This window comes from Carassius carassius, chromosome 20 (assembly GCF_963082965.1).
Source record: "Carassius carassius chromosome 20, fCarCar2.1, whole genome shotgun sequence".
Lineage (NCBI taxonomy): Eukaryota > Metazoa > Chordata > Actinopteri > Cypriniformes > Cyprinidae > Carassius > Carassius carassius.
Window position 1 is genome coordinate 31,030,463 of NC_081774.1, and position 51,974 is coordinate 31,082,436.

General features: G+C 37.0%; 1 protein-coding gene across 1 annotated transcript; it reads left to right on the top strand.

Annotated features, from left to right (window-relative positions):
- The first annotated feature begins 9,350 nt into the window (after positions 1–9,350).
- Positions 9,351–48,254, top strand: slc22a23 (solute carrier family 22 member 23). The gene is made up of 10 exons (XM_059502519.1): positions 9,351–10,173; positions 28,556–28,659; positions 29,595–29,749; positions 39,299–39,467; positions 41,466–41,593; positions 42,230–42,332; positions 43,057–43,286; positions 44,200–44,232; positions 45,608–45,731; positions 46,723–48,254. The coding sequence occupies exons 1-10, from the start codon at positions 9,757–9,759 to the stop codon at positions 47,987–47,989; spliced, it is 2,730 nt and encodes a 909-aa protein (XP_059358502.1). The 5' UTR covers positions 9,351–9,756; the 3' UTR covers positions 47,990–48,254.
- The last annotated feature ends 3,720 nt before the right edge of the window (positions 48,255–51,974 follow it).

The window sequence follows — 51,974 nt, forward strand, 5'->3', positions numbered from 1 at the left end:
CAATAATAGATATTATATATATATATATATATGTATGTATAATGTGTGTGTTTATTTATTTTTTGTTACTTCCAAAAGTTAAAGATTTCAAATGCAGTCCATTTATTATTTTTTTTATTACTTACTTTTTATGAAGTTAAATGAAAATGGCACGTGACCTTTTTTCTTAATTTTTTCCCCCACAATGTTTTTTTCAATACTTGAACTTCAACCAGCAAGCTGCGCATGCATCCTATCAATAGCTGTAGATGTCCTGTGATTTTTTCTTTTTACATTTTTTTTATTAATTTATTATATATTTACTTTTTATTAATTGTTTCATAAGGCATTTACCTATCTATCTATCTATCTATCTATCTATCTATCTATCTAGGCGCAAAGACACCGAACAGTATCTCCCATATCATAACAATCAGTGAAATGTTAAACATGTGCATATCACATCTGTGCAAAGTAGAACTGTATCAGTAAATAACACATGATTGCAGGGAATCAGACGATGCATAAATCACGCCCTGTCAGACTCAGATACATACACAGACTCAGTCTGCGGAGGATTTTCCCCCATGTGTGTGTGTGTGTGTGTGTGTGTGTGTGTGGATGTGTGTTGTCCACAGTACAGTGACACACCCATCTCACCCAGCCTCACACACCCTTTACAGTCCTCTGTGATTACAGGGAGGTTCTTGACAGGTTAACTTAGAAAAAAAAGTGTAGTATGGTGATAGTACAAAAATATTGTAATTGCCCATTAGCCTGTTTGACAAGTGAAAAGTAGAATGCATAATGTCAAATTTACTATTGGGTGTGGTAAAGTTAGGAATAGATGATGAATCTGATAAATTGAAATTGAGTCATGAAATTTTTTATCACATCTCAGCATTTAAAACTATAATTATTGAAACCAGAGTTCACTGTAACATTGTATGTATGTAATACTGTGTGTCAGCATGCAATATATTATTTTCTTTAACTTTCTATCCATGAACTTTTGCAAAACAGCAAGACCATAAACCAAACAATTTCGTTTTTATACTTAACTCAAAAAAAATTATTAAAGTTTACAATTGAAACTTAGGTTCAATCTCTCTCATGTTTTAGACCTAATAATTTTACTTATAACCTATCAATCATTAGCAGAAAACTAAAAAGCTGTTACAATGATGCTAAATAGCTAAGAATGTTATCTGTGTTGTATTCCTCTGATTTAGGTCCTACAAATATGTGGCATTGTGTACACACCTCCGGGCGTCAAGTGACATGATGGTGTTCCCCAAGGCTTAATGCTAGGCCCATTATTATTTCACCTACACAGTATATATTTCAATTAGCTCATGCAGATAATCAATATAACATATATTTTGGTTGCACAGGTTCCAAATGCTATGTCAGATCCCCAACGCATAGACAGCATAAATGTGTCAGTTTACTATCTACAGCCAAATAAAGATAAGACAGAGGGCAAAGTGAGATATGGTTTAGCTGTATTTTATTTTCTTATGTTGTTTTTACTGTTTACATTATTATAGGGAACTGAGATGTTTTCTGTAAACCACTTTGGAAAAGTGCTATATAATTACTTTACATTTTTACGTGTCATTTTTTTCAATTTTCAGATTGTATTTCAGTTTTAAAATCCTAAAAAGCTTTAGCCCATAACAATCTCAGAGAATGTCATTGTGTGCATACTTCTTTGCTGCTGATTTCTCTCTCTGACTGGGAACACAGTGTTTCTCTTAATCTTGTTTAACAAGAGTGGCACACACCTAGAGACACACCGGTCAAGCCCTTAATCATTTTCTGAGCTAATTTCTTCCAGTATAGTTAATTGTTGCACTTCTGGAAAGAGCCTAAGCACGAACAGACTTGCCTAAGTTATAAATGTAACGACTAAGAGACTGACACCGTTCACAGTAAACATTTGAAAAGCATGAAAAAACAAGAAAAGAAAATTGCCCAGACCTCACATACCGCATTTTATTGTACTTTGACTATACTGTCAGTTACTGAAGTTACTGAATATAATATAAAAAAAATTTAAAAATAATTCCTTTTCTTTTCTTTTCTTTCTTTGATGAGCTACTGCTGACAGTCCTGACACTACATTGAATGTGACAGTCTTGTTATTTTTTCATTTAGAAAAAAAATCCTGATTACATATAGGCTTTTTGTAATCTCAGAAGTCATATTGTTGTGTCCCATTTGTCAATCTCTCTCTGTCTCTCTCTCTACCAAAGGTCCTAATTGAACATGTTGCTAACTTGAATGATGGTTGGCCATAAAGAAACTTGTTAAATGTTGAGGGTTTGAGTGTTTTAAGTGTTTGCTGTTGAGAGTTTTGTTGATAATGGTAAAAAAGTAAAGTGCATTTATTAACAGTTTTTAGTGTGTTTAGAGTTTAGAGTGTTTGCTTATATATATAATGTTTGACAGTCTGTGGCTGTCTAGACCAACTTACAAACAAACAGCAGGCCTGTCGGACATCTCTCAGGTGCTTCTAACCAAGTAAGGGCCTGCCAGATGCAACCCAAGATGCCCCAGGTGTTGGCCCTCACCAAGTAGACTGATCTGCGTGACTTACCATTATTGAGGCTGGCTTTTAAGACAGGGTGGAGCACAGTCTTTGGTAAAGAACCACCCAAATTCAGCCTCTGAAGTAAAAGGTATGGTTGGTGGTAACCAGAATGGGACTTAAACTGCCACCTTGACCAATCAAGGCCATTAAAGACAAGCCACCTGAATGTGTACCTGGAGAGAATGAGAGGAAATCAAAATGGCAAACTTGTTGATAATGTCTCTCAGCACATCATTTACAAGTACCTGGCTGGAAGACCATGCAGAAATCCCTTTTTTCAAACAATGCTATGGAAATTTTTTACTTCAGGATGTTTCTTAAAAACAAAAAATGAAAGTCTTCAGATAAAAACAACACAGTGAACTGATTTCAGAACTGTTTCTTCAGAACTAAAGTACCTTCATCTGTGTGCTCCAGACTACAAGGGCCTTCTCAGTTCCAGTACAACATTCCTCGACACTTCATGATCAAGGCTCTTTTATAAGGAATGCATCTCCTTTCTCTCACTGCAAAAGGGCCCAGCTCAATCTGTGAAAGATGTCACTGCCATTGGACTCCCATCACTTGACTATGCAAAATGTAATCATCGCTTAACCAAATGGTAACACAACAGAGTTGTAGGAAAAAGCAAGCAGGGGCTGAGATTATGTCTCCCAACTCCCTCACGGACCTCACAAGACCACACTCCCAGCTCCCAGCCTTTGGACAATCTCAAACATAAATGGCTGTGAAACTAGATATCAATGGGTGATCCGCACAATGGCATCCTCTATGCGGTGGAGCCACTTGAGTGGGACATGGTTGGAATAAAACATGAAGGATTGTCCCGAGAGGTATAGTGGAGGGTCACCTAAACATGACCCAAGCTGAAGCCCAGAGACTTTACTTCCATTCGTCCAACTGCACACTTCTTATGGACTGCCAATAGTCCTGGTCGATGTAGCAATTGGTGTGGTAAAAGCCATCATTTCATGGGATACTTGCATTAAGGGGAGGTGTGTTTTATCCAGTATCAACTCATTTTGAGCTGTAATCATCTGCTCAAACCTATGCATTTCAAAAACATTGAATTTTGGGTTCACTTCTGGTCTGGTCTCCATCCTCACTTTGATTGTTGTCGCCAACTCCGCTTCCTTCCTCTCATGTTTTCAGGAAGTTGAAAGGGTACATTTTCCAGTCAAACCACCTCATAACCGGCATCCCCCACTTGCTGTGTGACCCCAGAGGGCCCTTGTCACTTGGCGAGTGATTTAGAGTTCAACGCTGTTAGACACAAAACCACTATTGTAAGGCTGGCTTGAGTCCCTGACAACACAGGACTCCGTCTCGTCAGGAACTTTCACTCTGGAACAATAAACCGTGCAATTAAACAATAAATCTACAAACCTAGCAAAGAGATCACCAAGCAGCAAAGGCACACAAAGCCATTCTCCCAATATTCTGTGCTCACTCATCCTGATCCTCTCAATAATTCCTGCCTGAAAAAAAGAAAGATGTGACACTTGGAGCTTGAAATTATAATTTTTTTTTAAATGTTGTGAAGTGACATTTATCTTCTTTTTGTCGTTCATCTCGACGTGTTAGTTTATCAAACCTGAACTTTGTAATGTAATGAATTTCACATGAGGTTGCGTTTTCTGTCTTGACACTTATTTCACTCCTCCCTGACTGTAGCCGCCTACTCCTGTCTACAGTCAAGGCCAGGCATTTGACACATCAGATGAGCCTAAGGGAACAAAAGTGTAGTGTACCCGCCCCTTAAAGAGATAGTTCACCTAAAAATGAACATTATGTCATCATTTACTCACCCTCCACTTGTTCCTAACCTGCATGAGTGCTTTTCTTCCGCTGAATACAAAAGAAGATATTTTAAAGAAACCCTTTGACCTCCACAGTACGGAAAAAGTCCAATAGAGGTCAGTGGCAACTGTTTGGTAACCAAAATTCTTTACGATATCTTATTTTGTGCTCAGGGGAAGAAGAAAGAAACTCATTCAGGTTTGGAACAAGTGAGTAGTAAATGATTTTTGGGTAAACTATTCCGCTAAGAACTAGCTTAATGGCAAGGATTAACATAATTTCAGTCATTTTACTAACCTCAACCACACATTTCAATAATATTAAGTAATAAGCATGTTATAGATGGCATGCTTAAGAATATCGCCCTTAATTTTGATTTATTAGAATTTTGGACCTGAATCAACATTACATGCATGTTGTCCAGTCATATGTTTATACAGTAACTGCTCTACAGAACATAACTTCCAAGTATTGCTAAGGATGGGTCAGAGAGGTGAGCCAACACCTCTCTCTTTCTTTCCCACTGCTTCTCTCCTAGTCAGGTGTGGCTGCTCAAACACCCCCCGTCTACACCTGCTCTGTTGTGTTTTCAGTCTACTGTATGCGTAAGCCTTTTTCATGACAACACATTACTCACACTTTATTCTGACACGCCCTTAGCAGCTAATTGTCCAACTTGTCCTAACTTCCTGGCAAGAGAACACAGACATTTTCTGCTGGGTTTCCGTTTGATTTAATGATTTATTTCACTAGAAAAGTATCATGGAATACAGAGAAGGACATATGCATTTTCCTTTTAAGTGATAGTGACATCTGTCTGCTTTCACATATAATACCATTCAGTGATTTGGTCTGTCATTTAGTCATCAAACCTCACACATTCAAACCCCAGATGCAAACTCATCAGATCCTACAACAGATGGCACACACCTAATGATTTCATCAACCACCAAAGACTAACCCATTTTCACTCTTACGCAATCACAAAAACCCTTCCAGTGAGTGCTGTTATATTGTCAGTTTATACAAACATCAAAGACTAGAGGGGTTATAAATCATAGTCGTATTAGCCTTAAATAACTTTTATACCACTGTCTGGAAAGATTCCACAACTGAAGAAGAAACAATTAAATAGATATAATCAACACAAAAGCCTGATACTTTTTACTACTTTCTAACACTGAATAAATGACCTTTGGGGTAAGTGGTCTCAAAGGGAACCTGACGTATATAGCACATTATAATGCTGTTTTTTTCAGCAAAAATGTAAAGTTATTATTTCAGATAACATAAACAATTTTGTGTTCATGTTATCTGTGTTTATGTTATCGCACACAAAGCGGTTTGTGATATGGTAAGGGTCAACGGATACTGTAATTAATCAATTGCAATTAACACCTAACCTGAGAACAAAGATCAGTGTGTGTGAAATCTGTTTTGACAGAGTTGTTGGTTTTATTGTGTTCACTGTTTTACCAAACAGCTATTATGAGAGAGAGAGAGAGAGAGAGAGAGAGAGAGAGGAGAACACACAAAAATATTCTGAATTATTGTCATTTTATGATAAATTTGACAAAACCACATCATTAAACAAGCTTTAACTGATTTGGATTTCTAAATCGAAATTTTTAATTTAATTAAAAGTTTTAATTTTGCAATGGTTTATAATTACTGAGATTGTTTTATTGTTTTTGTTTTATTTCTTTCTCTTTTTTATTATTTCTTTATTTATTTTCTTTTTATTTTCTATGTAATTATTATTATTATTTGCATTTGTAAGAACCTCCCTGTATAACAAACAGCAGCTGCTTTCTCTACGGTATTTGTCTTTTTTCAAAGAGATCATTTAGAATAACTAAAACAGTAAAATAAGTCAGTAAAGCAGCTCAGTGTCTGCCTTGTATCACATGACTGAGTTTATGACTCATGGCTGGGCTCAAAGGTTGAAGACTTTAATACAATGGTGTGATCTCTTTATCTGTCCTAACAGGTGAACGTTCACACATTCAGTGAAAACATGTAAAATCAAAGCATGATGCCATGTTTACAGACAAGCTGACCAATGATAATGGCAGAGTAAAACATTTAAGTAAACTTAATCTAAAACTAAAATGAACAAACCAGCAAACAAATATTTACTCTTCCTAATTTGACATCAAATAAGATCCTACTGGAGTCTCTCTATTTCCCTTTAACTTTATCTTTATCTGAAAGGATATTCTTTCATCTTTAGAGTTCCTGGCTAAGCATTTAAGACAGTATTGCTGTTTTTTTGCTTCGATCAGTGAATAAAGAAGCAGTCCAGCTATGAACTGAGCAAACTAAACATGAATGAAGTAAGAACATGTTCTCCAAACAAACCTTTAACGTGTGTTTTACTCTTGAGTTCAGCTGCACAACCTCTGCTTTCAAACCCTCAGGTTCTTTCTTTTCGGGAAAAAAAAATTACAATGAAGACAATTCCTGTAACACTATTGGTCACCACTAGATGACAGGCTTACTCAAATAATGCTTGTCCACGACTACTAGACAAGTCTTTGCTTCTACTTGTGACGGATGTTAATATTCATTAACATGTATTCAGAATACATGTATTTCACCAATAATCCTTCCTGTCAATTTTAGTTTATTTACTTTATATCACTGTGTCCAAGAAAAGGCTATAATTTGGTTTTTGACATCATTAGTATTGATTTGGTTAAAGAGTTTTGCGATCTTTTTTTTGTTGACGTCGTGACGTCATTGCCGCTCACCTCGTGCTGCGTCCTCAGTCTGCTTTGAGCGCGCTGAGGAGAGGTTAAGCAATTAGAGGTGCTCTTCTTATATAAGAGTATAAAAGTTATCCTAAATGTAATTAAGTTTATAATATGCTGTAATATTATTGTTAAGACTGTTATAAGTGTTGTAGGAAGTGTTTTATGAATGGATGGATAGGATTTGATAGTTTTATTACTGAGAACAGCAATTTGAGTATGTGTGTGCGTCAATAGAACGCGGTGAATTTTACTGATTCATTTACTGGTATTTGATTTGTGCAGGTGATTGAATCACAGAGTGAACACATTGTTGCTGTATTTTGTTTAATCCATCCAGGTATGTTTTATTTCTGTTAAATTTCCTAATGTATTCATTTTGTATCAGTTTGTTTCTTTACTAATTTGTGGTTGACTTAAAAATAGCTGCAGGAGAATGTAATGTATGTTTGGTGTAAATGCTTGTGACAATTAATTTTGCCATTGTATGTAACATGTTTCACACACAGTATTTTTGATGTCATTATCATTGTGATGTGTGTTGAGTCTGCTTTGAGCGCGCTGAGGAGAGGTGATTGAATCACAGAGTGAACACATTGTTGCTGTATTTTGTTTAATCCATCCAGACTCCTTTGAGCATGCTGAGGAGAGTACCATCTACTTCCTCGATGAAAATAAATTCTCCATGAGCAGCAGTTCTAGTGTCCGGTGTCTTCTCTGAATAAACCAACACAACGCAGATCATAACAGTGGGCAGATTTAGGCCGGTTACGTACTGATTATATCCAGTGTTGGGAGGGTTACTTTGGAAATGTAATAGGTTAAAGATTACAAGTTACCCTGTTTAAAATGTAATCAGCAGTGTAACTATTTCAATTACTTAATTACATTTGATTATTTTGTATAGCTTTTCTAGATTTCTAATGTTTTCAACTGAACCAGGAAGGGTTAAACTTACAGTAGAACTCCACATCAAAATCCTTCATCACTTGAATTAAGATTATAATAATCTAATTTTAAAGCACAGCCACCAAAAAAAATATATAAAAAATAAAAAATCAGACTTTGAGATCATTCTAAAGTTGAATACAGATTTAAATAGCTATGATAATGTTCTTGAAATCCAATCTTTGCATGGATGAGTCAGAAAGCACCGGCATCTAACTGCCTTGTTAAAAACAGTTTATCTTAAATAATCTAAATTTGTAATAAAACAATTAGACTATCAATGAGCATGTTTCCTAAGATCCTGAAACAATGGTGTCTCGTATTGTAGAGCAGTCTGAGCAATTTATGAAAGAAATCAATAAAATCTGTATGTAAGTGTGTGTGAAATAAAATAAAAAGAATTCAGATGTCAGATTTGTAATTGTTAACATTTTCATAAGTTACAATTAAAAATTGTAATTGATTACAAATGCATTTATTTTGTAATTAAATTACGTAATTCTGCTACATGTAACTACTCCCCACGCTGTCTGTATAGAATCATGTATAAATATTAAATCATAGCATTGCATCCTCAAACACGACCAGCAGTGCATGCACTCTCTGGAAAGGGGGAAAGTGGAACGATACACTTTTGTACCTTATTTTCCCCTCAAGGATGCATTTTAGTACAGTGTACAGTGCATATTACCTTTTGAAAGGTCACGCCGCCCCAATGACATCTTTTGTACATTTTTCTCTGAGAGTAAACCTATATAAAGTTCAGAAGTTATTCGTTTAATAGTCTAAAGCATAGCAATCCTATACATACCCTGCGTCCCAAAGTGCACACTATCCACCCTAAATAGTGTTGAAAATGACTAACTATCACACATGATTTATGATGGATAGTGTGCACACTGGGATGCAGGTCTTGTAAGACCTTGATGAGCTGGTTCAGATGTGTCTACTTTGACCCCTGTGCTGAAATAGTCATTTAAATCGTCTTTCTCCCAGTTTAAGGCGATAGATGGCAGCAGTTACTGCAAAAACGTAATCAGGTCTCCTATCCTCAAATTACTAAATGATTTGATTAAACGCTTATTAAAGAAAATATTTAAACCTTTAAGATCTAGGCTGCTGGATTGCGTGTAGCTGAAATAGTGCTGAACAGAAGCTGCTGAGGAGCTGAAGTCGAGCACTAGATGTGAGTGAAACCAGTGTTATCCAATGAATGAGTGTGTTAAAGGACGTTCAGCCCTCGGGTCGGTTTAATCGGTCCATATGATCACGGGAGCGCGTATAGAGTGCGTGCCTATATATTAGCGCGAGACGGAGAGACTGGATTATGACGCGCGTCTGAGTGTAATGTCACGCGCGGCGGGGACGCGTGGCTGGGACAGGTGTGTTACCTGTGGCTGTGAACGGAGGGAATGGGCTCGGATCAGCAGCGTGCCGATGAAACCTAGCGCTTTCCTTGAACCCAGTCGTTGTTTAGCGATCAGAAGCGTGTTTGGATAGTGGAGCGGTCGGGACGAGCCGGTGACTCTTGTGTATTGATTGATCTCAAGCGACGGATCGTGACGCCTTCGGCTCGGGTGAAGACTCGCAAACCACTCCCTGAGCTCTCTTAGTGATTGTGCATCCAGTGTGAACGGGGATTGTGTGCGGTTCTGACGCATTAGTGAACCGGGCTGCGGTATGTGCGAGACGGTGATGGCCGTGTCTCAGCTTGACATCGAGCCTCATCCACCGGAGAACGGCTTCGTTACCCCCGAAACGAATAAATCGCCCGATTTACTCTCGCAGATCGACGGCGGTGTTTTGCCGAGCGTGGGCGGCTTCGGGAGATTTCAGAAACAGCTGATTGTTTTAACATGGATCCCGGCCATTTTCATTGGCTTCAGCCAATTTTCTGACTATTTTCTCCTGGCTGTGCCGGATACTTGTGCGCAAGTGCAGCGGAATAGCAGCGATCCTTCTCCCGGTGTTACACCGGCGATATTCAATTTCACCGTCAATAACGCGAGCAGCTCCACTAATGCGTCATCACAGTGCATCTGCACGCAGTCGGGATGCGAACTGCAAATCGGACTAGAGCAGAATGTTGTCACCAAGGTAAGTGTGTGTTTTTCCCCTTAGTTTTTCGGGGATAAACTTGAGCATCGGGCTGCCAGGCAGTTTCAAGCTCCCCTTACTGCTTCACTACAAATCAAACCAAAAAACATGGCTACTAAACCCACATATTAACCATACCATAATAACCTTGCTAAACTAACCATAGCTTAACTATGGAACTATTTGATGGCAATAAGTGCACCAAAAAACCATGCTGCTACACTTTTACAATAATAAAACCATTGTTCATATTCGTAATGGACTTGTGTAGTAGACAAGCACGCAGTTGCATTTCACACATTTTTCCCTATCTCCATCAGAGCACCCGCATGAATGCATGTGGAAAGGTGAGTTTGTTTACAAAGCATCTAGAGGCCTGCATTACAGCGCAAAGGACCGACTCTGTACAAAGAATGGCATTGCTGACTGAGATGAATATGAGTCATCTGCATCAACAGCTGACAAGGTGCCAGCCATCACGGGGTGTCATGTCACTGGGTTCCCTCATGCTGACCAGATGACATAACTGCTCTTAAAAAAACAACAGCACCCTTTAAACCATCTGCGTCCTGCCCTTTGGCCTCCATTAGCCTGTCGGTGCATTATGCAATCGTGAATATGGGTCAACAGACTCTGAGGGTTATACAGTAATTCTGAGCAGCCTACAGAGATAAGAGAACGCCACCGCAGGCCTTTTGAGTTTATCATATTAGTGTCACATTATGCCCTTCCCTGCTAATCTGGATTCCCCATTAATAAGTCTTCATCTAATGTGCTGTAAGTGGTGTTTTCTCTGTCTAGATGCTCGTGTTATGACGTGATGCGTCATGTACAAGCAGAGAGGCAGATTAAGTGCTACTTTATTCCATATTTGCATAAATCGTTCATAAAAAGTCCCACAAAACTGTAAGCAGTGCACAGAGCCTGCCATGAGAGTGAATCAGCAAACTTGTACGAAAGCATCAATTTACCCATGGCTTTGCTGTTCTCTCTGAAAGGAAATCCTGTTACTGTGTTGGCATGCATTTCCAGCAGTCGAAAACGAGCCGTTATTTCTATTTACTTATTGAAACTGTTGTCTGTATAATCAATTTGGAGGTGTCATTTATGGTTGCTGCATTGAAAAAAAAAAGGTTGAATTTTCAGTTACTCCAGTTTTCAGTGTCACATGATTCTTCAGAAATCATTCTAAGATGCTGATTTGCTGCTCAAGAAACATTTCTGTTTGTAGTCAAAGTTGAATACAGTTTTGCTGCTTCATATTTTTGTGGAAGCTGTGAAACAGTTCTGCAAAAGGCAGCAAAGTAAATACATTTCAAGTCCATTTAATTTTGTTTTAATGCAGTTTAGTACCAGTGTCGATGTTGTGAGAACAGCATTTATTTTAAAGATTTAATATATTTATATAATTTAATATATATATATATATACTATAGTGTCACTGTTAATCAATTTAATGCATCCTTGTTAAATAAAATAATGTATTTTTTTATTCTTATTCTTATTGACCTCAAACTTTTGATGGGTAGTGTAAAATAAGCCAATAATTTGGAGCTATTAAAGTTGTATAATATGTTTAAATAATAATAACAAATGAAATAATAATAACAACAACAACAACAAAAAACACTAAAAAAAAATTAGGTGAATTTAGGCGACACAGCATTGAATCTTGAACAAGTTTTTGTCAGTTCAGTGTCCTCGTCTTCCACAGACAGTTTCTTTGTGTTCAGCAGATGAAGAGTTTGTTTCAGGCAGGAAACGCTGATCATCTGGAAAGTCCTGAAATGACCCCATATCTTCCAGATTCTTGAACATTAGTTGCACTGTATTTGAGCCATAGTTTCTGGTGAAGACATGCATTGCTCCACACACATTCCCCAGTCGGGCCGCTAAAGCTTCTTCTGTTGAACACAGAGACAGGTTTTCTCCAGTCAGGGTGATCTTCAGGAAAGTGAACTGTTTGCAGGCATCTCATTAATAAAAAGCTGCATGCTGCAACTCTTGTACGGATTCGTTATTGACCTCGTGATCATCCTAGTATTTCTCCTGCTTTAGCTCTAATTTTGTTGACTTTACTGCTGGTATCTGCTGTGCTGGCACCATATTTTATCATAAATGATAGGTGATCGTGTCGGTTATTTCCTTGTGCAGGTTTGAGCTCCTCTCAGAAAGCGGAACGATCAATATTTGTTCAGTTAGGTTGGCTTTGAGGTGTGCTTTTGTTTGTTTTTTGACATAGCTTGTTGTCATACGCTGATCATATACGTGTCTTAGATGTTAGTACACATTTATGGTTATTGTCATTTTAAAAAAAAATTATAAAGTTAGGTATACGCAACATTTACACGTTAAAGCTACATAATTTGTGCTCGTTAAAGGAACATGATTTTTATATGTTAAAAATACATAATTTGTTTGTTAAATAAACTTGATTTATATATGTTCAAGATACATAATTTGTGCTTTTTAAACTAACATGACATTTTTATATTTTGCATTCATATATGCTGAGGTTTCAATAAATAAAACTAACCTGATTAAGTTTTAGAATACTATAAGCTGACTTTAATAATTAAAAAAATTAATCAGTACTCCTTATCACTTTACTCATCACTTCAAGTAAAAGACAAGGCACAGTCAAACATGTTGTGGAAAAGGTGAACAGTAATAACCATTCATACAGTAACTGCAACAAAGCAAACATTAAGACAAATACACCGTCAAACAGGTGTAGAGGAAAAGGTGAACAATATCAAGTTGTCAAAAGCATACCTTGACATGTTTGTTTTCAATTTTAAAATCATAAGACAAATTCATGCATTTCTTTTAAGAGTACAACTCATTTTTATGTATGTGCTACAGAAGTAAACGAACAGTATCAAGTTATTAAAAAACATACCGTGACATTTGTGTTAAATTTTAAAATCATAAGAGAAGTCAAATTGATGCATTTTTCTTAACAGTACACTAATTTTTATGTATGTGCTACAGAAGTAAATGAACAGTATCAATTAGTCTTTCTTGGACAGAGTGGAGCCATCCAGCTCCATGACTATCTTCTGCAGTACCTCAAATGTACTTTTCATTTCAGGTGGGTAGACCAAAAAGCATTGTCGTAGCTAACGCAAATTTGCCCAAGCCTTGCAAGATGTTCTGGCCTTCCAGAACAATCCCGATGTCATCTGATCGGTCACAGAATTTGAGAATGTAGATTCCCGCTGTGGTCTCCTCGGTGGTTTTTTGGAGGAAGGCTTCGTCATCATCCTGCCGAATGCACAGACAAAATGAGATTCGACAGAACACCGGGCACTGCTCTGGGAATATTCAAACATGCAATTTCAATCATTTAATAATGTAGATATCATGAAAAATGTGAACTTTTGTATATAATGAGAACCAGACAAGACCAAGAAAGACAGATGACCGTTGATTACCGTAAAACCTCAGTTGTAGGATTGTGGATGGTAGTCCTACAAGTTTAGATCAAAGATACCCAATTGAGCAGTGGTCAGCAACCTTACGACAGGCAGATGGATAATTACAGAATGATTTGTTGGATCTGTGCTTTCTGAAACTATATTAGTATTTTTGGCACCTAACTTAATAAAACATACTATGTGACGATGTGGAATGATAATCTCAAAATATATGTCCATATGCAATAGGGGTGTCGAAATTAATTGTTTGTACGATGCAACGCAATGCAGACAAGGACGATTTGGTATCAGTTCAGTAATAGACTAAAACAAATAATAATGTACTGACGTGCTTTGCCGTGGTAGCATACAATAGCAGAGGGAGTCGAGACGAGAGTAATTAAAGCTACACTGTGTAATAGTTACCAAAGTTGATTTTCTTTTAGCCAAAAACACTTTGTTCTTTCAAAATTATATGTTCTCAGTGTTTATACACTTCAAACAACTAATTAAATATTCTCGTAAGTGTATAAGTTGCCATTTAAATTACATACGAGTGAATCGTTCTAATGCCGGAAGCCATGTTGAGCCTCCATCTTGAAAGTAAATCAGCCAAAGAGGGACATACCTGGAAATGCAAGCTTTGTGTGCATCTCTAATCGTAACATTAGCACTGCTTTTAAATGAACATTTATTTTAAAAACATTTATTTTACCAAATGTATTTTCCTAATAGCATAAACAGGCTTTACTCCCTTGAAACCTTAACTGGAATGTAACTATGTCACTGCGACTTCCCGAATAGGTGAACACATGCACACGCGCGCACACATCAATTGTGAAGTAAAATTGAAAATTGAGGATGTAGTGCATCGGGATTAGAGGTCGACCGATTTATCGGTTTTGCCGATTAATCAGCACCGATAGTTGATTGGTGGAACAGTCGGTTATCGGCAAAAATCCCTGCCGATAGTTTTCAGTGTTTCGTCCTTTGTTGGAGCAGCTGAAAGTTTCCCGGGTTGGGTCTGTTGCTGCAGCGGCTGAGAAGGCGCTGTTTTCATTATACAGTGTGAGAGCGGCCTCTAGTGGCTTAAATCACTGACAGCACGTGCTGCTTGTTTAGACACCTAAACCGGAAAACCGGTATAATTTTGAAAATAAAATAAAAAAAACGGTATATACATTTTTGTATTAGTTGTACATGTTCTCATATCCATATATTTTGTTCTACTAATAATCTCAAGGGTAACTGTGTTTTGCTTTTCCACGATTCTTTTATAGTGTTCTAATTTTCACCTTCGTTTCTAATTTTCACCTTTTTGAATATATATTCAAATTTAGAATATTAGTTGACAGCCCTAATGCTCATTCATGTTTATTTCGCGCTGTAACTGGTATTATTGAGGAAGAGAATGTGAATACAAGAGAAGTATTTGGCGCCATCCCTCCCTGAAGAGAATTAGTTGTCATACACAGAATAACATACGAATACATATGCCTTAAGGAATGTACACAATTTGAAAAATGTTAATAAAAGTCATAATATTAAACAGGTAACTGTTACCGTTAAACATTTGCACTAACTTTTGCCTTTCCATAAAATCAGTAACGTTAAGGTAGCTTACATAAAAACATTTACCTCAGTGAAAATACATTCAAAACTGACTACTAACTGATTCTCAATAGCATTTCAGTTCAAAATGTTAATTACCTTCAGGCTTTAGCGTTCCACGATAACTTGCAGCTTCCACCATCCAAAGCGAGAGAGAAAATGGCGAACTGGAGCAGTTAAGTTAACCGTTTTTCCTTTGCGTATTCGCAGGGGGCGGAGTTTCCAGAGAAAACACAACTAATTTATATAATTTAAACATGATTATTTCTAACAGGTTGAACATTCGTCAGCATTAAATGAATGGCACAAGACTAAAATATGTTTAGATGAGAAACATAAAATAATCGTAGGAAATATGAAATGCATTTGTGCAAATTGAACAGTCTGCCCATTGCCATTTTTTCAGTGTACAGCAGGCTATCAGCAATCTCAGCAACTCGTCTGCATTTGCACCATAATTAAATGCACCACATTAAACTCTCAGTCGACCTCACAGTCAATCCTGGCACGTCCCTGAAGAGAAGCGGGACTTCTGGGACGATTTGCACCTTGCACATGAGACTGATTTAGACTTGTTTGGTCACAGTTTCAAATGACACACTAGGAGAACAGAAGCTGATGGCAACTGTAAGGCATGATAATTACCCAAAACAAGCAAGCAAAGAAATTCTTGATTTGAATCCTGTGAAAGAGAGAGTCTCTCTGATCGAGTCCTGAAAGTCCCTGAAAAGTAATCCCTTTTCTTCTTCTCTGATCTCCTCAGACAACCTCTGAAAGCCGTTTTCCTTCGGGAGATCCCTTTCAGATTTTGAGGACTATTCTAATTGCATTGGAGGCCCCACAGGCTTTTATTTTAATAAGATGAGGTCAAATGAATAGGAGGATATCATCACCGGGAGGCACAGAGCTGGAGACTCGTGCACATTTGGCTCTTGTGTTGCATTCTAACGACAAGGTCAGGATCAGGCCTGAAGGGTTTTGACTCAAAAACAAAAGAGTAAATTGGATAAAATTGGTCTCAAAATTGGTCGTCTTGATGAATGTAACTGCTACACATTTTTGATGAAGCCGATTCATCTTGTGAGCAGCCATTTTCACTGTCTGTCATTATCAGTGTAGGATAAAAATACAGTAGGTGCTGCTGATCTACTGTACCTGAAGTGACATCCATAACTCACAGGCCCATAAATGATTGTGCAATCAAGTATATTATATGGAATTAAATGGGTTGTTTGGATAATAGGAGCCAAGATGCTTTCAATGTTGCCAAAATCTAATTTCTTATGTTTGATTAAATTACTTCTAGAGCGTAATAGATTTCAAACTTAAGTCAGCAAAGGAAACTTGAGGCCTAACCTTAACATTTAGATTCAAGGTGTTCAGGACCTCTGCTAGAAACATTCAGTCAGAGGATGGTGGCCTTTTGTCTGTGTCCTGGTCCTCAAGATGTTTTAAGGTGCATGCACAAATATTTATTTCCACATAATCTGTCCTTTTGAAGCATCTGTCCTTTCCAAAGGATCTTTCCAAACTGTGGTAAGTAATAAACTTGAATAAAATCTTTTATGCACAAAGCTATTACTGATTATGATGGTTATGGCTTAAAACTAAATCTTGCCAATTATACCAAGCAGTTTAGTCAAATATGGAGAAATTAAGAACCTGTCAATCAATATGCTTGATCAGAAATAGATTTGTAATAAAATGTATGATTATAAATGTGGCATGTAGTACTATATATTTATGATTTATGAATGTTTATTTGTTGAGTTGCATCTTTGAGAACGCTGCTGGTTCTGCAGAACTACCTGCAAATCTGGAAACTTTCTTTGCGTTTTGTTCGTTATCATAGATTTTGTGATGTTTTTTTAAAAACACATTAATTACAAACTGAGCATTTAGTAAACCGGCTGTCTATGCTACATCACCACTGTAACGTGACCCAGATCGAGTGGGTTTTTTGTTTGTTTGAGCTAGTGATGCAGATGGATATGTGAGCTTCAGTTTTCTGCAGACACATTTGCACACATGCAGCGTCTGCGTCCACCCACACACAGTGTATTTATCCAGCTGTTCTTCAGGTCAACTCACTGTTTCTTTATCAGCTGGCGTGACTTGATCTTTTAGATGGAAACTAGATGTGCTTATTCATAGATTTCCATTAAGACTTATGAGCTGGACTCAACTCACCTTAAAAGAAGTGTTTGACATTATATTTTACAAAAGATATATATATATATATAACTGCTTCAGAATTCATGTTGATATGTGTGTGTGCAGCTCAAATTGTACAACAAAACGTCAAAGTATCTTCAGGATATAATTAACATACAGTAGGTATTATTTTTGTAATTATTTTCATAAATTGAAAAACCCCATATGAAAATATCACTGCTTTATTTAGTAATACATGGAAGGAGAGCAATACTCCCTTCCCTCATGATACTCTCAAATAGAAATGATAGCTATTTAAATAATTGCTTTATTTGTTAATGATTTCTTTGATTCATTGGATTTTAAGTGTTTTTTTAACTGACTGTAATCCATGCAACTCTATGAGTAGATTCAACGATCAAATCAATGAATTCAAAGATTTGTTTGCACATTTACAGTAATTCCTCTCACTAAATGCAATGTATGGTTTCTCATTGCACTATTGTACTATGAGATCTGTACTGTGGCGTAGTAACACATCGTTGCACTCAAAAGACAATGGGCCCTTTTTAGCACTGATTCTTGTTTCACCAGAAAATACAATTCACCTTTCAACTCTCTCTCTCTCTCTGTCTCACTTCCGGTGTGACTGTTGCGCCAGGGTGTGGGTGCGTGGAGCAGAGCGGTTTGCGTGAGTAAATGTGAGATTGGGAGCGTGGTTTCTCTACCTTTTGCTCTATCTTTTCTTATTTTGATGTTTATATAGTTTATAGTGGGTAATTTAAGGAAAGCACAGTTTAGTGGGGTGGTGGAAGTTTACAGCGGCCGGATTTGTTTCCATTTTTTGGCCGGTGTGGCGTTTAGACGAAAATGACTATCAGTCAGTTGACGCGCCGGCATGGCATTAAGATACCGGTCGGGGTGGAATGCTCCGTTGAGGAATGCAGCCTCGCAGTTGGAGAGATTGTTGGGCATAGTTGCATTAAATCGGCGTCGAGAATGAACAGTGCAGTCGTATTGTTTTTGGAGTCAATTGACAAAGTTAATCAAGTTGTTGAACAAGGGATTGTAATTAAAGACGAACATATTGGAATTCTCCCGCTTGTTAATCCACCTAAAAGAGTTGTGATTTCAAACGCACCGCCGTTTATTAGTGACGAGATTTTAGAACGTGAATTGGCAAGACACGGGCAAATAGTTTCGGCAGTAAGAAAGATTCTACTGGGGTGCAAATCCCCTCTGTTGAAACATGTCGTGTCTTTTCTTAGAAAACTTTTCATGATTCTGAAAGGGGATGTAGAAGAATTAAATATAGTGCTGAAGTTCAAAGTAGAGGGATTTGACTATGTGGTTTTTGCCACAACTGAGACGATGAAGTGTTTCAGGTGTGGGGGGGTAGATCATCAAGTTCGTTTTTGTCCAGAGCAAAACAATGCTCCCCAAAGGGATGTAAATAAACAAAATGTGATTCAGGCTGAAAAAGAAGCAGAGCCAACCTTAGGTGCACAAGTGTCTGAAAGTGCAAACACTGATAAAGGGAAAAGTACTGAGGGTAAGGAAAAGGGAAATGAGATTGATCCAAAGGTACTGGATGGTGAAATGATAAAAGATGTGGTAGAAGCTACAATAGATGAGGAAAGTATAATGATGGAGGAGGAAGAATTAGTATTTAAAATCCCTGAAGTGAAAAGGAAATCCAGACAAAAGGAAGGGGGGTCAAAATTAAAGAAACAAAGAACAGCCAAGAGTCAATAAAAGATGGGGAAGGTAATAGTTCAGAGGACGCTTCTGATGACTCATCTACTGATGTTTCTGTGGTCAGTTCTTGTGAAAAAGATCCTTCAGACACTATGGTGTCTCTGAATGAGAGCCAAAAGCCTAGTGGGTACAGTCTTGAAAAGGTACAACGGTTTTTGATCATTACAAAAGGCAAATGGAATGTGGTGATAGATGATTTCTTTCTGGGTTGTAAAATTTTCATTGAGTCTGCAAATTTCTTAATGAGAGAAAGAGGGGAAGAAAGACTATCAAGTCAAGATGTCCACAGATTGAAAAAAATTGTACAAAAAGTGCATGCAGATCAAATGTAACTGAAATGAAAAGAAAAACTTTTATTTATGATTTGATTTGAAGTTTTCAACTTTAAATCTGAATGGAGCAAGAGATATTAAAAAAGGAGTCAATTGTTTCAATTAATGAAAATGAAACATATAGATATTATTTTTGCTCAAGAAACCCATAGTGATATGATAAATGAAGTGAATTGGAGAAGAGAATGGGAGGGTATGGCTATTCTTAGTCATAAAAACAGTGCTGGTGTAGGAGTTTTCTTTGCAAAAAATTGTTTGCCAATCTCAAATGAGGTGAAAGAAATTGTGGAAGGAAGACTTTTAAAAGTTAATGCAAAATTTGATGTTGCAACATTTGTTTTAATAAACCTGTATGCTCCAGTTATGGCAACTGAGCGATTGCTGTTTTTAGAAACATTGTTAAATACTGTGCAGAATTGTGATCCTGACCATTATCTCCTGATTGCAGGGGATTTTAATTGTACTGCGATGGATATAGATAGAAACCATCTAGAACCTCATACAGCTTCCAGGTTGACGTTTAATCGTTTTATTGAAACTAATGATTTGGTGGATGTGTGGGGAAACTTGAACAGTAAAGTTAAACAATACACATGGGTACAAATAAGAGAAAAGGTTGTTTCAATGGCAAGACTGGATAAGTTGTATTGTTTTAAATATCAGGTACAAATTGTAAAAACATGTTGTATTAGCCCTGTTTGTATTTCTGACCATTCCATGGTGATAGCAAGTGTATTCTTAAAGTTTTTGAAAGTAAAAAGTGCATATTGGATTTTTAATAGTGCTTTGTTGCAAGATTTACATGTTAAGAATTGTTTAGAGTTTTTTTTTGGAAGGAATGGAAGGTTAAAAAGGCAATGTTTTCAAGTGTACAACAGTGGTGGGATTTGGGAAACAAACAAATACAACAACTCTGTGTACAATACAATTTCAATGTCACTCAGAATATGTCTAAAAAAATTCGAATTTTGGAAAATGATATTTTAGAACTGCAAAATTTATGTGATTCTACAGGAAATCAAGTGAATTCGGAATTAAGAGATCTACTCGGTAGTAACGCACAGGGGGCACTGATCAGGTCTCGTTTTCAGAATTCTTCTGAAGTGGATGCTCCTTCCAAGTTTTTCTTCAGCTTGGAAAAGAAAAATGGCCAAAGCAGAATCATTCATTGTCTCCGGTCAGCCAATGGGCAAGAACTCACTGAAACTGCTGATGTGCGTAGGAGGGCTGCTGACTTTTATAAGGACTTGTTCAAATGTGAGTACAATGAGGACCAAGAGCTGGTACAAGATTTTCTCAGAGGCCTACCTCAAGTGCAGGAGGAGACAAAAGAAAAATTGGTGAGCCAACTGACTCTGGGAGAATTGTATACAGCTTTAATGAGCATGGACAATGGTCGGGCTCCAGGGTTAGCTGGTCTAACGGTTAATTTCTATAAAGCTTTCTGGGACTTGGTGGGCAATGACTTGCTGGAAGTTTTTTCTGACAGCATTGCCAGAGGTCAGCTGCCTTTGAGCTGTAGGAGGTCAGTTTTGACCCTCTTTCCCAAGAAAGGAGATCTGAAAGAGATCAAAAACTAGAGGCCCGTGTCCTTGCTTTGTGTTGATTTTGAGATATTATCAAAGACTTTGGCCAACAGGTTGAGAATAGTGATGGAGCAAATTATACATACGGATCAGTCATACTGTGTACCGGGCAGATCAATCACAGAAATCATTGGTATGAATAAATTTGGTATGATTTTGCTAGATCAAGAAAAGGCCTTTGACCGAATTGAACACCAATATTTATGGAATGTGCTTGATTTTTTGGGTTTCCTTCAACTTTTATTGAAATGGTCAAAGTATTGTATGGTGACATTGAAAGTGTAGTTAAGGTCAATGGTGGTTTGAGTGTTCCTTTGAAAGTTAAAAGGGGAATTAGGCAAGGTTGTGCAATGTAAGGGATGTTGTGTTCAATATCAATTGAACCGTTTTTTATGTAAATTAAGAGATATTTTAGAAGGAGTGTCTTTGTCTATTGAACAGATGTTTTGTTTGTCTGCTTATGCAGATGATTTAATTATAGCTGTTAAAGGAAGTAGTGATGTGGAAAAAATCCAAGGGGTGGTAGAGAGGTATGGTAAAGTATCTTCAGCAAGTGTAAATTAGGCTAAATGTACTGCATTGGAAGTAGGTGGGTGGATTCAAGGAAAACCAAATTTACCAGGTGGAATGTCATGGGTTACAGGGGGTGTTAAATATTTTATTTTGGGAGTCCATGTGGGTGATGATCAAACCATTATGAAAAATTGGGATGGTGTTATGGAGATGGTTGAAGGAAGACTTAAAAAATGGAAGTGGTTATTGCCACAAATGTCATATAGAGGACATTCCTTAATTATTAACAATTTGGTAGCAGAAACATTGTGGCACCGTTTAGCAGTACTTGAGCCACCTGCAGGTCTTCTGTCAAGAATCCAGGCTTTAATGGTTGATCTCTTTTGGAAAAAGAAGATGCACTGGGTGCCACAATGTGTGTTATTTCTTATAAGGGATGATGGTGGACAAGGTCTTCTGCATCTAGAAAGCCGTAAAACAGCGTTTAGATTACAGTTTGTTCAGAAACTGCTGTATGGTCAAAGTAATGTATGGGAAGCAGGAATACATTTTATTTTGGAAAAAGTTGGAGGTCTTTTTTGGATTAACTGTGAAGCAGGAGACATAAAAGACCTTCCCTTATATTACCGTAGCGTTCTAAAAGCATGGTCATTAGTAAGAACTGTAAGGACTATGCCTATGACATCTCTTCATTGGCTTCTTGAAGACCTTTAGTTAAAGGTGCAAGACTGGATGTTGCCAGACAAACAATGCCTGGAATGATGAAATTATTAATAACAGGAAAAATTATCACCTTAAGACAATTACTGGAGGTTGTTGGAAATGACTTTGATGACGTGAATGCCCTGGCACAATGTTTGGGGCTTCGGTCACAGAGAGTGGTGGATCGTTTCTTGGACAATGTTAAAAAAAACTCTCAATGATGAAGGTAAGCTTTTAATTAGTGAATTTGGCAGTGGACGATCTGCACCAGAAGTAAATGACATTTTTCCAAACATGGACATTTCACCAGAGTTTACTGAAGAAGAAAGTTCTCATCATTTGCTTGGGACAAAAGGTTTGGAAAGGTTGTGTTTTTGCTCTGTGAATGGTAAAAAGTTGTATGAATTATGTGTTAAAATGTTAAACAAGGAAAAACTGAAAGTGCGGGTTGAAACGCCATGGGCTGTTCATTTTGGTGTTGAAAATGATTGTAAACCTGTGTGGAGAAGTATATACAAGCCACCATTGACCAAAGCAAATGGGGATTTGCAGTGGAGAATACTGCACGGTATTGTTGCTGTAAATGCGTTTGTTAGCATAATTAATTCAGCAATTGATAGCAAATGTCCTTTTTGGGATCAGAGGGAAACTATTTTTCACTGTTTTGTACATTGTGACAGGCTTAAAAACTTGTTTTTGATGCTTAATTTCATGTTTGTGGGGTTTAAAGTAGTGTTTTCAAAGGTTGGTTTTATCTTTGGTTTCAAGTTTTGGAAAAAAAAAAGAGAAAAAAAGGGCAGCTTGTTAATTTTGTGATTGGAAAAGCGAAAATGGCTATTTATTTGACAAGAAAGGAAAAAATAGATGGTGAAGTGGGTCGGGATGTCGTACAAGTTTTTAAGAGTTTATTAAAAGTAAGAATTAGATTAGATTTTTTTATTTTAAAAAACTATGAAGAATATAGAGGAATTTGAAAATGTATGGAATTGCAAAGAAATGTTGTGCTTTGTTAGAGATGGTGAATTAATCTTTGCTAAATGTCTTGAGTAAAGTGTATGTTTGTTAATTGTTTTTAAATGATTTAATAAAGTGCTATAAAATCTCTCTCTCTCTCTCTCTCTCTCTCTCTCTCTCATTGCTCTTTCTCTTGCTCTCTTGAAGACAGAGTTATGCATAACAAGGGCACACATTCCCAATCCTACATGCAGCGCAACTGTCCAAGTCCCTCAGTGACCTTTGTCTTTAAATAATACAGCAATAATTATTTTATTTTTTTTATGTTTTCTGAAGACATCATGATCAAGGAACCGTGCAAATATTATGTATGCAGTTGTGTACCGCGAGCATGTTTACACGCACACCAATTTGCTGGAAACTACCAAAAATCAGTTGAATCATTGAAATCCCATTTTACTGGTTTACATGCAAACCACTAACCCATCAATGCAAGAAAAACATGTTTAAAAGTTAGTTTAAAGCATGAGCATCAGTGTATTCCATGCAAGTCTTCTGTTTATTACTGTGTGTGAAATGTTAGGTTATTTAAACTCAAGAGAATATGTTCAATGCATTGTTGGACTATTAAAGATAATCTGCTAAAGAACATGCATTGATTGTCAGAGTATTACTAAGTGGTTGCGAGGCTATTCTGGGTGGCATCGCAGATGCTATTTAAAACATTTTCCCGTAACTCTCCCATACTCACAGGTTGTGACACAAGGAACTGATCACAAGTCTAAACTGATGACATTAAAGTCACCATAAAATTTGTATGTCTATGTCATCTTTATATGTCATCTTTTATCAAAACAACCCCCCCCCCCCCTCGATTAAAATTAACCAAACAAAAAAAAAAAACATGGTTAGTGTAGTTACTTGTAAATCATGGTAACCACAAATTAAAACATGGTTGTAACATCAAAATATGTTAGCAGTGTGTTAAATCATGTCAGAACATGATAAAACATATTTCAACATGGCAGCCATGTGCTTAATCACTGTAGCGACTTGTTAAATAATTATAACAGCATGTTAGCAACATGTTAAAATATGCTAGCAATGTTAGAAACATGCTAGTAATGTTAAATCATGCTAGCAACTTGCCAAAACATGTTAACAACGTTTTAATCATTATAAAAACATGTTAGCAATACAATGACTCATCTTGTGTTAAAACATGTTTTATTTAACATTTTACATGTTATTGTCTTTCTCTGACCTTCTCGGAGTAAAACCTTTGTCATCAAACTTTATTCATAGTTATAATATATATATATATAGAAAAACTGGAGTAATGCTGTTTTTTTTCTTTTACCCAAGCTGTTTTGAAGCGCTCTGTTTTGTTTAAAGCACCATATAGATGAATGTGACATGACTAGACTTAAACATATCCATGTGATCAGATGCTTTCTGAACTGCTCTTTTCTCACTACCATCATTTGTATTGTGTGTTTGTTTTGTTTTTGAGAGGGAAGCGTGCAGCACATATTTACTGTAAATGTTCTTCCAAACACAGCTTCAGCAGCTTGGCTAGTGTTGGGATGTTTGCTAACAGTAAACCTCTGTTTAGGTATTTCAAGCTTTTTTCCCCCCAAACAAAGAATGAAAAGGAAAAAGTTGTCCTCTGCACATCTCCACCAGTTCCTGTCATTTCATGTGCGTCCTTCATCGCTCTTCCCAGCCCAACATCAGCCAAGCATGATCACACCACTGTTTTAAACACAGAGCCGTTTGGTCTGTTTCATCGCTTCGATAAAATGGAAATGTCATGCAGTGTGTGAAGTTATCTGAAAGCTTGTCCTGTGTGGTGGGGAGAAGCATGGGTTTCAGATTACTCCAGATGATCCCCGACAGCACACACTTCAGAGGAGCTGAAGCATTCTCAGCTGCTAATGATGGCATCTGTGGTGTCTAGTCCACACCAAACTTATGCAAAAGTTTGTAATCAAGGGTTAATTGGTTATGCATGCAATGTATGAATGCAAGTACATGATGGTTGAAGAACGTCCTGTTTTCACTTTGTGACATTCACATAATGCCAGACATTCTTGTTAGAGTTACACACACAACTGATGACACTATTTTAACATTTGTCATTTATGCCAAAAAAATAAATAAACGAATACGATTGAATTTATTTTATTTAGCCAATTCTTTTCTAAAGACAAAATTACAGTATATATTTTCAGGAAACTCCGCTATAAAGTACACAGTCAAATTAAACTTATTGGTGGAATTATACTGTTTATCATATTTATTAATTCTATATTATATACACTACAATAAGGTTCAATAACATTAGTTAACATGAACTAACAATGAAAAATACTTGTAAAGCATTTATTAATCTTAGTTAATGTTGATTCCAACATTTATTAATGCGTTATTAAAATCTAAAGTTGTATCTATTAATGTTATTTAATGGACCTAATTTCTATTAAATGTTAACAAAGTTTAATAAATATTACATTATATTAAATTATGTTGTGTTATGTTATATTTATTAAAATGGGCTCCAGTGTGAATGTAAAGTGGACCAAGATTAAAACTAACAAAAATAAAACCAAAAAGAAAAATACTTTTTTAATTATATGTGATCGTTTTTTACAGCAATAAAAGTAAAATATTAAAATGAAATATAATGATGTGATAGGCTTACAATATAAGTGACAAACAAAATACAGCACACAACTGAATCATTTCTAGCAATTATATGTATAAGAATTAATAATCAGCATGACATTCATGATTGTGAGAAGTTCTGCATATCAGTAATTGGAGATATAAACAAATAATCAGGAATGCTTATAAAATAATAATAATAATGGTATCGGTCAATCTCTAAAATACACAGTTAAGATTATATGTTATTTGTCTTCAATGTAGTCTATTTTTTATAGATTTATGTTAATGTATAATTATATAATTGTTATGATTTATAATGAATTAGTATGCATAGCCTTTAGCATCACAAATTACAGAATATATTTCTGCCTCTTACACAATCAGGATTGCAAACGTTTGCAGAAACAGTTGCTGGTGTTTGAAATGGTTTTGTGTTGACAGCTTGGTTTAATATGTGTTAGATATCAGCTGCTAGCAAAAATGGGAAATGACCAGAGATAGATGTGAGCATAGAATGGTGAATTTTGGTCTCTGTGTCCTGATCTCACTCTTATTATATAGTCACGAGTAGCTCACTTTCATTACACACATCCACATGCTCTCTGTCACGTGTGTGTGTGTGTGTGTGTCTCGTTTCTTCTGCTTTCATTCCCGCTTTCATTTAGTTTTTTCCTTTGAACTATAAAGTAATAAATTCTTTTAGAGCGAGGGCTGTGTGTGTCTCACACTGCCGGTCTGTTGCTAGGCAGAAACTATGCGGCAGTCTTTGTCTCTCTGCCTTCAATTTTCTGACTTGCACTGATTCTCTTCTGCACGCCTTCCTTCTCCTCATTCACACAGCTGTGTGTAAGAAACACTCAAAGCATGCTTACCTTCATATGCATACATTACTGTATAGTATTATAAGGTCATCATTATTACAAGGTTTCCCTATTCTTTAATAAACATCAAGTGCACATAAGAATTAACATGAGAATGAAATCCTAGGTTGAAACCGGATCCTTAAAATGTCTAAAAATGCTGTCTTCATTTATTCATTTCTGGCTTGTTTAGAATTGGAAGTACCACATTATGCATGAAACCTTTCTTTCTTTCTTTCTTTCTTTCTTTCTTTCACAATAATCTGCCATTTATTTCAACACAAACTCTATTTTCTGGGTCACCCTGTCAATATATAGATTGTGTGATTATCGGCACAGTAATCTAGTTATTGCTTTTCTTTAAACATTTTTATCATATGAGCATTATCCAGTATCGGTTGACCTCTTAGATTTGTGTGTCTTATATTGATGTGTTAACTGTTTTCAAAACATATGCATTTATTAAATAGACCATCTCTTTAGTATTTTAAACTTGTTTAACCAGTATTAAATCAAATATGAAGTGGTTGTTTGTGTGCTGCAGCTCGTTGAATTAAACTAGAATCGGAGATGCATGATTTATTACAGTATATAGTGTAGTTTTGTTCTGGACATACAGTATGCATTTTATGTGTCTTTAAAAAGATTTAAATAGATTTAAAACTTTGCGAATGTTCTAATAGTGTTTTCTCAGTCCCTACTAAATATTTCTGAATATAATATAATATAATAGAAAGATAATATGCTCAAACTCATGTAAGCAGTGTGTTTGCCCGGTCAGGTTTTTGTCCTAGTTATAGAAGCTTATTCCTGATTGACTGATGATATAAAATGGTGAAAAGTGCTGATTAGCTGTCTGAGTATGACTAGTTAATGTTTGTCAGGAAGGTTCGCAGCTGACATCGATCTGAAAGCTCGAGTGATACTGAAGCATGTGACTCCATCGACGAAACAGATCCCGGGCTAGTTTCAGGGGAAACCTGGGAAGCACACGTGCTCATTCAGAAACACTGATTAGAATACAATATAACAATACTACTAGTAGATTACATTATGCTCCTGTAGAAAATGTGATGTATAATTCATTGCACCTAAGTTTTGTCTGTTTTATCTCTTGGTATGTCCTTCTCTGAAAGTGTTTGTTCAGCATAATTGATTTTGTGCATGTTTGTGTGTGTGTGTGTGTGTGTGTGTTTGTGCTCTGATAGCATAGTTTTACAGCTTAAAGTGCGGAGTTTGACTTATAGAGTTTTAACAGCCAGTGGTTTTCAGATAGACAGGGGGAAATAGTCTAAAGCATGATTTATGAGCATTTATGTGAACACTTACTGGAAAATAACAAACTTTTTAGAAATATGATGTTCAGATGTCTGAAATATGATCATCAGGCTTTTGAGGAACGATTATTTATTCATATCTCAGTCTCACACTTTGTTGCATTGGATTATATGTTTTGAAACTACTGAGCTTTGATCAAACTAAGCATTGAAATATCATCTTACTAAGACAAAATACTGATACTTATATATGTATTCTGTTATAAAAGGGCATTGATTTACATTACAAGCCATCAGATTTTAAAATAAAATGGTCTGAATAGAAGTGAGTTGTCGGTTTTTCCCCCTCGAATGTGAGATCTATATTCTCAGTGCAAGAAAATTTTTTTGTAAAATCTTGTCTTAAGGTTGAGCTTTTCCACAACATATGAACTAAAAATATTAATGTAATAGATGAATGATAACTGTGTACTTTCATATGGTGACAGAAAAGGTTGACTGATGAGATATATGAATAATAAGGCCTCTGTCTTTCTGTCCCGACAGTGGAACCTGGTGGGGGACTCTGCCTGGGTGGTTCACATTGCCAAATTCTCCCTGTTGGTGGGCTCCATCTTTGGATACTTGGTGTTGGGAGTTCTGGCGGATTGGTGAGTCTATGTCTAAAATGTCCCACGTTTCTGAATCAGTACGAACCATGTCACTGATTTGTAATTATTTGTGAACCATGAGATGATTACTCTGTGGTCCCTCTGAGGAAACGCAGTGGTTTCATGAACCCACGTGTGTATGTCAGGCCATAAATCCTCAAGAACTCTGCACAGATGATTGCTTTGGTGTTGCCACCCATCGTAGTCCCTCTTATGAATCGTTTTCTGGATCTGAAACCCTGCTGTGAATGTCTACGCTCGTGTGTAATCTGGAAAAGTCTTTTCAAGGACGTGGTATGGATCAAATCCTATGATCGACATTTTGTGTGTGTGTGTGTGTTTGTATTAATCAGCATTACTTTATCCCACAGATGGTCATCAATATGGCTGATGTCATGTCTGTGAACTAGATGTTTGAGTTAAACATCAACATGCCCTCTATAGCTTTCAACGTGTGTGTGTGTGTGTGTTTGTGTGTGTGTGTGTGTGTGTGTGCGTGTGCTCTCTCTGAAGTGTGCTGTCTCATGCATTTGTGCAAGCAGTGAAATGCTCTTGAATATCAGAATGCTTGTGTTCTGCAAAATTGATGTAAACCCAGTCATCTTACAACAGAGGGGACAAAACATCTGCTAGTCTGTTAGACCTGCTGTAATCAAACAGCAATAAATCAGAGGAAAATCACTCACTGCTCTTTTCTGGAAAACTTTTAGATACATAAAGCACTCTTTGTTGCTTGTGTTTCAGTTTTGAAGGAATCATTCAGGACTTGTTTTTAAATGTCTCCTTTAGTGATCTGAAAAAGAAAAAAGCTCAAAGGTCGAAGCTTTAGATAAACAAGTGACCTGTCACTTCAGGGACTTGTTGGATTGTTTTTGTACTATGCACAATGCTATATCATTTAAAAATTGGCTTTTTTTGTGTTTTCTAACATTCAGCATTGGACGACACCCGGTCCTGATCCTGTCCGTCATCTTCATGTTAATTTTCGGCATGACGGTGGCCTTCTCCGTCAACGTCCCGATGTTCAGCACCCTGCGCTTCTTCGAGGGCTTTTGCTTGGCAGGAATCACGCTCTCGCTCTATGCTCTGAGTAAGTATAACGTCTGAGATCAAACCGCTTCATTAAGAGCTCTGTTCCAGAAGACATTTACATTCACTGAGGAATTATCCCTCATTCTTTGTGCAGCAAGCCCGTATAGTTTGTTTCAAGAGAATACATTCACTCATAATTGCAAAACAATTTTCCACACACATTTAAGTCACGAGTGGATGGCAAAGTCCATGCTCTCTTTCCACGACTGCATTCCCAACCCAGCACTGATTATGAACGATTATCAATCCAAACTGGGTCAAATCAACCCAGCCTCCTCACCCAACAGCCTCAACCCAGTGGACGCTTTGAGAAAATTATCCAACGTTATAGTGTATGATTTGTGTCTTACTCTTAGAATGTCTTGCGAGGTTAATTGTGGTCTCTCAACTCTATCGTAACCTCTTCATTCAGATGGATTACACACAGACTAGCAGTGACCTTCTACATGCTTAACAGTGAAGATGTTTTCTGATGAGTGATAATCCTCTTTAGATGATGGCTCTTCCAGTAATAGGGTTTGCCAGCAATGACTCACCTGACTGTCTGATGGCCTCGAATAGCTTGAACCCTATGTTGGAATTGCCTTGCAATGGCTAGGGTGGGCTTTCATGTCCTTGTCATAGTCCTTTTCTTGACCCCATCTACATTAAAAAGCTCTCCCCAAAATAGATCTGGCCTGGACTATTGGTGTGCATTAAATTACTTGTTGTTTTGATATACCGTGCATTAATTATTGTTTTATTTTCTTATCACTAATGGTTCACCCAAAAATTTGAAAATTGTGTTCATTTACTTTCACCCTTATGCCATTACTAACCTGTATGAGTTTCTTTCTTCTGTTGAACACAAAAGAAGATATTTGAAGAGTGGACGGTAGGACGGTAGCCATTGACTTCCATAGTATGGAAAAAAATCAATTAAAAAACTCTTTGGTCCCAGCGTTCTTCAAAATGTAGTATAGTAAAATACCTTGGGTGAGTAAAAGATGACAGAATTTTCCATTTTGGGTAAACTATCCCAGCACAAATACTTATTTTGTTATTCATATTTTGTCAACTCCTAGTCAACTTGAAATATAAAGATGTATTAAATGACATGCATCTACTGAACTATAATAGATTTGATTTATATATAATTTATTTTATTTGTGTAAAAGGCATATTAATCATTTTATGATGCTTGTTCTATAATTGGAAGCATTTTGTGCACCAGTAATGTCAAAAGCTCAAGAAACCTGTGTGCAGTTGTCTGACACACACTGAAAAGCAATGCAATGACTGTTTGCATGTGTTCTCTATCTTCCATGCTACTCTTAAATATCTTTTTGTATACATTTTTAAATGTCCTATAAAGATTTAGTCATTATTTATTATCCTCATGTCATTCAAAACTGAGAAATTACTTATTTGTTCTTGTGTGGAAAAAAGATGCATACAAAAAAGTAAAGAAATAAAGGCTGCCCATTTCGTACAACAAATAGGACAGGGTGCCAAAACTCAAAAAAGCACTATAAAGTATCATAGCATGACTTGTGCCTTTAACTTGAAGTCTTCTGCAGTCACATGATAACTTGGTGATAAGCAGACCATAAACTGTTATTCACTGATAATCACCTTCCTCCAGTGCTCGTATATTGTTATTCAGACTTGGTGGGTGTAGAGAAGCCTCACCATTGGTTCTTACACTGGGGGCTGTTGCTATGCAAATTTCTTACTGACAACCCAAACCTGGACGGACTAAAGGACGAGATTAAAAACTGGAGATACAGATGCAAGGCAGCTGTGGAGAGTAGATAAAAAAAACAACTTGTAGCTTCTTCCTAAACCGTGTAATCACTGTTTAGAACTGCTGGAGAAAAATATCCACTATAGCATTCCCATTCATCTCAGTAGTGAGAGTTTGTGATGTGCATGCTGTTATATTTGCACATGGTAAATTTTTAAGCCGACAATCTGAGCTGTAAATGCCATGTGACTAATTACATACACAAGGGCTGCAGTACCATTACATCACGACAACACAAGAATGCACACTTAACTAGAGACTGTCCTGAGATGTACAGTACTGTCAAAATCACACATCATAAACGGCATGGAGTAATACAGGATGTTTTCAAACTCTTTAAAGTATTTTTATTTTATTGAAATGAAGCTGAAATATAAATGCAATTAGATTAAATTGTGTGGTGTTCATCAAACAGTCTGTCCTTACAGTAATGGTCTTCTAAATGAGGATGGATCGAAACCTTCTCTGTATTTGGTTTAGTCCATTAATATTTGAACACCTGTGATGTGAAGGCAGTGTAGGGTCATTTATCGATGTTGGCCGATAGATGGAAGGCATCTTCTGAATATCTGCTGTATATTAAGCAAGTGAGCAAGTACATTATGCCACTTTTAAGTGAAATGTCTGCAGTGAGACTGTAATCCTTTGGTCTGACGTGTTTAATGAAGAGTACATTTCAATTCCCTTACGAAAAATAACCATGGTTTTATTATAGTAAAACTGTAGTAAACCATGGTTTTTTGGCGCGTTGACTACCATTTGTATAACCACAGATTTACTACAAATACCATGGTTAAACCATGGTTAATATAGCAAAACCATGGTTAATTTGTGGTTACCATGGTTTAACTATAGTAACCATGGTTTTTTTGGTTTTATTTGTAGTAAAACCATGGTTAATTTTCGTAAGGGTTACCGTATTTTTCGGACTATAAGTCGCACCTGAGTATAAGTCGCATCAGTCCAAAAATACGTCATGATGAGGGAAAAAACATATTTAAGTCGCACTGGACTATAAGTCGCATTTATTTAGAACCAAGATAAAACATTACCGTCTACAGCCGCAAGAGGGCGCTCTATGTCTTCAGTGTAGACTACAGGAGCACTGAGCACTATAGAGCGCCCTCTCGCGGCTGGAGACGGTAATGTTTTCTCTTGGTTCATTTCTCTTGGTTCATTTCTCTCGGTTCATGTCAAATTAATTTTGATAAGTCGCACCAGCCAAACTATGAAAAAAAGTGTGACTTATAGTCAGGAAAATACGGTAATCGTTTCCTCTAAAAAACACATTTACAAATTCGCTGCTTGTTGTGCAAGTACACAATATGTTTGGGACACTTCTCATCGTCTGACAGGTTTGAGAGTAGTGTAACGTATTTATGGATATACAGTGAGATACACATCACTAGACCAGTTTTCATCCAAAGTTGCAAATTTAACTTGAATAACCACCGTTTCCATCCAAAGAGTCAAAGAGAACAAAGTAGTCATATAGAAATACTTTGACCACAGACTTTGCTCAAGCATTTCAGAATGACCATAACAACATTTCAGATGCTAGGAATGAGATCGGTCCTCTGGTTAGTCAGGTTTTGTCGTCCCACAACACAAAGTCACATGTTGATGCACATGGAGGAATTTATTCGGCCAGTGAGTTTCCATCTCCCATTATTTACATTAACCCCGGTTTTGCACAAGTCAAAAAACATCTTAAGTGAGTGTAAAATCTTTTTGTGCTAATTAATGGATTTTTATTCAAAAATGATGGACATACTAACAGAAAAGATGAGCCTCTCCAAAGCTGTTTTGAATGTAGTCAAGCTGGACAGATTAGGCCATGTGCGTACGTTCATTCTATGAATCACATCTACGCATATTTGAGAGATGAACCTAAGATCAATTTGGGATGGTTTCTGTGCAACATTTTAATTTTAATGAGGCCCCAGATCTGTGGACAGAAAGACAACTGTCTAGCTCACAACATAAGCAGCTGAGAAATCTGAAGGCTAGGAGTAAATCCAAACAGAAACACAACTCAAGAACTCAAGTATAACTATAGGCAAGAGTAGACCGTTAATCTACATCCAGAGAGCGAATCCAATGGGTGAGTGAGGCTTATTGCAGTTTACAGACTCCAGTCATAATGTTTCTAGAAAAGATGCTGTTAATACCTTAATGACATTAAGAAGCATCATGCAGTGCTTAACTGATCATTAGGAGCATGCCGCTTAAATGTTTGATTAATTTCATATTCATGAACACTTGAATTTCATATTTGAATGTCCACTACTGACATTCAAAAAATAAAATACTTGAGACTTGACTCGGACTTGGAAGTTAAAGACTCGGGACTTGACTTGAGACAGGATGACTCGAATGACTTGAGTGTTAATCACATTATGTTTTCAGTTTGAATATAAAATATAGGCTATAAATTATTTTTAAAAAATAAAATTGATTACTGGAGCGCAGGCTGAGAATCGCGTTGTCATGTCATGACATCATCAGTCATGCCCTCTCTACCTTACGCAGACCACGCCCACTTAGATCAGATATCACATCACATCAACATCTCAGCTTGAGGGGTACTGAGGGTTATCGCTTTTGTCGTCAATAATTCGCGCCTAAAAACGCGTGGAAATCGCTAGTCGCGCCGCTTTCTCATTGTTTCCAAAGCGCTCGGGCAGTTGCGCCCCTGAGGCGTCGAGCGTGTCGCACCGCGTGCGCGTCGCGACCGCGTTGCTTCCATTATGAGCGCGCATACCGGTGGCGCACACATGGTGGGATAGGCCACATCGTGCTTGGCTTGCAGACAAGACTCTCGAATCTTATATTTTGCAAGTGCAATACCTTGTAATAGAGGTAATGACTTACGGATGTACTCTGAGAGAGAGTGTGTGTGTGTGTGTGTGTGTGTGTGTGTGTGTGTGTGTGTGTGTGTGTGTGAGAGAGAGAGAGAGAGAGAGTGAGAGAGAAACACACTCGTGCTTCACCTGATGAAAGAAACCCAAACTGAGTCTGACTCCAATCACAACCCCAACATTCAGAAACTAATTGACAAAAATCTGAAGTATAATTATGATGAAAAATGAAAAAAATGAATTTGAGCTCCAAACCAAACTCCAGTGTTATTCGGCCCTAAACAGAACCACAAAACTGGCAAATTACTTATCACTCAAGCAATTAAAAGAAAGACAAATCCTTTCAAAATATCGACTCAGTGATCATGATTTGGAAATAGAGATTGGTAGACATAGAAGATCCTGGCTACCGAGAGAAGAGAGGCAAACACTGTGAGCTGAATCAAACAGAGGATGAGAAACACTTCCTTCTGGTCTGTCCCAAATACAGCACTACAAGAGAAACATTCTTCCCACAGTTTGAAGCTTTGAATCCTTCATTCTTGTCTCTAAATGACTCGGAGAAACTACTCTATATACTTGGAGAGAATGAGACGGCAGTCACAATAGCTGCTAAATATTTATACACCATACGAAAGGGATAATTTATTGTATTCAACTGTTTTATTTTATATTCTTAATTCTATAGAATTACTATTATTAATATTAGAAATATTATCTGCTGCTGCTATTTTTATTGTATTTTATTGTAATCATATTTTATTCTGTATCTAAATGCTAAATTTGGCAATACTGTAACTCAAATGTCATGCCAATAAAGCAACTTGAACTTGAACTTGAGAGAGAGAGAGAGAGAGAGAGAGGAGAAATGTAAGAAAGTTTAATGTTGTATGTAAACTGTGTTTGAGGGGAAGTTGTGGCCTAATGGTTAGAGAGTCGGACTTGCAATCGAAGGGTTGTGAGTTCGAGTCCCGGTCCGGCAGGAATTGTGGGTGGGGGGAGTGCATGTACAGTTCTCTCTCCACCTTCAATACCACGACTTAGGTGCCCTTGAGCAAGGCATCGAACCCCCAACTGCTCCCCGGGTGCCGCAGCATAAATGGCTGCCCACTGCTCCGGGTGTGTGTTCACAGTGTGTGTGTGTGTGTTCACTGCTCTGTGTGTGTGCACTTCGGATGGGTTAAATGCAGAGCACGAATTCTGAGTATGGGTCACCATACTTGGCCGAATGTCATGTCACGTCGTTTGAGAGAGAGAGAGAGAGAGAGAGAGAGAGGGGAGGTGTTCAGAGAGAAGTCTGTTGGATGTTTAGCTGTTATTTGTTTTATGGACTCAATGTTGAAAATGTAAAACATTTCTGTTGGCAGAAGTGAAAAATAAATAATTTTATGAAGTTACAATTTTGTTTGATTCCATGATGTATTTTACTGAACATGAGTATTTACAATGCAAATCCAAAGTATTTTAATTTACTGTTACTTATATCTTGTCTTTTAACTTTATTAAGATCAGATTCTGCAGGTAAAATTACAATAATAAGGTGACTTGACTTGGACTTGACTTGACTTACTACAGGACTTGACTTGACTTGACTTGACATAACTTGTGACTTGACTTGACTTGACTTGCCCAAGAAAAAAATACTTGGGACTTACTTGAGACTTGAAGGTTAAGACTTGAGACTTACTTGAGACTTGCACATGTGTGACTTGGTCCCATCTCTGGTAACGAATACCAATTATATTATTAAATCACCCAATAATGATGAGATACATGGATGTTTTGCATGTCTCAAGCATATAAAGTCTTCATCAGCTCATCTTTTTCCATAAACGGTGAGAAACCATAAAATCTTTAATTTCACCCCTTCAATCAAATGTTTGGTTCATATCATTTGGCTCATTTTGGTATGTAAGTTTTGATCGAGTAACTTGTAGATTAACTGTTTCAGACGATTCAGTCAGATTCAGTGAAATGATTCGCCAGAAAGAACCGGTTTGAAAGAATGATTTGTTTTTGTGAACCAGACCAGAATTGATTTCTACTCTCTTTCTTGCTTGCTTTCTTGTTTTGTTCTTTAGCTCTCAAATCTTTAGCTCTTTTGTAATCCGAGAAGAAGTGTTTTGTCTGCTGACTGGAGTAAAGTTCAGTGGTTGTGCTGAGATCGTGTTCTTCTGAGCTGCGTCAACAGCTGTTTATCTGTGACCTTTGACCCCGACCACCACATCAAACAGCACCTGCACTTCACCAGCAGGCCCTGCGGTTTTTCTCCTATTACTCTCTCGCGCGTTTCACACTGTTAAAACATTATAAATCTGTATATAGATGCCAACAGCTTCATTTATCACTCCATGCATTCCCTGGGAATCAGACTCGTGGCCACGGCATTACTAGTGCCGTTCTCTACTCCTGTAAAATCTGTAACCCGCGTGTCATTCCATGACACAGTGGTCCTGGCATGGAATGCATCTGAATGTGTGACACACTGGCAGGAAGCCATGAGTGACTCATGTGACAGGGGAAGTTCATAATGTCAAACCTGAATCCTCATGGCGCCCTCTGCTGGAAGTCATCAGCTTAAAAACAGACAACTCTTGATATATCATCATGGTTTGGATTAAGGTTATTTGTATTCATTAGTTTCATTAGAACAAATGCAGTGTTTGGTATGTCCTCGTTTAGCTAGTTAAGCTGTGGGAACATGCATGAGGGATTTGGATCAGATGGGTTAAGAAGCCCAAGGTTCTCTCTCTCTCTGGCTTTGTTCCCAAACCTAGTGAGCAGTCTTTATAGGCAGCATTTTAAGGGAGGATAGACGTGAAGGTTTTTTAAAAGCAAGAGAAAAGAGGTTCATTTAAGGGGTACAGTTCTGCTCACCAAGGCTTATTTGATCAGAAATACAACAAAACAGTAATATTGTGAAATATTATTACAATTTAGAATAACTATGTTTAAAAATGATTTTGCACACAGTACTCACAAAATGCACCTGAATGACCCTAACAGGGCTCTGTACGTTCATATCTTTCAGTTTTCTCTAGTGTGTAATCCAGGAAAGCAGTTTGATGAACATAATGAGAACGAAAGATTGACACGTCCTTTAAATGTTTGAAGACGCAGTTTTTCGGGATGTCGTATTTGAACTTCTTCACCTTGAATTTGAACTTTGGAAAGGAATGTTACTGTTCTCGAGCCTGTTACTGATAATAGTCGCTTGTTGGGAATACTGTGTATACTTGATGTACTAAAATAACTAAAACAGAAATGAGTTTAAAAGATGTAAGAAAAACAAATAAAATAAATAATGTAATTGTAATAATTATACTAAAGCAACACTGCTGTGGACAATTTATTTGATGTAAATGCACCACTTTTTCACTTTTAAATCTATTAAATAGTTTGGATTTCAGATTATATTTGAAGGAAGTTCTTTTTTTGTGACATTCATTGCAGCAGTCTTTCATGTTTCTATGATTCAAGCTCTTATTTTACATAACGTTATCTTTTGTTATGTGATTTCAGATGTGAAAAAAATTTATCAAAAAATTATTGATTTGAAAATATATATATATATATATTAGTTGTTTATTTCAGCTAGTGTTCTGAGTTGGGGTGTGTTAGTAACGCAGCCCCTGCTCTTCATCATCTAGCTGAGAAACTTGTGCTTTCCCGTCAGCTTCAGGACCGAGCTCTGTCTCTGAGCACAGAGCATGATTCAGTTCCTGTGGGAAGTGCTGCTCATTGATATTCTGGGCTTTTCTGAAGGATTGTGCAGTTACTGTGTTCACACCGGAGTCCTGTCACCTTGGAAAGCTCAAACCCAAAGCGTTCACCCGTGTCAGAGCCTGCTGTCTGGTCTGTTCTGTGGTTTTGCCATCATCTGATATTGCAGTGCTGGTCTGTCATTGAAGACCACCTGAATTAATTGCAGACAGATGACAGGCCGATGCCATGCATGCATTACATGTTGTTTAAAGTCCCTTAAAAAAACATGTCTGTAGAACATTTTGAGCAGTTTTGGGTCTTTTACAGAAAAAGACTGTAAAACAAATATGGCTTTGTTTCTATCTATGTGTTTTAGGATACTGCAGAAGAACACTGAATGGAAATACAGATACTACAATGGAAACACATTTAAATAACACTTTCCTTGATGTGCAACAAAAAAAAATGAATTTGACTTTGCCTCAACATGATTTATTATGTAGGAAAGTATATAGGTATTAGCGGCAACTTTCATTGTTATTGTTAATACTTTGCACCAGTTTTTAATGAAGTGTCAGTATTATTCTCTTGAGCACATGGGATGGAAACAAAAAGTGTTTTATTTGCCAGTGTTTTATGCAGTGTTATAATGTTCCACACGTTATGGTGAAATATGGCATTTACAATGTTGCCTTAAAGGGAGAGTTCACCTAAAAATACAATTCGCTCATCATTTACTTGTCATCATCTTTCTTTCTTATAGATATTTTGAAGAATGTTGGTAACAGAAGCTGGTACCACTGAATGTTTTTTTGCGTACTATGAAAGTCAATGGCTAGTATCAGCTGTCTTCAAAAGAAGAAAGAAACTCATACAGGTTTTAAACAAGTAAATGATGTCCGTTTTCATTTTTGGGTCATAAAATATACATGCACACACAAGGTGCTGCATCGCTTTTGCAAAAAGTCAGTGGTTTTAAGTAGTGTACTATACTATTTGCAGACAAATTATGGTGATAGTTGATAATAACAATAGCATTTAATACATTGGCATCTTTTATTATTTCACTATTGCATTTTTAGATTTGAACAAATCTCAGTTTAAATTCCCAACAGCCCTTCTCTTCAGAAAGCTCACTCAGATTGTTGCAGTTATTGAGAGCCCTGCTATTAACTGGCTGTGTTCTTGTCTGCAGGGATAGAGCTGTGTCTGCCGGGATGCCGTTTCTCTATGACCATGGTAGCAAACTTCGTGGCGTTGGCGGGGCAGTTGCTCATGCCGGGACTGGCAGTCCTCTGTCGCGACTGGCAGATTCTGCAAGCAGTCGTAATCGCCCCTCTCTTACTCATGCTGTCCTACATCTGGTAAGCAACTGTGCCATGAATGTTTGTGTTTGGCTGTTCTTAAAACCAAAAATTAGTTTACAGTGACTCTGAAATTGCAAGTGCACTCAAGACTTCAGCTGCTGAAAAAAAAGACATTGCACGACTTTATTACTGCACCGATAATGCAGAACCACAATAACACATCAGAAGGATCATATATAATAACACAGTGTTTTTATAGTAGTCTTGCATCAGATAAAACATAAATGCACAAAAATAGTACACTTCTAACAATAATAATCATACATTTCCATGCATTATTTCACTCAAAAACAATGTTTTAGTACTGAGGCCATTGTAAAAATACATTATTTACTATCAGGCATGATTATTATATTCTGTGCCCAAACTCGGGTTACCATAATAATGCAAGTAATTTAACTGGTGACATGCTCTGTGTAAATCATGGCATATCATCTCATGTAAGTATGCAAATGAACTTTTATATTAGTAACAAGTAGTAAATGGAATAAGATCAATGCTGTGACAATATGCTATGTGAATGAACCGTGGTATAAGAAGGAAGGTTTTTTAGTACTTTCACATCGAAACATGATCACGTTGCTTTACTAGGTGGTGTCTAGGTCATTCTTACATTTGGTTATTAATGGGAACAGGTGAAGAACCACCTACATGCCTTTCCTGTCAAACTACGATGTGTATATATATTTATGTATTTTTTAAATGAATTTTTAATATCCCATTCAATGTATTTTATAAAACGGAGAGTTCTGATCCTTGATTCTGATTGGCTGAGCCGCATTCAAAGCTGTTGTAAATTACTCTACAAACACACACCTTTGTTTACTTCTGTGTGTTGCTCGGCAACCACTTTGTTGGAACCACACCTGTTTCTGAGGAACTACATTGTTTGGTGGAAGAATACTGTTTTATTAGAATTTTTGTCTTGTAATAATCTTTGTTAATTGTGCAACTTGTTTCACTTTGTTTGTGCCTGGAAGATGGCTTTGCTGTTGACATGGCTTTAAAAATAAACGAGCAATGTCAATGTACATGATTTGTGTACTATATGTGACATTTAACAGTTTTCTACTTTACATAACAAATGTTTTAACAAAATTAAGATATCGTGATAGTAGAAGTCTTTATATGAGACGTGAAAAACGTCACTACTCTTTAAACGTTAAACATTATTCTAATCGTGTAAGTATGAAGATTTTAGCCAAAGCAGACTGTTTACGCAAGAGAAACTTCAGTATATTCTTCTGCTGGGTTCCAGGTCTTATGGGTCCTTCTTGTAACAAAAAAACAAGAATATATCACTGCAAAAGAAGCACTTAAACTGAATATTTCCATGCCAGATTCCTTTGTTGTGATGTCAAACCTGTGATAAACTCTCGCATTAATGACGATGGTGGGTGATGATTAATGATGATGGAATGGGATAAAAGTCATGAAAATAAACCCTAGTGTATTACTCATTTTAAATCTTGGTATGACCAAAGTGTTTTTACAAGGTGTCTTTTAGGTCGTACAAGATTTACACATGGATATTTATTAAAAGGTGAAGAACCACCATCATCGTGCCTTTCTTGCCAAACTAAAATGATTTTATTAGATTGTACTGTTTTTGATGTTAACAGACAACGGTTTTATTCAGCGGTGTGTCTGACTGATTTATTATCACCTGAATGCATTTTAGGATTCTTGTCTGGTGTACATCTGTAATGTCTTTTAATAACCTTTTGTTAATTGTAAACCTTGCATAATTTATTCAAAGATCACCATGAAATAGCCTTGATGCTGGCATGGGGTTAAAAAGTGAATAAATACTGTAAATAAATAATTGTGTAAGTTGCTTTGTTTCATTGTTTTAGTTCTTTATTTAGAATCCAACTTTCAGTGATAATTCTCTGTTTTTCTGCTAAGTGTTTATCAGAATTAGATTAGATTAGTCTCTGTAGTTTGATATGATGTTATCGTAATATAGTAAAGTATATCTGTTTCATTCATCAGGATTTTTCCGGAGTCTCTGCGCTGGCTGCTTGCGACGCAACAGTACAGTCGCTCCAAATGGATCATGGAGCGCGTCGCCAAGAAGAACAACATCAGCCTCGAGGAGGACGCAGAGGAGCTCATGACAGGTACACAAAGAAAGAGAAACAAACTCTCCACTTTTATCATGTGCAGAAATATGATTAGGTTTAGAACTTACAGCTTTAATATAACAACCAGATGTTTTAGATACGATTTGAAACATTTGAAAGATGCATGCTGCAAAGAATCTGAACCATCGCAAAATGACATAAAACAACCACAACCAACCTCTCATAAAAAAAAAACAATCTGTATAGAATTTTTTTTAGGTTTAGATACAGCAATGCAAACTAGATTTTTAACATCCTCAAAATACAAACTGTTGGTGCTTCAGATTTTGTGGCCAGTAAAGTGCATCAGAAATAATTCTGAAATGTTTTAGGGCTTTCAAAGAAAGGTTGACAGACTGTTCTATGTCCAAACTCTGACAGTGAGTAGATGGTCTTGTTTGCAATTAACATTTATTTCTACACCTAACTTCATGGCTTCCCTTACCAGACTCAATTGCCCATGTGTTTAATCCACACAAATTAGTATGAGATACTGGCCTGTAAAGCCATGTTATGTTTGAAGAATACAGACTTCTTGTTAAAATCATTGAAGGCAATGTCATCCCTTTTGTTATCCCATAAACCTTTTTTTTGTGTGTGTGTGAAATGTTTGATAAAGCTGTTTGTTTTCAGAGCTAAACCAAGCCCTGCCAAAGCAACCCAAGAAGACATGCATTGTGAAGATGGTTGGCACAAGGAACCTGTGGAAGAATATAGTAGTGCTCTGCATCAACTCGTAAATATCTTCATATCATGCATAGGATGCTTATTAATCAAAAACATTCTGCTGATTTTAAAGGGCTAGTTCACCCCAAAATGTCAATTCTGCCATTTCCTCACCCTCATTTCCAAAACCAAAACATAGAAATCCAATAATGTCATAAAGGCGTCATAAAATTAATGATTCCTTATGAACAAAATTTAATTAAAGACTTGTGAAGAGATTTGCTTTCTTTGAAAAACAGTTTTAATGACTATTAATCTTTAGTAAGGGAAAGAAATGTTACATATACCCAGATCCTCAAAATATTTTTCCCCTTTTTGTTTGTGTGTGTGTGTGTTCGGGTCATTTTGGACCCGGGTATGCATGGGTGTACCATTACCTGTCAGAAATATGTTCTGTAAATCGATCTATAATTATCTCGGTAAAATGCTTATTTGTGTGTGTGGCTCATGTTTAATTTGAAATTCAGAACTCTAAATTGTTTTCACATTCACTCATTAATGAGAAGTTGCTAATCAGATACAATACGGAATTATGACTTGTATAAAAAAATGGACTCAGAATGCAAAAAGATCTGGAATGCACTATAAAGGTTAATTCTTTATTTGTGTTTTAAAGACAACATTTTTGGGAGTTTTGGAAAGTCACGAAATGAATGATGGCGGTATTTTCATTTTAGGATAAACTGTGCCTTTAACTCTGGCGTCCAAAAACCCTGTTTGTCTCCGTCTTTCAGACTGACAGGTTATGGGATACACCACTGCTTTGCACGCAGTCTGACGGAAGACCAGCAGACCTCCATCTTCTCTAATTTCTATATCAAGTACTACACCATGGGGGGCACTGCTGTGGCATCATGTGTGGCGCTCTGTCCTGCCGTGGGTCTGATGGGGCGGCGTGGGGGACTCCTCGTGTTTATGATCATCACAGCCCTGGCCTCTCTCCTTCAGCTCGGCCTGCTAAACCGTGAGAGGACACACGAATCACAAACACCCAATCGGACAGAATCACTGTCACATCGTTTAATGTTTAAAGTGCTTTAACACATCTGAGTTTATGCCGGAGGAGCCGGCATGAGGCATGAAGCAGATTGTGTACAACAGGTTTCCCAGCAGAGTTTTGATAATGTTGATATTTTAAGAGGCTTTAGAATTGTGTCTCTGGAGTAAAGTAAAGTAAAGTAAAGTAAAGTAAAGATCATGTTCCATGAAGATATTGTGTAAATTTCCTTCTGTAAATATATCAAAACTTAATTTTTGATTAGTAATATGCATTGCTAAGAACTTCATATGGACAATTTTAAAGATGCATGTAAACACTATGAATGTATCACGACCTCAAAGGCTGATCATTGAAGTTTGCATGCGGTGCACATAACTACAGCACTTCACCATCCTGAGAGGACACGTGACAGCATGGGGATGTAGTATGTCTGTAGTGAGTAACATACTACACTCATGCATTCTCTATATAGAACAAACCTTTTTAACGCTCACTAAGTAACTAAAGTACCTACTGTATTCTGACAGGATGTGATTTTGGACACAAAAGAATCTGACTGGTTTACTTTTGTCCTGAGACGTGAAGGATTTTTTGCTCCAGAATTGCTTCCCTGAAAAATTGCTCTCCAATAATAAAATTCTGTTAAACCTGTTGTTAACCCACCAGACTTATGGTTAATAAATGACAGAAAAGCATATTAATGAAAGGGCTTCACTGGATTTCATCCCTGATAATATGAAGAATAACGAGTTTTATATTTGTTTTTTTAAACACGCATGCATGTATTTCATTACTAGCCTTGAGCTGCAAACTACTTTAGTTTCTCATTTGTTGTTTGTTTTTTTCCCTCGATGTGATGCGTCCATGATGAATGAAGTGGTGGGGAAGTACAGTGCTCACCTGAATATAGGTAAAGTATAAACACTATGCTATGTATGCAATTTTCTCTTTATTGCTGTGTATAATAAGTAATATGACACAATAATAATGTGTAAAACACTGTGGTGCTCTCAAAAACTTGCTCTTTATGTGTGTGTGTTGTTGTCTTTTTGCATACATGATCTCAACCAATGCGATGAGTTTTGGTATATACTATACGTACTCTGACCGAAGGCAGACTGGGCTGTTTAAGAAACCAGTTGTTATGTTTGCACAACGCTACTGGTTTAGAATTTACACACTAAACTGAAACACTTTGGACCAGATGTACTGAGGCTTTTAGTGACAGCAATCAGCAGTATTACAAATAATATTTTTGTATTTATAGCGTTTATATTGTATATAACGTCCAACAGCAGTGCACAAGCTAGCGGTGCCATCTAGTGACTGTGCAGAACACCCTTAGCGTCTTAGCCAGGGTCCACTCCGCATACATGTGAATAAAAATCTGTGTTTGTGAGTATATGAAAAGGTGATACTCATGAGTTCGGCAATAACTGGCCATATGTTTCAGATCGAATCGTGGCACTTTGTTCATTTACACACGAGCGGCTGGTAACCCACTACTGTCCTGGAGTGGATCAGTTTGCTTCAGCTTCACACAAACTCTATAATGTGTGCAAATGCTGTGAGTTTTAATCACGTACTGTATGACATGGACCAGCTTCCCAAATTTGAGAATAGTTTATAAATCTGTTGTCAACAAAAGAAAAGCTATAAGATCTCAATATAAACTATAGAACCTTTACAAATTAAGACATTAATTAGCGTTGTTATCATTGTTACTACTTAATACTTTATTTTACAGTACAATAGTATTATTCAGGTAGCACTTTATTTTACAGTCCTGTTCCTCATGTACAGGTAATTACAATAACTAGGTACTAACCCTTAACCTATAAACCTAACCCTACCCTATGTTTATAATTTAATAAAAATATTGAAATTATTACTGTTGTCGTTGCTGTTGTTGTCATTATTAACCCAAAACAAATTAAGCAATGAAGAAAAATACATTTAAATTTAAAAGCAAATTGAATTTGATGGTGGGAAAAAAAAGCCTTCAGCCCTTTCTGTCAGGTTTCAAAGTACTTAATTTGAAAGTTACATTTAATTTTGTGGGCTTTTGCCAATTCGTGTGGGCTTGTGTAATGGACACAGAAAATAATTTAAAATAAAAACATTAAACAATTAAAATTTCAAAAAACATCATTACATGAACATTTGGTGGAAACATTTTTTTATGAGCTATACACCAGTTTTATATTGTGCTGCTTATGTGATGTTTCTTTTTGAGAGAGAAAATTAGTAAATGACTCACCATGTTGTTTTTTCACTTCCCACAGACAACTCTGTAACGCTGAACTCCAACTTTTCAATGGCTTTCTCCATCATTGGCATGTTCTCCTCCCACGCTGTCAGCAACCTAAGCATCTTTTTTTGTGCTGAAATCACCCCAACTGTGATTAGGTGAGCTAAATAATTGTTGCTTTTTGTGGATATTTTATTCCAATTATTGATTGATGATAAAATGTGCCTAAAAAACCCTTGATTCTTAAAGTGCCCTTATTATGGGTTATGAAAAGTTCATATTTTGGTTTCGGGAGTCCCCAACAAAAGGTTGACTTGCATGCAAGGTCAAAAAACACTTTCATTGTCTTGTAATATGCACTTATTTTTACCTTACTTGCTCAACCATTCCTAAACGATTAATTTTTCCAAAAATCCATCTTTTGCGTGACGCTAATCTAAGATGATTGGTCCGATTGGTCGATTTCATTTCCATTTCTTAATAAAAGCAGCATTTGTGAGTGCAGTACTGCTTTGTTTACAGCCATTACCAGTGGTGTATTGAAATGAAGTTACAATGAGTACTTGAGTTTTTATATTTCAGCCAACTTTTAATTTAACTTTTACTTGCTTCACAGAGTGATTCACTCATTAACACAATCAAATGTTTTGTTTCTGAAGTAGTATTCTAAATGGTGACTTCAATTTCTACCAAAGTCATGGTAGGTAAGATATCTGTACTATTACTTGAGTATGGCTTTCAGGTACTTTATACACCACTGGCCGTTAACGGGGACACAGCTATTTTACTGCTGCAAAAGCTCCATGCTACAAATGAATTTGCATTTTCATTCAGACCATCATGAAAATCAAGTTTTCCCAGGTCTACACACGCAACAAGTGGGCAGGCAACATGTTAATATTTTATGTTGAATGTCAACATAAACGGCTTGGGATTCATTAAAAACAACTTGTTTTAAGTTTAAGATTCTGTGTCGACTCTTTCTTTTGCGAGACACGGTGCACTTTCAGATTTAAAACTTTGCAGGATGTTTTACACACTGTGTTACACACTGCATGAAAAGTAATTTTCAAGAATCCATAATAGGGGCATTTTAAGGCTAGTGTTTTGATCAATGTAATTTCCTTGTTTGTCTTGTGTGTTGTGTAGGGGTGGGGGTCTAGGCCTCGTCCTGGCCAGTGCTGGTTTTGGCATGCTGACGGCACCCATCATGGAGCTACATAACCAGAAAGGATATTTTCTGCATCACATCATTTTCGCCTGCTGCACTCTTATTTGCATCATTTGCATCTTGCTGCTTCCTGAGACTCGCAATCGGCCGCTTCCAGAAACGTTAGCAGATGGTGAATGCTACACCCGCCAACCGTTACTGCCGCCTCGCAAGCCCGGCGAGCAACTTCTTCTGCTGACCAAGTCCGAGAGCCGTGAGTATGCAAGGGTAGGCGATACACCTCTCCACGAAGCAGCTGCCACTGCTATTTCTACTATGGACTCTACTGCCTCATCCGCCGTCGATCTTCAGATTCTCATGGATGCCCCCATCCAGCAAGTGACCAGCCAGACACAGATATTCAGTATGAAGTCACTGACTTCTACCCAAGAGCCAGATGAAATCCAGCAAGAGTATCCCAGATCTGCATCCATGCCGGGAACCTCTGCCTCATCCATAGAGCATCCTCTCCTTGCCTCTATCCCAAACACTTCAACGCCAATCGCTATTAATTACATTCAGACACCTAAACAAGAATCTCCCGCTGTTCGGCCTTCTTCAACTGTGGAAACTCCTTCGATCACCGATCCTACACTGGAGTCCCCTACTTCTTCCGATCTCCAAACTCCTTCACTTTTAGACATAGGTACACCTGCTGCTGCTGAATTCCCCTTAACTTTTGCTAATGATATGGCCTCTTTAGGTCCCACCCAAACCTTTCCTCTCTGCACATCCACTGGACAGTCACCCACTCCACCTTTAAACAACAACACTCCCTCTTCCTCAGTAGACTCTCCCATTCACCTAGTCGCTGAAATTCTGCCCTTTTCCCCAACAGAACTGTCTTTACCACCAATACCAGACCAGTCTGGTCAAGTCCATGCCATCCCAGCTCAATCCTTTTCTTCGCCCATAGATCCCGGCACTCCATTGTTACATTTAGTCGCCCAACCTGCTATTAACTCCATAGAATCTGGCCCCACTTCACCATCCATATTGGAGCCAACCTTAAATAATGGTACTACTCTTCTTGCCAGTGTGGATTCAGCTGCACCTTATGCCACAACCACTGAGTCTGTTACAGAATCCAGCCAACCACTTATGACGAACTTGACTGTTTCCTCACCTATTGACTCAGGTACACCTTCAGACGTTGACTTGCCCATCACAGAAACAAACACTGCCAATGGGGAGACGTCTTCATGATGGACTCGTTTGCTCTATAAGACTTGGTGGGCAGCCTTATTATCAAGAAGAGATTCTTGTTATGGGGGCTCATGCCAGTCATTGTTTGAAGTATTTTTAATTTTCCAGCAGCCATGACCCTAGAATGGCAATGCAAGGAGAAGGTATGAAAGGATTTGACTGAAAGGGAACAACCATAAGGGTTGATGCTCAAAGGGTTTTTACTCTGCACTGGTTTCAATGACTTAAACAGCTTTCTTAGGGGCCGTTCACACAGAGAGCGTTTTTCTATGTAAATATGGTTGACGGATGTGATGACGCGTCTCGCACATGATTTTTGCGGTCATTATGGTAGGACAATTATTAGGCAGGAAGCAATGAAAATATAAACAAAATGCTGTTGGCTAATTTAAAAAGGAGGCTGGGCGGGGCGGGGCTGCTTGATATGTCCCTCCCTCTCTTCCTGTTTCAGTTGAAATTACATCTCCACATAGAATAAAGTTGCGTGTTTCAAGGAACTTCAGGTGAACTTGCACGCAGTGCTGCTCGTCAATGTCAGGTCCAAAACAGTGGACCACTCAGACGACCCCAGAGGCAGGGCAAGAGTTGACAGTATCAAGTTGGCATGGCAGTTTTTTAATTTGATGTAAGTTTTTAGATGTAAAGACACATTCTGTGTGAACGGCCCCTTACTGTGGTGCCAGTAACTGCTTTTTGGGCAGCTAGATCCAAATTTCCATGTGTTATCATTGAGCTTGTGTTATTACGAACACTAAGACCAGTAGTGACAAGTTCCCACTCTGGAATTTCATATAGTCTAGTAATTACTAATATCTGCTTGTTTGATGGTAATGAACAACAGGTAGGATCACATTAGTCAAATGTGATTAATTCTGAGTCATTTTCTCTCAATCATTTGATTGTAATTAAGTCTACTAAATTTAGCGATATTCAGGTGGGAATACGGCATCTGTTAAGTCCAGTATCAAAGGGAATTTCTCAAAAGCCCAAACACTGTATATTTAACACTGGGAATGTTTGCCAATGTGTTTTGAAGTGGAAGGCAAATACCTCTATGAATTAGGTGTCGAAGAAACACCAGTTTCTGTGTTCAAAAGAATAAGTGCAGACAGATATGCATATTTCCAAACCCGATGTAAAATAGTCACTACACAGAGGCTGCTCAAAATGGTATTTGTATGGTATGTTTTATTAAGCGAATGTGTTTTTTTAAGCTAATCACTAAATTATGGTGGGGGGGGGGGGGGTAATTTTGAGGAATACAGATGATGTACTTCATGGCTGTGTGTCTTAACCACAATACACTCAATCAAGTGTATGCAACAGATGTATTGTGAATGTGAAAACTTTTGTAATTTATGCTATTGTGGTACTGATGTACAGTGGTACTGACTGCTTAAAAAAAGATTTTAGGTTACTATGTCTGTATCAATGAGTGTATGCCCATTGGTATTTTGTTACCATGTCTGTGGCACTTTATTGTTCACAGTAAAAAAAAAAAAAAAAAAAAAAAAAAAGCATGTGAACATGAAAAAAATGAAGCTTTCAATGAATGACTTTGAAGTAATGAGAACAAATAATAATTGAAGGAATGACTACAATTGTCATCTTTCATTTGTGGTACATGTATACCCTCAGCAATAATATATTTAAAATGTGCGACACATGCCATGAGTTTAAAACATTTCAGATTTTTTACATTGTTAAAAATCAGTCGAAAATACTAATATTTAATACAAATTAATTACCCTAAAATATGGTATCAGGTGGGTGTTCTTTATTCATAAGTTTGGCTAAAACAATAAATTTCGGACATGTACTTGGCACCAGACGTAACATTACTTTGGATAAAATGAAAAGAATGTTTTTCGATGATTGTGGCATATTCTTAATCATTCCAGCTAATATTCAGTTTCTTTTTACTTTCAATAAATAGTATTATTGCCCTGAAGTATGTAAAATTTGTAGAAAGGTTTTTGATTATTTTTGTCATTTTTCGAGTTATGCCAAAGACGGGGCATTTTCTTCTCAAATATACCACGGCTTTCATCTGCTGTATCTGGTGACCTGTTTTAGCTTTTGCTACTATTGTTACATTTGATATTTATACATTATGAGTGATGATGAGTATTTCATTGTCAAGCATGTTACAACAAAACAACAATCTGAAAAGAAAGATCACACTTTTACATTTGCAGTCACAATGTGACTTGTTAGCATGATTTGGCTTTGAGATTTGTCCAAACTGTATAAAGGAATACAAATACAAATCCCAAAAGGGATTCAGCATTTAATGAAACTGATTTCCTAGCCAAGATTTTGGAGAAAGATAAGGCCAGAACAATATTTAACACAAGTGTGCAAAAACTGACATGAATCTCCAGCAAGTGCATGCTTAACATGAGCCCTTTTATTGTTACTCTTAATAATCAATATTTCTGAAAGCATTAGTTTCACCTTCAGTGATTGTGCCATTGAACCACATGAGTTTCAAACATACGAAACTTGCTCAGCTAGATTGTGCAAACTGATGATTTGCCTGCTAGAATGCTTATTGCAGCAATGCTGAGAAAGAAATGCATACTTGCAATCTAAAGTGTCAAGATTGTAATTGAAGATTTGTGCTTGTGTTGCTAGAATTATTTGTGTTTGTTTACTTGGAGAGGGTATGTTTTGGGCCAGATCTCTTCTGCACAAGGATGAATTCTCAGCTCACTATTTGACACTAGACATTATGAATTATTAATTAAGGTTAAGATCAAAAACAACAAACCAGTTGGACATTTTGAACAGGTTAAATGCCATAGTTCAAAATCTTAACAAAGCTATATTGTGACGACTCTTCCATACGCAACTCCTGCACAAAAGTCCCCCTAATATGACAGTATTTCTTGGTTTTGGGTAGAATCACTTGACATGCCAGTCTTCGGCATACCGTGCAATGGTTGACCATTAATAACAGAGAACAGGTGCAGTGTTTAACATTAGGTGCACTTCACATTTGCAGATCAATGTGACCCACATCAAACAGCTCTTTTAAATCTAGTTATCTGATCTGTCCAATATGATCTAGGAAAAATGAATGTTAGAGCCAATGCAAACTCTTTTAAATTCAAATTTGCGATATATTGAGTATATCTCATATACTTGAAAAAAAAGGGTATTTAATACAGGTATTCCCTCAGAATGCAAGAAACTAGAATACTGAGGATGAATGTAAAAAAAAAAAAAAAAAAGATTGTTTTGGGGTTTAATGTACATTTTCTAACAAATAATGCACATGTATATAAAGTCATATGTGTCGTCATGTGTTATTGAATAAAATATATTTATTGATATATTTATTGGTTTACTGATGAATGTGTAAATATGCTGCCTGTTCAAATACAGTCTACAGAATAATAATGCAGAATTATATATATATATATATATATATATATATATACACACACACACACACACACACACACTAAGCACAGCCACAAATGGAATGGAAACATTTCCACAGATGGATAAGCAGTCCAAATTAGAGTAATGTCTTGCTTAACTTTTAATGAAAGTGAGGCTGTGAGGGACTGTCATGCGTTGTCTTCACAGCCTTGGTTTAATCCAAATTAAGTTCAATATGCCATCTAATATGACTATGGGTTTCAGTCACGTGCCCTTTTTATTGCGGTAAGCATTTTTAGGACCTTGCGTAGCCTCACAACACTTCACTTCAAAACAATGGTATTTAAAAATAAATAAATAGATACTTTAGGACTAGTGCCTTATTTTCTATCAAGCGAACTGCTGTCTCCACTAAAGTCTAGTTAAAATTTACCAATTTGATTTTTGCTGATATACTCTTGACGTCCACCTCATACACAAACCCTCTCTGTGCACTCGAGCCGTTTTCAGTAAAAATGTTCACTTGCTAGAGATTTGTTCATCGGCCCGGCCTGGATGCCTTTCATCTGAATCAATCAGACCTGATGGGACAGCC

Bases quoted from the DNA above. Each gene is read 5' to 3' on its own strand.
- slc22a23 (XM_059502519.1), top strand. From the start codon at position 9,757: ATGTGCGAGACGGTGATGGCCGTGTCTCAGCTTGACATCGAGCCTCAT. The intron at 10,174-28,555 runs GTAAGTGTGTGT...CTGTCCCGACAG, and splicing joins AGCAGAATGTTGTCACCAAG to TGGAACCTGGTGGGGGACTC. The intron at 29,750-39,298 runs GTAAGTATAACG...TCTTGTCTGCAG, and splicing joins GCTCTCGCTCTATGCTCTGA to GGATAGAGCTGTGTCTGCCG.